General features: G+C 35.0%; 3 protein-coding genes across 3 annotated transcripts; 2 read left to right on the top strand and 1 right to left on the bottom strand.

Moving 5' to 3' along the window:
• The first annotated feature begins 74 nt into the window (after positions 1-74).
• On the top strand, positions 75-1,941 carry LOC137807300 (CBL-interacting serine/threonine-protein kinase 4). The gene has a single exon (XM_068607888.1). It carries the CDS (start codon positions 232-234, stop codon positions 1,549-1,551), a length of 1,320 nt encoding a protein of 439 aa, XP_068463989.1. The 5' UTR covers positions 75-231; the 3' UTR covers positions 1,552-1,941.
• Positions 1,942-55,859: 53,918 nt separating this feature from the next.
• Positions 55,860-56,792, bottom strand: LOC150025799 (uncharacterized). The gene is made up of 5 exons (XM_090304742.1): positions 56,549-56,792; positions 56,345-56,481; positions 56,162-56,263; positions 56,021-56,086; positions 55,860-55,907 (listed from the first exon to the last, which is right to left on the bottom strand). Exons 1-5 carry the CDS (start codon positions 56,790-56,792, stop codon positions 55,860-55,862), a joined length of 597 nt encoding a protein of 198 aa, XP_090160868.1.
• Positions 56,793-57,775: 983 nt separating this feature from the next.
• LOC150025798 (protein FAR-RED IMPAIRED RESPONSE 1-like) lies at positions 57,776-58,534 on the top strand. The gene has a single exon (XM_090304741.1). The coding sequence runs from the start codon at positions 57,776-57,778 to the stop codon at positions 58,532-58,534; it is 759 nt and encodes a 252-aa protein (XP_090160867.1).
• The last annotated feature ends 13,555 nt before the right edge of the window (positions 58,535-72,089 follow it).

The following is a 72,089-nucleotide window of genomic DNA, read 5'->3' as shown; positions in this document are numbered from 1 at the left end:
TCCTCTCTATTTCCCAAATTTCTATTTTTACAAAACTATATTATTGTTTTTCAACAAAAGAGCAATTTTAATTTAGAGTGGAAGCCAACCGACGATGCATTCTCTTTCTCTAGCGGTGAAAGCGAAATATCCCAACCCACACCAAAACTTCTATATAAACCCAAAACTCAATTTCGCGCACTCACTCTGTCCGTGGGATTACAACACTCTTCTGTTGTTTCACGTACAACCATGGAACCGCCATTGCAACAGCAACCGCCGCCGCCGCCACCACCGCGCTCACTCATCATCCTCGGAAAATACCAGCTGACGCGCCTCCTCGGCCGTGGCAGCTTCGCCAAGGTCTACCAGGCACGATCCCTAATCGACGGCGCCACCTTCGCCGTCAAAATCATCGACAAGGCCAAAACCGTCGACGCCCGCATGGAGCCCCGCATAATCCGCGAGATCGACGCGATGCGCCGCCTCCACCACCACCCTAACATCCTTAAAATCCACGAAGTCATGGCCACGAAGACCAAAATCCACCTCATCGTGGAGCTCGCCACCGGTGGAGAGCTCTTCGCCAGAATCTCCCGTCGAGGCCGTTTGCCGGAGTCCACGGCTCGCCGGTACTTCCAGCAGCTGGTCTCCGCGCTCCGGTTCTGCCACCGCAACGGTGTGGCGCACCGCGACCTCAAGCCTCAGAACCTCCTCCTCGACGGCGAAGGCAACCTCAAGGTCTCCGACTTCGGCCTCTCCGCTCTGCCGGAGCATCTCAAGAACGGCCTTCTCCACACCGCATGTGGCACGCCAGCGTATACAGCGCCGGAGATCCTCCGCCAGAACGGCGGCTACGACGGGTCGAAGGCCGACGCCTGGTCCTGCGGCCTCATTCTCTACGTCTTCCTCGCCGGCTACCTTCCGTTCGACGACACAAACATTCCGGCGATGTGCAAGAGGATTTACCGGCGAGATTACCAGTTCCCTGACTGGATAACAAAACCGGCACGATATGTTATATATAAATTACTGGACCCGAACCCGGAAAGCAGAATGGGGTTGGAGGCTCTGTTTGGGAACTCGTGGTTCAAGAAATCATTAAGACCCGAAACGGCAGAGGAAAGCGCGTTTGGGTGGGATAACGTTTATGTGAAGGGTTGTTACTACGAAGGGGCTAAGTGTTCGGGCGTGAACGCGTTTGACATAATATCAATGTCTTCGGGTTTGAATTTAACAAGGTTGTTTGAAACGACGTCAGATGGGGGTAGTAGGAGGGAAAAGAGATTCACTTCGAGTGCGCGCGTGGAGGTGGTGGAGGAGAAGGTTAAGGAAGTGGGTGGGGTTTTGGGGTTTAAGCTTGAGGCTGGGAAAACCATTAACGGTGCAATTGCCTTGTTAAAAGGAAAGGTCGCTTTGGTGTTTGAGGTGCTTCAGATTGTGCCCGATCAGCTTCTTTTGGTGGCTGTGAAGGTCGTGGAGGGTGGCTTAGAGTTCGAGGAGCATCACTGGGGCCATTGGAAAAATGCCTTGCAAGATCTCGTCCTTTCTTGGCACAACGATGAATCCTGAACTTATCCTCCATCAATCAAACATACATACATATGTACATCTCGTCTTCTCTTTTTTACTTCTTCTCAGTTCAACACTGCTGAGAAGAAACAACTTTGATGTTTGCCTTGTCAGAAACACCTTTTTCATTTTATTTTTATTATGTTTTCTAGTTTAGTTGTTATCGGTGTGTTAATTTATGATCCTTCAAATAAAAGAAAAAAAAAACACCCCTAGTTGTTAATGGTCAAGAAGCTAATATATCTCGTCTTCATTTTTGGATTATAGCAAAAGATATTGTTCTCCATTTTTGGATTATAGCAAAAGATACTGTTCTCCATTCTTGGGTTATAGCAAAAGATATTGTTTTTCTGGTTATTAATCAATTGATGATCATTTTATTTCATTCAAGTAGTCCTGTCTACTCTTACTCTACAGACTTTCCTAATAGTACTTCTTAACCATGAAAACTACCTATCACCTTTATTCTCAGAGTATCCCGTATGCTCAATGCTTATCCATGCAAATCATTTCACCAATAAATATCTAATAAATATCTATTGGCTGATCAAATTTACATCTTTATTACAACTTAAAACTATGAAAATAACATTAAACAATTTACTAAAGGACAATAATAATTCCGACAAATGAAATTGTTTCAATGAATAAGTTCCCTAGAAATAAAACCTTAAAACTTTAGAAAACTTAAGTTTTACTTTCTCTGTATACATACATACATAAAGGAGTTATTTATATAAATATATTATTTTTCTTGATGTAGGGGCAGCTATATAAATATTATATATATCTATATATATATATATACTTACTGAAAATCTTGTAGTCGGTTATATAGCTATATTGAAAAGCTTGTAGTCGGTTGAATCTAAGAGAATTATAGGGGGGCAAGTTGAGCAACTTTCAACGGTTCCAAGGAATGGATGTATAAAATATTTGTTAATCAAGTAGTGTTCATAGTCTACAATATTTGAAAGGAAATGTAAACATGATAGCAATAGTCTCAAACTCTGTGAGGTGGAGAATGGTTGAGAAAGAGATGCATGTACCCTACTTAATCAAATATAGCAACTCATGATAGCCTAAACGAATGGTCTTCTAAGTACACTTCTATAGCAAACATAAATGATGTCAAAATTTAAAAATTTAAGATCTTAACATAAAAAAAAATCAATATAAAAATTTATGGTAAAAAAAAAATTAGTGACTTAATTTTTGAAAAACATAACACTAAAAGTTAGATTAGCAAAATCATGTGATATAAGGGACAGAAAAAATAAAAATGCAAGAGCAAAATTTATAATTTCATAATATATAAATAAGTTGATAAAAAAAAAACTATACAATCATAGACTTGTAAGCGCCTCAAACATTTAAAACAAAATATGTGCAAAGATGGTTAAGTTTATAAAAATGTAGAAAATGAGATATCTATATAATGATGTAGGATTTTGTTGGTGTAGTTTCTGAAAGCTTGGAACCAAACCTATGTTCACCGAATGACAAATTTGAATTACTTGGGTGCTGACATTGAACGGAGAAGAAATAATGTTAATGGTTGGCTGAAAACAACCAATTGAGGATAGAACTCTTGAAGATAGGCACAAGAAGATTGAATATTAAGAGATGAATAGAAGAATGTGTCGGTTTGTGCAGTGGTTTCAAGAACACCATTAAAATATTTACAACTAGCCTTTCTTGAAGATTCTGTATGAAGTAATTAATTTACCTTTTTTTTAATCCCTGTATTGCTTTTCTTAAACCACAATTATGGCTTTAATTCAAAAGGGGCCATTGATCTTCACACTCCTTAATTAATTTCCTATTATTATAAAGAACGTTGCTGGAAATATACCATATACTAAAATGCCACGGAATCAGCCAAATTGACACAAATGGTGATTAATAGAAAAATGTATAAAAAATTATAAAAATGAGCATTTCTCAATTACAGTTGTTAATAATGTATACAATATTAATTAAATCTATTAATTTATCATTTATTTTATTTTTTAATTAAATTAAAAAATTTAATTTAAATAAAATATAAAAAAAATTGTACATTGGATTGACAATTTAAATATATTTTATATAAATTAAAATTTTCAATTCTTTTCCAAAAAAAATTGTACATTCGTCAGTAATTTTAAGTATTTTATTCAAACTGAAATTGTTAACTCAATCAATAACTTCAATTAAATTTTTTTCTTTCACAAAAAATAATTAATATTTTTTAAAATAAAAATATCTATATAATAATAATTTAAAAATTATTTAAAATTACATGAACGGAATAATAATGTTTTGAAATTTTTTATTTTATAAATAATATCAAAATTTTAATTTTTTTTATTTAAGAAATTCATGTATAAAGTTGAAGAATAATTTTTTTTCACCATAATTTTAAATAAATTAGGTTAAAAATAAGTTGTATGATAAATTAAAAATATTGACTATTTTTTATATATTATTAAAGTTAAAAATATTTTTGATGTTTTTAAAAAATTTAAATTATGTTTGTGAATTAGATTTTAGGATTGATACAATTATAAATAAATGAGATATGATTTATGTATAAATTTTTAGATTATATAATATGAATGTTAATGAAAAAATATATTATATAAATTATATAATATATAAAAAGTAATAATATATGTTGAAAAAAATATATTAAAAATTAAATATGAATATTTCTTTAAATTTTATGGATATTTTTATATTATATTGTATATGAATATTTTTTTTAAAATCTTAAGAATATTTTTATAATATATTATATGAATATTTTTTGAGGTGTTATGAATATCATTAACAAAGTTCTTCACGGAAGAGAAGTTTTTTTTTATATGATATTAATAAATATTGTTGCATAAACATAGTTAATATTTTGAATATAATTTTTAGGATTTATCTTATTAGAAGTTCATGGCATTTCATCGTCTTCCTGTGAATATGTTCCTATTGTGACTATGACAACTCTTTTAGAACAAGTGTACTGAGTCAAAAATAATAATTTGTCCTAAATATGGATATCGAAGCTACAAGGAACAATTGAATAATCAAGTAAAAGATTCACTACATAGAAAACAAAATAATAAAGTTTTTTGGAAGTTTGTTATGATTGCAATGATTAAAAAGAAAACAAGTCAAAAAGTTTGTTGGTTCAATTTGAAAAATTGGGATTGAGGTTCATCCTTCTTATTCTTTTGTATTTTGATTAGCATGGAAATATTCTATCCTTTGATTAATGTTGATGGCAGTATAAAATTCATTTATATCAATTCCTCGTATACAAAATTATTAAGAAAGTCTCCTAAATATTGATTTCTCATATATTTATAAAAACTTCTTATAGACGTTGATAGAAATTAACATTTCAAATCTATTCCTACCATTCAGATATGTTAAACATTATCATTTGGGTCAGAAACTTAGAAGTACTTTCCAGTCAAATCTAAGGATCTAGATCATAAAAACAAGCATTACAAATAAAATGACAATACCAATCATCAATCAAGAACATAATATTATATTGAAATATCACCTCAATACATAAGAGTTTGAACAAATTACTCCAAATCCTAAAGGGTAGAATTAGCCACTCATGTTGGCTATTACAAGCAGGGAGAGCAAGAAAAGAAGATCCGAGATGTTTCTTCTTAACGACTGTCTCCTTTAGAGTTTCTAACACCTTTATTCTCCCAATTGGATTTCAATCCACTCAAAGATGTCTAGGGTTGTGCTTCAAGTCTCATATTTAACCTAGTTGGACTTGGGCTAAGTGACTCCTCGCTTGGGTGTTATTGGGCTCGCCTGGGCAAGTTGCACAAAAGAAGGCCCAACATCATTGGAGTGATCTCGCCTGGGCGAGATTGGGCTCGCTTGGGCGAGATTGGGCTCGCTTGGGCGAGATCCTTGCTTGGGTGAGTTTAGACGAGCTTGAGTAAGTACTGGTGCGTTCCAACTTTCCCTTTTTAGCTTTGTATATTCTCCTTTTTCCTCTTCATTCTTCCTTAGAATCCTGAAATTATCACAAATTTGGGAATAAATTGTTTTTATTCAAATTAAAATCACAAAATATGTACACAGGTTTAAATTCATAAATTATGGGTTATATTATGTTTATTTTATTAATTAATATCCATAAGTGTCTATATTACTGAAATATTTCACTTATTAAGCTCTAAGAAAAACATGTTACTAAAGATCTATGGGAAGGTAATGAAAGACTATTGAGACCCAGAAAACATGCAATTTGGATACTAAAGCATGAGGACATACTTGACCAGCAAGTCAAACACTTAATTGATGATTATGGTTTTAGACATCTGTTAAAATTTAAGAACATCGACTTCAACCACCTACTACTTATAACATTAGTGGGATTGTGGAGAACAAAGACTCATCATACCTTTCACTTTTAACTCAATGAAACAACTGTTACATTGGAAAATGTGGAATTGGTCTTGGGTCTACCTGTTGATGGAGAGGTTATTGTTAAATTTATGGGAGTCTAGGTTCAAGAGGGAGGTGAATTGTACTTAGGATAATTTTCGCAAATGAACTTTTCAAATAATTCTAACAGTAAAATAATAGACTGTTATAGAAACAACATATTCAAATTTCTCAATTAGAAGGTAACTTCAAAGAAAACTACTGATTAGTATCAGAAACAATTGATTATACTTTTGACTTGGATTTTCTATTCTAAACTACTCATTCACTTACACAATACAAGTACTGAAATTAGTTTTCAAATATAAGATTTTTGATATGTTCTAAATATAATGACTTATTAAAAGGCTTGGTTTTAATTTGAAAAACAAGATTCAAAACACTTTGCAATTATTTGGTATAAAAAACTGAAAAAACTGATGTTGTAGCGAAAACAACTGATTAAACATTGAAGCAACAAATTTATTTTTATATCAGTTATACATTTTTTCCAGAATATCAAGGCAATGAGTATGAAAGCAGTAAAGTGTTGAAGATGGTTGCTGCCCCTTCAAGGCATGTGTTTGATGAAGCCATTTATGTAAATTTCATTTGTATTTACATTTGCTTTAAGAATGTCTTAGGTATAGTTTAGAGGTTGTTTAAATTAGGCTTTTTGCTAGGTAACTCACCTCTTAACCCCTGACCATGTGATAAGAGCAAGCACAAGGTTTATGAAACTGTTTTTCACATGTTTTTGCTAAAATATCTCTTACTGCATAGAAAATGAATCTGTTCTTTTCTAAATGAATAGATTCTTTTCTTAAGCTAATGCCTTGATTAAGTGTTTTTAAAAATAATGTTTTGTGCATCAAGTATTTAACTAAATCTTCATTCCATCAAAACGACTGTGTTTCACTTGTTAAGAAGTTTCTGCTATCGTTTTGAAAATGAATTTGTTCATCTATAAATGAATAGATTCTTTTTAATCTGGTGCCATGTTTACCTTAAAAGGCCTTTTACGTTTTATCCTTGCACCAGGGTGTCTGACTAAGTCTCTTTTCCATAACAGATTCTCTAACTGTCTTTGAAAATAAATCTGTTCATTTTATTTTCAATCTGTTCTTTTTATAACAACTTTAACTGTTTTTTTAAAATCTATTATAAGATGTTTTTTCTATAAAAGGAGAGGTTGTTCCTGCGTTTAAAAGTTGATCATACAAGTGAGAAAACAAGTTTACAATAGAGAAATAATGATTTTCAGAGGATTAGCATGTGTTCTTGAAAGATTTTCCAAATCACAAAGTGTGCTTGTTCTTGGTTGGTTCTAAGGCTTGGTTAAAGGTGCTGTCACTGTGTGAGCAATCTGTTCTACTGGTCTAAGGCAGATTTCTGCATTCTCTATCAGGTGTATTCGTTTCATACTTCAATTTCTTGTAAAGTGTGGTTGTGAACTCTTCTTGATAGTGTTTCTTGAAGAGTGTGTGTGCTGGAATAGTGTTTTTCAGCTAGTGTGCCAAGTTTCTTGTAGGGTTCAAGAACAGTGGCTGTGTAAGTGTGTTTGATACGTTTGTTTAGTGGATTTCACCTTGGATTAGGTGAGACTGGATGTAGCTCATTTGAGTGAACCAGTATAATCGTTGTGTGTTCAATCTCTCTTTATCCTTGCACTCTTTTATTGCTTTATCTGTTAATCTGTCAGAAATTGAATCTGTTCAATTAAAAATAAATTTGTTCTTTCTGGGCTTGTTCGTTCTGTTCTTGATTTATGGAAAACCTATTTGGTTCTTTTAAAAAGGTATATGAATTGTTGAATACAACTGGAATCGTTTGATTGTGGAAGGTTACCCAATTAATTGTCAAGCTAGTAATTGAACATTTATCACTTGCTTTAGAAGTTGAAGTTTACTAATTTTGCTTTTCATAGTTTCATCCCTAAAATCAATGTGTGTGTAGCTTGAGAATTAATCTGCTTAACATCAAGAATTACTTAACTGATATAAATGATTTTAATACATAAACAGTGTAAAAATAAATCTGTTCATTGCTAAATAAATCGATTTATTTTCTGTGTACTGTGATAAAATCTGAATCTGCGTAAAAGTTTTAAAAGCTCAATTCACCCCCCCCCCCCCCCCCCCCCCCTCCTCTTGAACTTTGACACTATTGAACCCAACAATTGGTATCAAGAGCTAGGACTTGTATTTTAATCAAGTTTGTTTGCAATAATGTCTGAGTTTAAAGTGTTTTTTGGTGAGGGTCCGTCTATCAATAGACCCCCTATGTTCAATGGGATGAATTATGCGTTTTGGAAAATTAGAATGAAAATTTTTATGGAATCTATTGACTCGTTTATTTGGGAGGCTGTGGTCCATGGACCCTATGTGCCAATGCAGGTTGTCAAGGATGAAGAAGTGGCAAAGCTAAGATCTGAATGGAATGAGAGTGAAAAGAAGAAGGCTCAATATGATCTTGTAGCTAAAAACAGAAAAGAAGGTATCCTAAACCTAATGAATCAAATTCCTCTAACTACACTTGCTTTGGCTGTGGTAAAACAGGGCACATCAAAATGGATTGTCCAAACAATCAATCAAAGGACAAATCTGCCAGCAAGAAAGTTTAGAGGAGCAAGGGGAGAAGAGCTTACATTTCTTGGGAAGAGAATGAAGTATCTTCAACCAGTAGCTCTTCAACCGAGAGTGAGGAAACCAATCTGTGCTTCATGGTGAAAGATGAAGGATCATTATCTGATTCAATAAGTGATTTCTCTATGGAATCTGATAACTATGATCAATTGCTTGCTGCTTTCAAAGAAACACATGATTAGGCAAATAGATTGACTGTAATATGCAGCAAGTTGCAAAAGGTAAATAATGTGCTTGCACCTAAAGTAAAAACACTTGAGGAAGAACTGCATAAGACCAAAACAGATCTTGTAAGTCTTGAACTAACATGCTTGTATGCCTTTATTAAAACCCGTGAAAACTGTAAAAAATTGGAAAAACAAGTGGAGTATTTGCTAAAAACCCTTTCCAATTTTACTAAGGGAAGAGAGAATCTTGAGTCTCTCCTTGGTTCACAGAATGTTGTTTTCAACAAGAATGGTATTGGTTATAACCCTGGAAATGTAACCAATGTTAAAAAGCTTTCAAGTTTTTTTGTTCCAGCAAAATCAGGTTTCTCAGCTTTTAACAGTGGCAAAAAGGCATCTCATGTTACCTGTTTTTACTGCATGTAATCTGGTCATACCTCTAGGTCATGCATTGCTAGAAAACATCTTGTTCCTAAGAACTTAGCAAAATGGCTACCAAAGGAAAGGTTTTAATCTTTGCTGGACCCTATACTGAAAAGGGTACCATTTGTATTATTTTTCCTTTGTTTTGCAGAAAGACAACAAGAGAAATCAATGGTATTTGGACAGTGGATGTTCAAAACATATGACTGGTGATCTGACAAAATTTACCAGCTTGAAGCTCAAGGCAGAGGGACATGTGTATGGGGATAATAATCGTGGAAGAATTATGGGCAGGGGAACTGTTGGAACTGGAAATTCAACCACTATTGAGAATGTGCTTTATGTGGAAAGACTCAAGCATATCCTTCTAAGTATCAGCCAACTATGTGACAAAGGATACAAGGTGAACTTCAAGTCAAATGGCTGCACAATCTCAAGTGACCCCTCTGGTAAGGTGTTGTTTACTGGTAAGAGAGTGAATAACATATATCTCTTGGATATTATGGAAACTGATTCTTCAAATGAGTGTTTACTGTCTAGAAGTGACGAGTCTTGGTTGTGGCGTAGGAGGTTAGCTCACATACACACTAATCACTTAAATAAATTGAAATCTAAAGATCTTGTTTCTGGTTTACCTAACATTAAATTTCAGGATAACAGGCTCTGTGATGCTTGTGTGAAAGGTAAACAAATCAGATCCTCTTTCAATTCAAAGGACATTGTTTCTACAAAAAATCCATTGGATGTATTGCATATGGACTTATTTGGACCCTATAGAGTTGCGAGCTTGGTTGGAAATTTATATGCTTTGGTTGTTGTGGATGACTACTCTAGATTTACATGGACTCTTTTTCTTGCACATAAAAATGATACTTACAATGCTTTTTAAGAAATTAGCAAAGGTTTTACAGAATGAAAATGGTTGTTGTATAAAATCCATTCGAAGTGATCATGGGGGTGAGTTTCATAATGCTATATTTGAAAGGTTTTGTTAAAATCATGGGATATCACATAGCTTTTCAGCCCCTAGGACTCCCCAACAAAACGGTGTAGCTGAAAGGAAAAACAGATCATTAGAGGAACTAGCTAGAACTATGTTAAATGAATCTAAAGCTTCCTAAGTATTTTTGGGCAGATGCAGTCTATACTGCAACTTATGTGTTAAACAAAACCTTAATTAGATCCATTCTTAAGAAAACACCATATGAATTGTATAAGGGCAGGAAACCTAGTGTGAGTCACCTTAGAGTGTTTGGGTGTAAATGCTTTGTATTGAATAATGGCAAAGAAAATTTGGGTAAGTTTGATGCTAAATCTGATGAAGGTATTCACATTGGTTATGCTTTGAATGATCATGCATATAGAGTCTTCAATAAAAGATTGCTCATAGTAGAAGAATCAATGCATGTTGTATTTGATGAAGCTGATCATAGCATATCTAAAACTGCTGCAAATGAACTTGAATGTGATGAATTTAAATCTGTTTTAAATAAAAATGAATTGATTCATATTGATACTGCTGACTCACATGCTGTCCAAGAACCTACTGTTTCTGCAGGTTTGCCAAAAGAATGGAAAACCCCAAGAGATCTAACCCTTGATAATGTCATTGGGAACATTGAGAAAGGAGTATCAACTAGGAAATCCCTGAATAACTTCTATGAGACAATGGCCTTTGTATCTCAAATGGAGACCAAAAATCTGAATGAAGCCCTCAAGGACAGTAACTGGATTCTGGCCATGCAAGAGGAACTGAATCAATTTGCTCTGAATGAGGCATGGACTCTTGTTCCTAGAATACCTGAAATGAGTATCATTGGAACAAAATGGGTATTCAGAAACAAGATGGATGAGCATGGGGTGATTACTAGAAATAAGGCTAGACTAGTGGCTAAAGGGTATTATTAAGAAGAGGGAATAGACTATGATGAAACATATGCACCAGTGGCTCGGCTAGAAGCTGTTAGATTGCTAGTTGCCTTCTCCTGCATAAAAGGATTCAAGCTATTCCAAATGGATGTGAAGAGTGCCTTCTTGAATGGTTATATAAATGAAGAGGTATTTGTTTCATAGCCATCAGGTTTTGAAGACCATCAGCATCCAGGACATGTGTTCAAACTCAAGAAAGCTCTCTATGGGCTTAAGCAAGCTCCTAGGAAATGGTACGAGAGACTAAGTGATTTCCTTACCTTACAAGGCTATGACAGAGGCACATCAGATAAGACCCTGTTCATTAAGAAGAAAAGAGATGACACAATTCTAGTACAAGTCTTTGTGGATGATATCATATTTGGATCAAACAATGGAGAATTGTGTGAAACTTTTGTGGAAATCATGAAGAGTGAGTTTGAAATGTCAATGATGGGTGAGTTGAATTATTTTCTAGGCTTGTAGGTCAAACAACTCAAGGAAGGCATATTCTTGAATCAAGCCAAGTATTGCAAGGATCTGCTGAGAAAATTTGAAATGGACAAGTGCAAACCAATCAGCACACCCTTCTGAACTAGCTGTCACTTGGATCATGATGAAGTTGGAATTCCTGTTGATGAAACTAAGTACAGAGGACTCATAGGATCCCTACTGTATCTCACTGCCAGCAGACCTGACATAATGTTTGCAGTGTGCATGTGTGCTCGGTTCCAATCTGCTCCTAAAGAATCACACTTCAATGCAGCCAAAAGGATTCTGAAATATTTGCAAGGAACTAAAGAAGTTGGCTTGTGGTATCCAGGTAACATTTCATTAAGTTTGACTGGCTATTCTGATTCAGACTTTGCAGGTTGCAAAATTGATAGGAAGAGCACTAGTGGTACTTGTCACTTGCTTGGATCAAGCTTGATCTCATGGCAATGCAAAAAACAGGCATGTGTTGCCCTCTCCACTGCTGAAGCAAAGTACATTGCAGCAGGGAGTTGCTGTGCTCAAACCATATGGCTAAGACAACAATTGAATGACTTTGGTATCTTACTTAACCATATACCTTTGTTGTGTGATAACACAAGTGCCATCAACTTAACCAAAAATCCTGTCATGCATTCAAGAACGAAACACATTGAAATTAGGCATCACTTTCTAAGGGAACACATATCAAATGGAAAATGTGAGATTAAGTTCATTGGTACAGATTTACAGCTTGCAGATTTGTTTACAAAACCATTGGCTAAAGATAGGTTTAATTTTCTGCTTAATGAATTGGGAATTATAAATGTTAATTGTGCCTTGCAGTGAAAAATGAAATTTGTTTATTTGTAATTGAATGTGTTTATTTTTGGTACTAATATGCTTTGATGACTAGGAAAGAGAAAGTTTAATCTTTGACTGATTGACTGACTTAGTGGGTATTAACCACTGTACCTTTGACAGTTTTGGTCATGGTTATATAACTGATTTGATGCATTGGCTGCTCAATTAAGGTGTGATATGTATGCATCGTGACCCCAAATATTTGTTGCACCTTTTCAAAGATTCTCTGCACATTTTCAGAGAATAAAATCCTCGTGCATATTTGTTCTTAACTGCTCCATCAACCCCTTCAATTTTCAATATAAATTTGTGTAAAATTGCTACCCACATTGGCTGCCCATACTCATTGCTCACCATTTAAATCAAAAGAACAATCTGGTTCAACCATGACTTCCTCTTCAAGACAGAAAAAGAAAAACCAGGATAGGTAAAACAACTTTCAAGGAGTTCTAGAAAGCTGGTTTGTAGGAGATGGAGAAGGAATCAATGCCTACATTCACGAGATGAACAAAAAACAGATCAACATACCCAAGGTGCTCGATTTCTCTTGGCTGAAATCTGAAAAATTGGTTGAAACTAGATCTGCACTGAATCATCAGAAACTGAAAAAGCTGCTGGAATTGACTGGTAATGTATATCCTGACTTGGTTAAGGTGTTTTACACAAATTTAACTCTGGATGGAAAGAACATTGTATCCCATGTGAAAAGCATCAAGATGAAGGTCACAAGTGAGGTATGAAGTTCATTGGCTTATATAAAATATTCTAGGTTAAAGGTTGGAAAAGGGAACACAAGTGGAATTCAGGAGTTCAACAAAATCCAATACTACCGAAGCTGTGTAAGAAATCCTACCCAGAGTATAAACAAATTCCATGCAGGTAATCTGAACCTAACTCCACGCCTAGTTGCCTACATCATTGCATGACAGCTCATCCCTAGAGGTACAAATCATGTTGTCCTACATGAAGAGGATTTTATCCTTTTATACTGCATCATGAATCTGATCAAGGTTAACTGGGTGTATATCATCACGGAGCAATGCTGAAATCTAAAAGATTAATTGATTATCGCTTTCCTTATGCTATTATTGTTTCAAAATCAATTGATTATTTTGGCATTGACACTTCTAATGAGCGAAATGAAACCATCAAAGTTGTAAGTGAGATTGATAACTCAACTCTCACAAAGATGGCGTTTCATAAAGTGGAGGACTGTTGGGTGTTTCTCAAAGGCAAAACTCCTCAAGAAGAACATGGAGCCTTAAATCTCAACAATGAAGATGGAGATGAGGTTGTTCCCATGGAAGATGACACTGTTCAAGCTGCAGAACATTCATGCTATGTTATCCATCACTCCTATAGGCAAGAGCCATCTGCTGATCATGCTGGAAGTCATAGGATGAGTTCTCCATCTGTCGAAATCAGAGGAGATTCACCAGCTCCACAATCAATGCATGAAGAGGCTGCTGCAACTCATCAAAATGCTATTGTTGCCTATCAAACTCCAGAATATAGAGGTGAACCCTTATCCATGTTTGAGAGGCAGGTCCTGTATCGCCTTGATGCCATGATAGCAGAACAAAGGGCCTACTTTGATACAACTCAAGCAAGGTTTCAGCATGTTGATGATCAAATTGAAGGAGTTCAGTTGCAGCTTGCAGAATTATACTACAAAGATTAGGAGCATCTCGCTTTCCATGCTTTCCTTTCATCAATTTATATTTCTGTAATGTTGAACAATTTGTATTTGTTTCTAGATTGTTATGGTTGTGTTATCTTTCTGTTTTTATCTTTCTCCATGCTTAAATCCTGTTTGATGAATCCAAAGGGGGAGAAAAATAGCTCACCATGCTAGGTGAAGCTAGGGGATACAGGAAGTTACATTTTGCACCTTAAAACTGATTCAAATGTTATGCATTATTTCAACTTTTTAGTTTGGTATTTGGTGCAGTACAGGTTCTTAAAGTAACAAAGCTATGGGGTTTTGTCTCCATCAAACAGAGGGAGATTGTTGAAGATGGTTGTTGCCCCTTCAAGACATGTGTTTGATGAAGCCATTTGTGTAAATTTCATTTGTATTTAAATTTGCTTTAAGAATGTCTTAGGTATAGTTTAGAGGTTGTTTAGAGTAGGTTTTTTGCTAGGTAATTCACCTCTTAACCCCTGACCATGTGATAAGAGCAAGCACAAGTTTTTTGAAACTGTTTTTCACATGTTTTTGCTAAAATATCTCTTACTGCATAGAAAATGAATTTGTTCTTTTCTAAATGAATAGATTCTTTTCTTAAGCTGATGCCTTGATTAAGTGTTTTTAAAACCATGTTTTGTTCATCAAGTATTTTAACTAAATCTTCATTCCATCAAAACGACTGTGTTTCACTTGTTAAGAAGTTTCTGTTATCGTTTTGAAAATGAATCTGTTCATCTGTAAATGAATATATTCTTTTTAGTCTGGTGCCATGTTTACCTTAAAAGGCTTTTTACGTTTTATCCTTGCACCAGGGTGTTTGACTAAGTCTCTTTCCCATAACAGATTCTCTAACTGCCTTTGAAAATAAATCTGTTCATTTTATTTTCAATCTGTTCTTTTTATAACAGCTTTAACTATTTTTTTTAAATCTGTTATAAGATGTTTTTTCTATAAAAGGAGAGGTTGTTCCTGCGTTTAAAAGTTGATCATACAATTGAGAAAACAAGTTTACAACAGAGAAATAAGGATTTTCAGAAGATTAGCATGTGTTCTTGAAAGATTTTCCAAATCACAAAGTGTGCTTGTTCTTGGTTGGTTCTAAGGCTTGGTTAGAGGTGTTGTCACTGTGTGAGCAATCTGCTCTATTGGTCTAAGGCAGATTTCTGCATTCTCTATCAGGTGTATTTGTTTCCTACTTCAATTTCTTGTAAAGTGTGGTTGTGAACTCTTCTTGATAGTGTTTCTTGAAGAGTGTGTGTGCTGGAATAGTGTTTTTCAGCTAGTGTGCCAAGTTTCTTGTAGGGTTCAAGAACAGTGGCTGTGTAAGTGTGTTTGATACGTTTGTTTAGTGGATTTCACCTTGGATTAGGTGAGACTGCATGTAGCTCATTTGAGTGAACCAGTATAATCGTTGTGTGTTCAATCTCTCTTCATCCTCGCACTCTTTTATTGCTTTATCTTTTAATCTGTCAGAAATTGAATCTGTTCAATTAAAAATAAATATGTTCTTTATGGGCTTGTTCGTTCTATTCTTGATTTCTGGAAAACCTATTTGGTTTTTTTAAAAAGGTATATGAACTGTTGAATACAACTGGAATCGTTTGATTGTGGAAGGTTACCCAATTAATTGTCAAACTAGTAATTGAACATTTATCACTTGCTTTAGAAGTTGAAGTTTAGTAATTTTGCTTTTCATAGTTTCATCTCTAAAATCAATGTGTGTGTAGCTTGAGAATTAATCTGCTTAACATCAAGAATTACTTAATTGATATAAATGATTTTAATACATAAACAGTGTAAAAATAAATCTATTCATTGCTAAATAAATCGATTTATTTTCTGTGTACTGTGATAAAATCTGAATCTGCGTGAAAGTTTTAAAAGCTCAACTCACCCACCTCTTGAACTCTGACACTATTGAACCCAACATAAAGCACACAAGATTTTTCAAACTGAGCTACATCCAGTCCCATCTCACATTAAGATGGATTTCACTATATCATAAGAATCTTTTACACAATATTACTCAAGAACAACTCTTGAACCCTACAAGAACTTACAAACATACATTGAAAAACATTAGTTTAGCCAAGCTTATGCTTCAAGGAATCCTATCTTAGAACCACACTATCACAATTTTACATCAAAGAAAGAGTATGAAACAAATACACTTTTTTGCAGACTTAGGAGTGATACAACCCACATCGAGGAGGCACAACCTGGACCTCCAAACTGCAACACCTTGATGAAGCTCTTAATCACAAGCCAATGGTGAAAGTGACAACACAAGAACTTCACAAAGATTTTCAAATAACCTTAAAAAAAATAAATTCTCTCAAAGAACCTCTAAAAAGCTTTTTGAAAACAATAAGCAAATGTGTATTCAAGTGATGTTTAACTCTGAAAACCGGCCATCCTTTTATAGAATTCAAAATAGAACTGTTTTGATAAAACAATTTAAAATCTGTTAAGAAAACAATTAGTTAAAAGTTAAAATAACAAATTGAATTTTTGAAATACACTGAGTGGAAACAAAACAAATTTTTGAGAAGTTGAAAATTGATTGTGGAAACAAAACTAACTTTGCAAACATAACAAAATTTTGGAAACAAAACAACTTTATATCAAAAAAAATTTAAATCAATTGTTTCACCAAAAAAACCAATTGAAAAGTCTGTGGAGTGTGTAAACCAGAAATTTTAACTTGTTCATTTTTTTAAACAGATTAAAAAATAGTTTGAATTCTTTCAAAAAGCTGTGTGCTTTGGCTTACCATTATAGGTTTGAGATATAGAGATGGATCAAGATACCAAAACACTTAATCTAATATACCTTAGCTACTAAGACAACATTATTAGGCTCCAAAGCTTCACTTTATTACTTTATGACAACATGCACTTCCCATGAACATTCACTTCGGTTCAAGGTTTATTTCTTCATCAAACACTATAAATACATAGTCTTTAAGATCTCCAACAATCTCCTCCTCTTTGATGGAGACAAATAACCCTGCCTTGAAGAAGAAACAGATCTGTCTTGATCAAACCTGCAACACACAATGCTTCAAGGACAATACCAACATACTTTTCTCCCCCTTTGTGTTCATCACACAAAATCAGTGAACACATGTTATTTGAATGGATATACCAGTTCCATCAAACAATTTGTAAGCAATGAAAACAAATTGTAACACTTATCAAACATGCTTTAAAGGGTAGAGAGTGTTTAAAGTGCAAACCTAGCACTTAGTACAGTCCAGAAAGATAAAAACAATTAAAAAAATAGTGCAGGGTAAAATAGTTAAAAAACAAGGAGAAATATTGCATATCACTTCTCCCTGTAGTATAGCTTAGCAAGTTACTCTTGGACTCCTTCAATTTGGTGATCAAGGTGTTGAAATCTAGATTCAGTCATCTCATGATAAGCCCTTTGATAAGTAGAGAATGTGTTCATCCTATTAAGCATTAGTCTTTCAAAGTTGAACAAAGGTTCATCTCAGTTCAATGGTGCTTCATATGCGATGAGAGCATTCGTTTTGTATTAATTTTCGAGACAAGAAAACAAAGTTCAACTCAAGTTATCTTAGTTGTAAATTTCTTTATATTTCTTTGTTTTCGTTAGGTGGACTCAGAGGATGCACAAGACACACACAGGAGGAACCACTGTTCCCCAAATACGAGCAATGTTCGATGACATTTAAGCTAGAGAGGTTGTAAACAATCAACTTACATACCATTTTAACTGAAAATTTCATATTACTGATGTTTCAAACATTTATTTACTGTTTCTTTAGACTCCATACTGAGTGGATTATGTTAGGGGTTTGATCACTATTGAGGTTTCCCAATTACACGGGCGGTAGTTCCTCTCATATGTTTCACAACGATTGAATTTCATCAAGTTGATAGGATTATGCGTTAGTTTGAATTTTGACAAAGTATTCCAAGTGACCCATTGAACCTTGATCAACTTCACAAAGAGTATATGAGAGGACAAACTGATCGATACTGGCCACAATATCATGTTGCATGGATAGTTATGTGGAATGATTGTCATAATCGTCTAATTCAAGGAAATCAGTTTAACAAAAAATGGCCATTTGCATGACAAGTAAACATACATGCAATGGTACGTACTATCCGCTACATCTCGCCTATACAGTCACCGTTTGATGACGATGTAAGTTAAGTTACAAAATCATTTATTATTCTTCATTGGCTCATCCAAAATTAACACATATTTTCAAAACAATATGATATGCCACATGAGACTACTCAACCTCACTATCAATATCATGTTGGGTCTTCTTTTTAGGTTGAATTGTTTCAACAACAATCTTTTCGTGTGCCAGTTGTTCATGTCATTCCAATTGTCATTTCATCATCCACTTTTCAAATACTCAAGATTTTCATCTCGAAAACAATTTCTTGTTGGTTCATCATCAACTTTTATTCAGTTCAACAGAAAATCAGTTGGTTGATTTTTTAGAGTTTTTCACTCTACCTTCAAACTTAGCGAAAATCTTTCAAAAACAATTCACCTCCCTCTTGTTTAGGCCTCTAATTCTAACATGTAGGTCATCCATATGGTGGTAGGTTAGCAAAAAATGAGAAGTTTATACTTATAGACATGACAAAGACTTCAGTTAATGCTAGAAATATTTTACTAATAATTAAATATCATAATGAGAAAAATGTGATCGACCGTGTTTATAGTGCCATGTAGGTGTATTAAAAATTAAAATGAGGTCACAAAACCGAAATACAACAATTGATGATGTTACTTGAGCGAGACATGTATGTTCATTGGTGTAGGTTTGATGAGGGGTTGAATGTCGTGTAATATATATTTTGAACACAACCTGGTTAAGTGAAACTAGTAAATTCCTTTAACATTGTATTGATAATGGATAATACCTACAAAAATAACAGGTACATGAGGTTGTTGGTGTTGCCTCAATGAGGTTGACATTTTCTACTACATTTATGTTATTCACATCTGAACATGAAAATAACTTTGCATGGACCCTTGAGAAACTTAAAAGGTTGTTTCTGAGAGTTGATGCATACCCAGGGTCATGGTTAGTGATAAATATATTGCTCTCATGAATGCAATAAATTTTGTAATTCCCAAATCCTATAATCTTCTATGTTGCTTTGATATTGATAAAAATGTGAAAACAAGTTGTAAAATGTTATTGCATCCAAGAGAGGCATGAAATCAAGTGATGGAAGTTTGAGGATTTGTTATTGATTTTAATCATGTAGAAGCATATGAACGTCGTGTGTAGACATTGAAGTTTTTTGTTCACCATGACCTATATTTATTAAACATGTGATTGGTACTTGGTCAAATCCACACAAAGAAAAATTTGTTAAAGCATGGACAAATATGGTGATGCACTTAGGCAACACAAAAAATAACATGAAAAAAGTGTCTTATCTTTCAAACATTATCTTTGTCGTTTAAGAAATATGGTTTTCACTCAAGTAACTTAGTTGTAGTTCAAGTGAGGATAAGGTCAGAGCAATTATCTCTTTTCCACATGTATATTGCTCGATTGATAGTTCATAGGTTATATGAGATGAGATTTGTTACATTTCCTCTCCTTTAACAGGGAATGTCACTCAAATGGCATAAAAGTATTTTTTTAGTACATTAAAATGTTCAAATAGTATATGTGATATGCGTATGAATGTTTGTTTAATAATGTAATATTTATGATTTTAGCGCTTGAATTTAGATATTCATATGTGAATGGAGTGGACTGCAAATGTCATGTTTGGTTGAATGAGGTAACTCAAATACTTTAGATGGTATGCTAAATAAGTTTGTGGCTTGTAGTATAAACTACAAGAAACCATAATAAAAGGAAATACTTTTGTTTTAATGATGATCTAAATCACATATATTAAAATATTTGCTGGTAAGAAGTTGTGAGAGTTTTTATATAACTTTTATAGTTACTATGCAATGAAATTATTTCAAGTTATGAAGTCGAAGTTCATATATTGAAAAAAAAAGTGTTTAGAATGAGTGATGTGATAATCTTTTATATGTCTTTTAGAAAGCATCTGTTTTACTATTATGTATTAATTGGAATTGAGGTTTTTTTAGACCAATAAAGCTTTAAAATGGATTAGAAAATTTGATTTTTACATGGATTGATTGTTTAAGGTTATTGGTTGCATATTATATATTAACTATACAATCTGGATAGTCAACCTTTCTTATATGTTTCTATGTTTCTATGTGCTTTTTTATCGTGATCATACCTAACAAGTGATTAGAGAATATTACATGTCTAGGTGCCAACTTTATACGTGTAGGACGTTTTTTTTTATTATGTGTATATATGTATGCATATTTATTATATATATTTTAATAAATTAATTTATAGTATGTAAAATGTGCTATAATGACGACATTCATTTTTAATATATGATATAATAATCACATTCAATTAAATTAATTAATTAATTATTGTACTAAAATGAGAAACTAATCTCATATATTTAATACAAATTTTTAAACTAATTAATTTGTGTACGCAATTAAAAGATCACAAATATTATAAAAATGTATTACATTATTCTGACCCTTCCACTTAAAATATCGAGGACTAGTAGTAACTTTAATTAAATGGAATACATATGTAAACCAACAACATAGTTTAAAATTAAATGTGGTTGAAAAAAATAATTGAAAATCACTTTTGTAAAAACTTTTCATTTCACTGGTGGGTTTCTAGTTTCACAAACAAAAGAAGACAACAATTCATGAAATGTGAAAATATATAAGTATGATTATTCAAAATAACATATGTATTGAACCAAATTTTATCAAATAGTTACACTTAATCTAAGTATTAACTTCTAATAAAGAATCATTCTTGCAAATTGTCTAAACATTAAAAAGTTAGTACAAATTTAATCATTTGTCCTATAACGATGAAAACTTATAAATTATTAATATTTAATTATTTATATTAAATCTTAAAAGGAATGTGCTTTTTTTATGTACTACCAATCCATTATCCATTATGCATTTGAAAGAATTTATCCTTCAACTTATTTTTAGGGAAATAGAAGGGCACAAAATGGGTATCTTTGGTGAGAAAAAGGTTTTGTCTTAATTTATAGTTTGATATTTTGTTTTGTACAAGATAATGGTATAGGAAATTTGTTTCCTTTATCATGATCACTTTTATGATAAATCCTTTTTTCATCATTTTGTTTTTGTGAAAGATATTTTTAATGAAAGATTTACTATTCTTTTACTCAATGCTTATGATTAGTCATGACGTGAACGAGATTCAAAGTCTAAAAAGGAAATGTAGAATTCTTTCGCAATGAAGAATTTAGGATCTACAAAATAAATCATTGGCATGAAAATTGTTCATGTAAGAAAAATAGAAAATTGTGATTGTTACAAGAAAAATATATTAAAAAGGTATTATGGAGATTTAGTACGAACAATTCTATTATCACTACACTTGCCGATTACATTGTTGAGCTCAAAACAACGTCTTACAAATGAGAAAGAGAAAGAAGCAAGGTAGAACATTGCATATTTATTTGTAAGTGGTAGTTTATATATGATATGATGTGTAAAAGGTTGGATATTACCATTACCGTTGGTGTTGTTAGTCATTTTCTTGCTAATTGTAGTTCTAGTGGTAGGTAGGATTTCGTTCTAACTTAAGCAAGTGTTATTGCTTGAGACTCGAGGAGTGGTAGGTAAAATTTTGACCTATCTCGCTCAAGACTAATTAGAAAAATTAAGATATGATTACTAACAAGTAACTTCAGAATATTTATCTCACATAATTATAGAGAAATTTTATCACAATTAAGCTAGAATAAATACATAATTTGGAACATATTTGTTGGATACTAGGCTCAAATAATAATTAATTAAGGAAATAAACGATAATATGAGGGTAAAGAACTAGGAACGTGGACCTCATATTTTAGTAAAAGAATTATAAGTCCAAGAGGGTATTTGACTATAAATAGAACTCGTAAGATCTAGGAAAAGACAACAAATTTCAGTGTTCTAGCTAGGGATGACAATGTGGGTTGGCCCGCCCCGCCCCGCGTTTGGTCCGCAAAATGCGGGACGGGTTGGTTCGCCCCACACTAGGAGTGCTGACTCATTTCACTGGCCCACCCTGCATAAGAGGTAACCCACGAGCCAACCCGCATAAATGTTTTTCTTCTTTCAAAAATTAAAATTTCATTAATTATAAAAAATCTTATTCCTACTATTGAAAAAATAAAATTTTATCCGTGTTTCAATTCATTCAATTAAAATAAAAATATAAATTCAAGTATGAGGGTTATTAGAAGGCTTGATTAAAAATAATTAAAGTTTTTCTTTGCATCTATTTTTTCCTATATATGTATGTAAATGTATAAAAGTATGACTAATTTTTTAACTATCCTATTGAAATATCTTCTTTATATTATTTTTTTATTAACAAATTTTAAATATAAGACTTTACTTGAAACTAAATCCACTATTACTCTTAATACTAACTCCTTTAGATGATTAAAATAAAACATTCCTTTTTTTAGTACATTAAATTCAATTTTTTAAAAATAAAATAAAATAAAGGTCATACTACAATAATGGGTGAATGGGGTATGATTTTTTTTTTTACAAAAAAATAAAATATATATTTTTTTATTTATGCGAGCAAGCAGGCCAACCACTACAAGAAAATCATGAAATAGAAACCAATTTGTAGAAACCAAAATAATTAGTTGCAATAGTAACTAAATTAGAGACCATTTTAGAAACTAAAAAGAAATTTGGTTTCTAAATTAGTTTATATTATTTTCTATTATTGTTAAACAGTTTCTAAATTGGTATCTAATTAGCAACTAAGGTTTTTGCTACCAAATTTAGAAACTAAATAATTGGTAGTTAAAACCTTAGTTGCTAATTAGATACCAATTTAGAAACTATTTAACAATAATAGAAAATAATAGAAACTAATTTAGAAACCAATTTTTTTTTAGTTTCTAAAATGGTCTCTATTTTAGTTCCTATTGTAACTTATTCTTTTGGTCTCTAAAATTTGGTTTTTATTTCATGATTTTCTTGTAGTGAACCCGCCCCACCCCATTGTTGGTCCGCATGGACTGCGGGTTATGCGGGATGGATCAAAGCGGGTAAGTGAGCTAGATTAGTGAGCTCATCCCACACTTTTTGGTAACGAGTTGTGGACTATCTCGCATGGTCCACCCGCATTACGACCCTAACTCTAGCAAAGATGATGTGAATGTAACTACAAGAACACATGATTCTTGACATTCTTAGGATCAACTTGAGCTGGATTTGAAAGGCACTTTACTTTAGAATTGGATCAATGTTCTAATTCAAGAACTCACCAAAACTTAGCACCAACCAAGACTCATATGGAAGTCCATGTTTTGTCAAATTGAATCAAAACACAAGGAATGAAGAACAAGAATTAAACTGGACAGAAATTAAAAAACTAGCTACTGAACCGAAAAGAAACAAAAGAACAAAGCTGGAAAACAGAATGTAAACGGTAGAAAATGAAGGAAACACATTAGGAAATAAAACTACCGAATGGAAAATTGAAGAAAGGAAAGAAGAACATTTATAGGAAGATGCTTGCTGGATTTTGAGGATTGGAAGAAGCCATTCACGCCACTTGGAACCTTGAACCAAGATAAGTGATGGAGTGCCACCACTTGAAGCTCACCATAGCTCACAAGATAAGGCAAAGAAGAGGAAGACTCAAAACTCACAATTTCTCTCCAAATTTGAGTATAGTCTCTCTACTATAAAATTCCAATCTGAATTGTACAAGCTAAGCACCTTTATTTATAGCCTAGAGGTGCTGAAAAATAGATGGGAAATTTCAAATAAAACTCATTTGAAATTCCCACCAAAAACAAGTCACATGGGAGGTGTGACCTTTTTCTACTATGACACCTCCTAAAAACTACACCTACACCCCCTACTAAGTCACATAGACAAAGTGACTCTCTCTAATACATTCACACCTATTTATTTAATATCCACACCTCCTACAAGAGTCATTCAAATGATGCTCTTTTATTTAATGCTTGGCATTGCCCCTCAGGGTTTGGACTTGGGCTTCTTGGGCTTGGGCCTTCTTGGGCTTGGGCTTGGGCTTTGGGCTTGGGCCTCATCTTTTGCAAAGACTAATAAGAAGAACTTTAAATGCTTTGGCCCTTGTCCATTTCTTCTATTGATAACATCTTTTTGATTCTCATCAAAAGAGGTCAACTTGTCCCTTGGTTAGAACAATTAACATATACCATGGAGAACAGTGAAACATTTCTTGGCACCCTACAATTTCTCTTTGTTACTACTAAATAGGTATTTATATCTCATATTTCAATTAAAATTTATTATAGTAAAAATATTACTAAATCATTATTCTTTTAAAAGCTAGATAATACCCCTACTATTTTTTTTATATATTTATTTTACATATTTTATATTTATATAAAGTATAGTACACATAAGATTGATTTCTCTCTTAAAGTATAACTAAATAAATTTCACATTTGGTTTAACCTAAATATGTCAACATATTTATTTTTAATAACTTTATATCTCCATCATGATTGTCTTTTATTTCTTTAATAAGTAGAGTCTTAGTCTTAATTGTTAAATAGAATTATAGAAGTTTAAACGATATTAATTGGGGCTCATCTCATTCAATGTATTTATATTATAATGCAAATAATTAACATTCTAATAAAAAAAGAGTTTTTATTTTGGGAAGAGTTTTGTTCTCAAATTTTAAGATAAATATTTTTTCCTCTTAATTATTTATGTTTGTTTTCTTTACCCAATATTTAATTTGTTTAAGGCATTTATTATAAAATACAATTAAAAGTTCATAAAACAAAAATATTTAATTATTTTATTATGGTCAAGAAAAGTTGTAAACTTTATTTCTTTATTATATATATATTTATATATATTATTGTATCAATAAAATTATAAATAGCCAATAAAAGTATAAAAATAAATTTGTATAAGTTGTATGCATACATTTTTTACTCTGCCTAAATTTTCCTTAGCAACAATAGATAAGTGTTATCATTTTTGGTTAGGTTCAATAAACAAGATTCAAATAAAGTTGTTGTGAGTATATTCATTGCAAACACTAGATGGAGAGATTATTTGAGGATGTGAAACGCAATAAACTTATATTTTTACTACATATAAATTTTAATTATGGCTTTGTTTTCTAGAACATTTTTTCTGTTTATGACACTACATTTTTGTATGTATGAAGCAATGAATTTTGTTAGCTCACATACTGCCACAAAAATTCAAAATGAGATTAACACTACAAGAAAATCATGAAATAGAAACTAATTTTAGAAACAAAAAATAATTAGTTGCTGATCCTGCCGGCAACTCGAACGTGGAGGAATCGCTCTGTAGCACGCTCTGTACCGTCTACGCAACTGCTTTTTCTACAGAATCACCCTCAGAACCTTCTCTTGGATCTCCAAACGTGACCTGCAAAACACACAGACGGCGCCTCTAGCGGCCGTTTGCACTCCGACGATCAAGTTAGTCCACAGAACCACCAAATGAGAAAACTAGTAGTGTGTGTGAAAAACTCTTGCTCTCTGTTTTTCGTCTCCCCCTTCTCTCCCTGATTCCTTCTCTTTTATCTCTCTCTCCCTGTTTCCTGGGCATAACAGAATTCTGTTATGCTTTTCTGGCATGTGTCAGAACCCTGTTATGCTTTTCAGAGACAGTGTACCTGCAGAATCAGAGAGTGTGGGTGTCTGTGCGTGTCCGCGCGTCTCTGCGCTGGGCTGCGCCTGTCTGTACCCTTAATGGTACAGAGTGCACTTTTGTCTGGACCGCACCCCTCTCAGATGGTGACACGTGGAGGCCTGCAACTCACATCTAACCACACACATGTCACTTACTGGAAGGGCTCTAGCGCTTCTCTTTGTGTGCCTAAGTTACGCCCTTGCAGAGTAACTTAGGATATTTCTCTCATCTGGGTAAGTCGCATACTCTTAGGAGAACGTCGGGTGTGGCTGGTCTAGGCACACTCACCAGACGTTGCTCTCTGCGTATGCAGCTTACCCTTCACGATGTCACGCACGTAATGGGTTGAGGGAATCACCAATCACTGACTGGTTTACTAGTTCCCTCAGGCCACTCTCGTGCATGATTCCCTGAGGTGTGCTCATGCGAGATCCATGCGTAACGCTCTCGCTGGGAACCTCAGTCCCAGTTTAACTGCGTGTAACACGAGACCCCGATGACAATACACCCGATGACTGATCAGTGTTTATTTGCTTCTCGCGTTCTGCCTTCAGGCGTTAGTTTGAGAACTGGTCTGTTGGTGGCCACTTGGCTACTGACCACCGATCACCATTCTGGATGATCTGTCCCCCGACCTCTCTGCCGCCTGATCTGTCGGTGGTCACTTGGTTACTGACCACCGATCACCGCTCTTGGTGATCGTCTCCCTGACCTCTCTGCCACCTGGTCCACGTGTCACCCTGCAAGTGGTCCACGTGGTTCTCTACTGCTGACGTCATCGACTACCGATGACCGATCGGATCAGTTGCTATAATGACTAAATTAGAGACCATTTTAGAAATTAAAAAAAATTGGTTTCTAAATTAGTTTCTATTATGGTTAAATAGTTTCTAAATTGGTATCTAATTAGCAACTAATGTTTTAACTACCAATTATTTAGATTCTAAATTTGGTAGCAAAAATCTTTGTTGCTAATTAGATACCAATTTAGAAATCATTTAACAATAATAGAAACTAATTTAGAAAGCAAAAAAACTTTTAATCTCTAAAATGGTTTCTAATTTAGTCACTATAGCAACTAATTATTTTTTGTTTCTAAAATTGGTTTCTATTTCATGATTTTCTTGTATTGTAACAAGTTCCTTACATACAAGGAGGGATTTTTATCTCGGAAACGATAAATCCCTTACATATAAGGAAGGATTTTCATCCCATGAACTACAAGTCCCCTACATACATGCTCGATTGCTTTAGGGATTTCAATCTTAGGGACTAACAAGTCCCTTACATACAGAAATAAGTAATAAATCTTGAGATTTGTTGTTTTTTTATAAATATATCATAACTTATTTGTTGAATCAAGAGTGATTAAAGGCTTTGAAGAATCCAAATCCAAGTGTTTGATCGACTAAAGTTGTTGTTGTGTTTAGGATAGGATCTGATGGAGATCAAGCTCAAGTGGACATGGAGGCCAATCAACAAGATCAAGAAGAGGTAGAGGCGCAAATGGAGGACGCCCATGGAGGTCAAAGCCCACCTCAAAGGCTTACAAGAAGCATGTTCAAAGCTTTAGGAGCTAGGGGACAATTATTTTCTCTTTTTGTAATTTCTTTGGTTGAAGGTGCTTAAAGGGAAACATTAGAAACCTCTATTGTTATAGCATCTTTTAGGCTTTAGTTAGGAGCTTTAGGAGGGGGGGTGCGGTAGTAGATAGGTGTAGGAGTAGAATAGGAGGTGCCAAAGTGAAGGAAGAGGTCACACCTTCCTCATGCTTTGTCTTTGGCGCCGGTTCTAGAAGCTTTTTAGGAGGGAGTTTTTGAATTTGTGTAGCTTGCATTTCAGCACCTTAGGCTATAAATAGAGGTGCTCCCTTTGTAAAATTCAGATTGGAATTTAGAGTAAAGAAACTATACTCAAATTTTGAGTGAGCATTGGAGAGCTTTTGAGCCTTCTTCTCTAGTCTTATCTTGATGGATCCATGGTGTCCTCAAGTGGCGGCAGCACACTAATCTTGGAGCAGCCATACTCCAAGTGGCGTGATCAATCACCTTCTCTTCCATCTCCATAAGTGTTCTTTTTCTCTAGCTTTGTTTCTTCTTCATTTTTATGTCTAGCGTTTTTGTTCTTGCCTATTTTGGTTCGGCTATTTCCATTTTCCAGCAAGTTATTCTTCCTTTTGTTTGATTTGGTTCGGTGTGTTTAATTTCCAGCACTTCTAATTCAGTTTGCTTATCTTTTGTTCCATTCTTTTTGGTTCAATTTGATCAAATTGGAACTTCCATATGAGTTTTGGATTTGGTGCTAGTTTTGGTGAGTTCTTGACTTAGAACATTGATCCAATTCTAAGAAAAGTGCCTAACTATTGTCCAACTCAAGTTGATTCCTAAGAAGATAAAAAATCTTTCTCTTCTATGCTATTGGAATCACATCATGTGGTATCAAGAGTTTAGGTGTGTTCTTGTTTAATTGTTGAGTTGTGTAGCACTTTATTTCAAGAGCTCTTTAATTTCTTGCAATTTAAGGTTCTGTTTTAGGCTTTATTTTGAGTTTCCTTGCTGTTTTTCTTTGTTACACCAAGTGTTTGTGAAAAGGTTTATGGCACTCATTCTTCATATGAGTTTGGCTGCTTTTTGGAACGACATTCTCCTTCCATAAGCTGACCTTAAGCTTCCTTTCACTTCTTGTTATATCTTGTGATATGTCTTTTAATTTTGTAATCATGTCAAGTTTTGTCTTAGTCATGTTATTCCATAATTGTCATTACTTCTAGTAGTACTTTTATTGCTTTTGATTGTTTCTTGCTTTAGTGTCATATAATTTTCTGAGTTTGATATTGATCCTTTGTGCATTTTATGTTTTTAGTTTGAGTTCATGCTTGTATTCTAGACCTATACAAGTTCCTATACATCATTTTCCATTATGTCTTTGCTAGTTCATCATTCTGTCTTTCATTCCTATTAGGATTCCTCTGTTTCTGAAAAAAGTGCTTACTATTTTTCCTTATTGCAATTGATTTACTCACTGGAAAATTCTGATATTCTGGATTTGTGATATTCAAAGTGTTAGAAAAGAGTAGAAAAAAGAATTATTCAAAAATTCAAAGTACACAAAAAATGATAAATAAAATACAAAAAGTGTACATTACTGCCAAAAAAAATACGGTAATCCGGCAGCGATTTTGAAAAATTTATCTCAATTAATTGGCTTACTGTTTTTATTTGATTCCAGTGCCATTATTGAGTTAACATCTTGAAGTTTCTGTGGTTTAAATTTCATAATCCAGTTCGCTCTATATCATTCCAGTTAAATCAGTGAATATCAAGCACAATTTGCATAAAAAATCCTTGGTGAATTACATGAAGCACAAAGAACCATTAGACGCTTGGAAGAGAAATTGCAAAAGATGGAGGTGCAACAAGCTAGACCATCTCCTTCAATCCATGATGAGCATCATAGACCTTCAACAAGAGCCTCTTCCAATGATTTTGGCCGTGAAGATGAACATAGGAGAAGGAGAACTCCACCCCAATTCCATGGACAAAGACATCATCATCAAGGGGAAAGACATCACTACGGCAATGGCTTCTATCATGATGCAAAGTCTAGGCTTCCTTCGGTCAAGCTTCCTTGTTTTAATGGCTCTAGTGATCCTAATGTATATTTAGATTGGGAGGCTAAGTGTGAACAAATATTTGAGATCCATGAGATCCAAGATGATCATAAGCTTAAGCTAGCCACCCTAGAGTTTAGTGATTATGCCATGAAATGGTGGCATGGAATTGTAAAGGACATTATCTATCACAAGGGTCCTCCCGTGGACTCTTGGAACTCTTTAAAGGATCATATGCGCGCTAGGTTTGTGCCCCCACATTTTAGGAAAGACCTCATGTTGAGACTCCAACGGTTTCAACAAGGCACGCTAAATGTGGATGAATATTATAAGGAGCTAGAGACGCTTGTGCTTAAAATTGAATTAGAAGAAAGTGAGGAAGCTATGATTGCTAGGTTTGTGAGTGGTCTTAGGAAGGATATTCAAGACATTGTTGAGTTACAAGAGTATTCATCATTGGGCTCTTTAGTTCATCTTGCAATGAAGGTGGAAGCACAACTTGCTAAGAAAAACTCTTTCAAAAATGCTTCCAATGATGGATACTACTCCAAGTCTTGGAGAAACAAAAATTCTTTTTCTAAACATCCTTCCAAAGATTCTTCTTTCAAACCCAAGGAAACTAAGCCATCTACTTCTAGGCCTAAATCTCCCACAAGAACGTCTAATACTAAATGCTTTAAATGTATGGGTTATGGTCATATAGCTGCAAATTGTCCTTCTAAACGAAGTATGTACATGCATGAGGGCATTGTAGTTAGTGAGCATGATTCGGATTCTCCTAAGCATTCATTGCATTCTCATGCATCTAGTGAGGAAGAGAGCGAATGTCCACTTGAAGGGGATTTGTTAGTTGTGAGAAGACTTCTTGGACAAGTTTTACAACCTTTTGATGAAAGTCAAAGGGAAAATATTTTCCATACAAGATGTCTTATTCAAAACAACATTTGCTCTTTGATAGTGGATGGGGGTAGTTGTGCAAATGTGGCTAGTACAAGAGTAGTAGATAAGCTTGGATTGCCTACTATCTCTCATACAAAGCCCTACAAATTACAATGGCTTAGTGAGGTAGGAGAAATAGTTGTCAATAAACAAGTCCTCATCCATTTCTCCATTGGAAAATACAAAGATGAGGTATTATGTGATGTTGTGCCCATGGAAGCCACTCATGTTCTTTTGGGAAGGCCTTGGCAATTTGATAGAAAAGTTTTACATGATGGCTTTACCAACGAACTATCTTTTGAATTCCATGGTCACAAGGTTACTTTAAAATCTCTCTCTCCAAGAGAAGTCCATGAGGACCAAGTTATCATGAAGAAAAAGAGGGAGAGTGAAAAAGATAAAAAAGACAAAAAGGATAAGAGTTCTAAGCCTACACTCCTTGTGTCTAGGCGTGACATTGAAAGGGAAATAGTGGCTCATCATCCTCTTTTCTTAGCCATCCCTAGAACTCTTAGAGTAGAATCACTTGTTGATAGTCCTCATTGCTTGGAAAATTTGGTAGAAGAGTTCCAAGATGTGTTTCAAGATCCTCCAAATGGACTTCCACCTTTGAGAGGGATTGAGCACCAAATTGATTTGATACCGGGCTCTTCTTTACCAAATCGTCCAGCATATAGGACCAATCCAAGTGAAACCAAGGAAATTCGCCAACAAGTTGAGGCTTTGATTGAGAAAGGGTGGGTGCAAGATAGCATGAGCCCTTGTGCTATGCCTATCATCTTAGTGCCAAAAAAGGATGGCACATGGCGAATGTGTTCGGATTGTAGGGCCATCAATAACATAACAATTAAGTATAGGCATCCCATACCTAGACTAGATGATTTGTTGGATGAATTACATGGTTCAAAAATCTTTTCAAAGATTGATCTTAAAAGCGGATACAATCAAATCCGTATCAAACCGGGTGATGAATGGAAGACGGCTTTTAAGACCAACTTTGGTTTATATGAGTGGTTAGTTATGCCTTTTGGTCTAACTAATGCACCAAGTACCTTCATGCGCCTCATGCATCATGTTCTTAGACCATTCATTGGTAAGTTTGTTGTTGTTTACTTTGATGACATTCTCATTTATAGCTTATCTTTGAATGACCATAGGTTGCATGTTAGGCAAGTTTTAGAAACCTTAGGAAGGAACATTTGTATGCTAATCTTGCTAAATGTATGTTTGCTCTTGATCATATAGAATTCCTAGGGTTTGTTGTATGTTGCAAAGGGGTCCATGTGGACAAAACAAAGGTGATGGCCATTCAAAATTGGCCTACACCGAAATCTTTGAATGAGGTCCGAAGTTTTCATGGATTTGCTTCTTTTTATAGAAGATTTGTCCCAAACTTTGGTACCATTGCCGCACCACTCAATGACATAGTGAAAAAGGATGTGGTCTTTCAATGGGGAGAAGCACAACAAAATGCTTTTGACACTTTGAAAGAAAAATTGACTAATGCTCCCATCTTGGCCCTTCCTAATTTCACTAAGACATTTGAGATTGAGTGTAATGCTTCAAGCATAGGTATTGGGGCTGTTCTCCTTCAAGAGGGCCACCCCATAGCCTATTTTAGTGAGAAATTGAAGGGAAGTCATCTCAATTATTCCACTTATGATAAAGAATTATATGCACTTGTTAGGGCTTTGTTCACTTGGCAACACTATCTTTTTCCCAAAGAGTTTGTGATACATAGTGATCATGAATCTCTTAAATATTTGAAAAGCCAAAACAAACTTAACAAGAGGCATGCCAAGTGGGTGGAATTCATTGAGCAATTTCCTTATGTGATCAAACACAAGTAAGGCAAAGTAAATATTGTGGCGGATGCTCTTTCTAGAAGATACACTTTGCTAAATCTTTTAAGCTCTCAATATCTTGGTTTTGATCACATTAAGGAACTTTATCATGATGACCTTGATTTTTCTCTCATCTATCAAGAGTGTCTTAAGGGAGGACACAAAGATTTTTTTATACAAGATGGCTTTCTTTTTAAAGGAAAACGTCTTTGTGTTCCTCAATGCTCTATTAGATTATCTCTTGTTAGAGAAGCTCATGAGAGGGGTTTAATGGGACATTTTGGGGTTGCTAAAACTTTGGATGTGTTGCATGAACATTTCTTTTGGCCTCATATGCATAAACATGTTCATAGTTTGTGTGATAAATGCATAGCTTGCCGCAAAGCTAAGTCTAAGATGCATCCCCATGGTCTATATACTCCTCTTCCTATCCCTTCAATGCCTTGGGTAGATATATCTATGGATTTCATCTTAGGCTTACCCAAGACATCAAAGGGAAAGGACTCCATTTTTGTGGTAGTGGATCGTTTTTCAAAGATGGCTCACTTTATTCCTTGCCACAAAGTGGATGATGGATGCCACATTGCAAACCTCTTCTTCCAAGAAGTGGTTCGCTTGCATGGGATTCCTAGATCTATAGTGTCCGATAGAGATCCCAAGTTCTTGAGTCACTTTTGGAAGACCTTGTGGGGCAAGCTTGGGACTAAGCTTTTATTTTCTACCACTTGCCACCCACAAACTGATGGTCAAACCGAGGTGGTGAATAGAACTTTGGGACAAATATTAAGATGTTTTATTTCGAGGAATCCTAGAGTGTAGGAGAATTTACTACCCCATGTTGAGTTTGCATATAATCGTGTAGTAAATTCTACCACCTCACATTCTCCTTTTGAGGTTGTCTATGGGTTTAACCCCCTAACACCTCTTGGTCTTCTTCCTATTCCCCTTCTTGGAGATGTCTTGTGCAAAGATGGGGATGAAAAGGCTTCTTTTGTGAAAACTTTGCATAAAGACATCAAGAAGAGAATTGAGAAGAAGGTTGGCAAGTATGCTGAACTTGCCAATAAAAGGAGAAAAGCATTGTTGTTTGATGAGGGCGATTGGGTTTGGCTTCACTTGAGGAAGGATCGCATTCCTACTCAAAGGAAGTCCAAACTAATGCCTCGAGGGGATGGACCTTTCCAAATCCTCAAGAGGATTAATGACAATGCTTATGAGTTAGATATGCCTGATACATTCTTAGGTAGTCATACTTTTAATGTCAGCGATCTAACTCCTTTTTCTGTAGGTCTCTAGAATTCGTGGTCGAATTCTCTCCAACTCGGGGAGTATGATGGAGATCAAACTCAAGTGGACATGGAGGCCAATCAACAAGATCAAGAAGAGGTAGAGGCGCAAATGGAGGACGCCCATGGAGGTCAAAGCCCACCTCAAAGGCTTACAAGAAGCATGTTCAAAGCTTTAGGAGCTAGGGGACAATTATTTTCTCTTTTTGTAATTTCTTTGGTTGAAGGTGCTTAAAGGGAAACATTAGAAACCTCTATTGTTATAGCATCTTTTAGGCTTTAGTTAGGAGCTTTAGGAGGGGGGGTGCGGTAGTAGATAGGTGTAGGAGTAGAATAGGAGGTGCCAAAGTGAAGGAAGAGGTCACACCTTCCTCATGCTTTGTCTTTGGCGCCGGTTCTAGAAGCTTTTTAGGAGGGAGTTTTTGAATTTGTGTAGCTTGCATTTCAGTACCTTAGGCTATAAATAGAGGTGCTCCCTTTGTAAAATTCAGATTGGAATTTAGAGTAAAGAAACTATACTCAAATTTTGAGTGAGCATTGGAGAGCTTTTGAGCCTTCTTCTCTAGTCTTATCTTGATGGATCCATGGTGTCCTCAAGTGGCGGCAGCACACTAATCTTGGAGCAGCCATACTCCAAGTGGCGTGATCAATCACCTTCTCTTCCATCTCCATAAGTGTTCTTTTTCTCTAGCTTTGTTTCTTCTTCATTTTTATGTCTAGCGTTTTTGTTCTTGCCTATTTTGGTTCGGCTATTTCCATTTTCCAGCAAGTTATTCTTCCTTTTGTTTGATTTGGTTCGGTGTGTTTAATTTCCAGCACTTCTAATTCAGTTTGCTTATCTTTTGTTCCATTCTTTTTGGTTCAATTTGATCAAATTGGAACTTCCATATGAGTTTTGGATTTGGTGCTAGTTTTGGTGAGTTCTTGACTTAGAACATTGATCCAATTCTAAGAAAAGTGCCTAACTATTGTCCAACTCAAGTTGATTCCTAAGAAGATCAAGAATCTTTCTCTTCTATGCTATTGGAATCACATCAGGATCTGGTTAGTTTATCAGTGTAATCTACTCTTTGTTGAATCTAAAGCTAAAGTGTTTTTAAACCTTTTAAGATTAAAGTGTTTTTCAAATTAAGTGAAAAACAACATGTTGTTTTGTCGAAACAATCGATTGTTTTACTCTTAGGTGTTTTTGAAAATGTTGAAAACTATTTTGGTTGGTTGACTTGCTATTAAACCAAAACAATCGATTGTTTCGTGCTTTCAATCGATTGTTTGTTTGAAAATCCTAACAGAATCTGTTTTGTTAGTTGAGTGTGCTTTAAATGATTTTGAACTGAATACTCTCATGTATTAAATGCTTTGACCAATCTTTGAAAGCTTTAAATAGTTTGTTTATGTTTTATAACAAACAAGAAAAACAGATTTGAGTTTTTCAGTTGTGCGAAATTGCTTTCAAGTTTTGAACATTCTCTTTTCAGCTTTGGTTTTCTCAAGAGAGAGTGAAATAGGATTACATTTGTCTTGATTTCAGTTCATTCTGTAAACAAGTGTAATTCGTTCTGAATACTTTGTTTTTTCTAGTGTTGTAAGCCAAGGAGTGTTGTGTGCTCTTGAGGTTGTCAAGATCAACATTCTTGGTGTGTGTTGTGCCAAAGGAAGTGTGTTTCTTGAGGGGTTCAAGGTCACTTCTTTGGTGGTTTTGTGCGTAATTTGTATTTGATTGCTTAGTGGATTGCCCAGTGGATTCAGGGACTGGATGTAGCTCTTGGTTTAAGAGTGAACCAGTATAAACTATTTGTGTATCTCTTTCTTCCCTTAAACTCATTTAAATTCAGTTGTTATTGATTTGCTGGTATAAACAACCGATTGTTTCAAAGAAACAACTGATTGTTTTTCTGGTGCTTTGCTATTTTGTGCTTTATATCTTGGCTAACTGAATTTCATTCAAAGGATTTTGTTCTAGCTTAAAAAGTTTTCGAAAACCTCCTTTAAACAATTCACCCTCCCTCTCATTTAAGGCCATATATTCTAACAATTGGCATCAAGATCTTGGTACTTGAAAAATACTCAAGTTTGATCCTAAAATCTTTTTTCAATGGTTGAAAAACTACCTTTTGGAGAGGGTGCTTCAATTAACAAACCACCTATGTTCTGTGGTTTGAATTATCAATTCTGGAAAGTTAGAATGAAAATCTTTGTTGAATCTCTTGATAAAGGAATTTGGGATGCAATTGAAAATGACCCTTTTATTGCTAAATTGGAAAAAGATGGATCTTCTATTGAAAAACCTTGGTCCTAATGGATTGATGCTAAAAATAAAAAGGCCAAGTTTGATTGTATTGCCAAGAATATCATAACATCTGCTTTGAATTCAGATGAATTTTTCAGGATATCACAATGTTCATTGGCCAAGGAGATGTGAGACACTTTGGAAGTCACCCATGAAGGAACAAATGATGTGAAGAGAGCAAGGAAACATACTCTAATACAAGAGTATGAGATGTTCAAAATACTTAAGGGAGAATCTATTGATGAAGTGAAAAAGAGGTTCACTCACATCATCAACCATCTAATGAGCCTTGGGAAAACCTTTGATAAAGAAGAACTAAACATCAAGATTCTCAAGTGCCTTGATAGATCTTGGCAACCTAAGGTGACAACAATTTCTGAATCAAAAGATTTGACATCCTTGACAACGGCTTCATTGTTTAGTAAGCTTAGAGAACATGAGTTAGAAATGAATAGGCTCAATGTTCAAGAAAGTGAAGACAAGCATGTGAGAAGCATTGCCTTGAAAGCTGCCAAACACAAAAGCAAACAAGATTCAAGTGATGAAAGTGAAGAAGAAAACCTTAGCTTGCTGTCCAAAAATTTTATTAGATTCTTGAAGAGAAATCGCAACAAAGAAGCCAACAAAGAAAGGTATGGCAACAAGAAAACTAGTGATTTCAATTGTAACAATTATACTTGCTTTGGATGTGGTGAACAAGGGCATATAAAAGGTGATTGCCCAAATAAAGAAAGCAATGAAAAGAAATCAAGCTACAAGGAGAAGAAGGGAAAATCAAGAAGAGCATATATTGCTTGGGATGAAAATGAAGTTTCCTCATCAAGCTCTTCATCAAGTGAAGATGAAAAAGCAAACATATGCTTAATTGCAGAAGGAGATGATGAGTCAAGCATCAAGCAATGTAAGTTCATGTGCTTCCCTAAGTGCTGAAAATTATAGTAAATTGCTTCAAGTTTTTCAAGAAACTCATGAAGAAGCTAACCGATTGGTTCTCTCAAACAACCGATTGAAAGGGCTAAACAACTGGCTTGAAAAGAGGGTTAAGACACTTGAAGAAGAGTTGGAAAAATCAAAAATTGATTTTGAAAAGCTTGAAAAGCATTGCAAAAACTCTTCTCATGCGTGTGACTCTCTTGTTTGTGAAAATTGTGAAAATCTTGAAAAGAAAGTTCATTATCTTATTAGAACTGTGGATAAGCTTTTAAAGGGAAAATCCAACTTTGAGAATGTATTGGCATCTCAAAATTGTTGTTTTTGGAAGAGCTGAATTAGGTTTTAATCCACAGAATAAGCAAGATAAATTTTCAAAGAATTTTTCAAAACTATCAGTAAAACAACCGATTGTTAAGTCGAAACAACCGGTTGTTACATGCTTTTATTGGATGAAAAGAAGCCATTCAGTCAGATTCTGTAAAATAAGGAAATATTATGTTCCCAGAGGTTTTATGAAATGGATTCCCAAAGGTTGTGAGGTTTCAAATGATAAAAAAAAAATCAAATGGACCCACATTTGTAAGGGGACCAAATCTTGTTGCTTGAATTTATTTTAATGCAGGGATACTAGAAGAAACATGAGGCTTTGAGTCATCTGACCAGGTCTTTTGGAAGAAAAGGATTAAGACTGGAACTGAATTAAGGGAGTGTACCAGTCCAAGCTTTTTCAACAGACAAAATAAGCTTCTTGATCACAAACAATGACTCATTGAAGGGACTTCATAAAAGGATAACACCTTCCTTATCTTTTCCTTTGTTTTTAATTACTGATTCATGCTTAATTTTCTTTTTCAAATGAGAAATTACATCTGTTTTGAACCTTTCTCAGTCTATGCTTGAAAATCACAATTTGTCAACATGTTGAAGAAAAATAACTGATTGTTTCTTCTTTGACAGCACTGTGAAGAATTGATATAATTTCTCTATACATTCTTTCTGTTGCAGATCTCAATAATGAAAGGATCTTGAGTCAATAAAGCAGTCTTGAAAGCCTGATTTGGTTCTAGAGGAAGTTACAAGATGTAATAAAGGAATATATTCCATATATTGGAAATTCAAGAGCCTTTATGTCTAGTCAAAGATCACATGTGCTGACCATGTGTTTTTCTGCTCTTTTCTGACGTTCTCTGTGTAGTGCTTGGACCAGTCTCTTGTCTTGAAGACTGAAACCCACAATCACCAAAGGATCAAAGAAGGTCTTTGATTTGCTATAAAATCTGTTGCAGCTGTTTTCTTTCACAAAAACAAGCCATCTCTTGCAACATCTCTTTCTCTCCTTGTGTGTGTGCCTTTGTCTCTTTCTGCTGTCAGGGATTCCACTCCACCTACATCCAAGAGGATCAAAACAAGGGTTGTAAGGTCAGGAGGAAGACTTGAGGGCTGGTTTTCAGGAGATAATGAATTTATTGAGAGGTATCGCTTTGAGACAAGTACAAAAGTGATCAACAATCCAACAGTTGTCTCCTTTGATTGGTTGAAAAGCCAAAAGCTGGACAATGTGAGAAGGCTTCTCAAGGATCAGTTGCTGAAAAGATTCTTGGAGATGAAGGGAAACATTTATCCAGATTTAATTCGGGTATTCTACACAAACTTAAAGTTTGAAGGAAACAATCTTGTTTCACATGTTAAAGGTGTAGACATGGAAATTACCCATGATGTATGGGTTGCTGTAACTGGGTTGAAGTATGCTGGTCTTAGAATCAATAAAGGAAATATTGGTGTTGTGGAAGATTTCAACAAGATTCAATACTACAAAAGCTGTTTGAAGAATCCACAAGCTCAAGTAAGAACTTGTTCTGTTGGAGGATTGAAGTTAGATGAAAGGGTGTTGGCTCTCATTGTCACTTGGATTCTAACTCCAAGGGGGAGCAACCATTCTTTTTTAACAGAAGAAGATCTTGTCTATATCTACTGCATCATGAAGAAAATCAAGATCAATTGGATTCATATCATCAAAGAACATATGCAAAAGTCCATGAGGTTAAGTGACTACCATTATCCCTATACTGTTTTAATCTCTAAATTTCTGCTCTATTTTGAAGTGAATCTTGAAGATGAAACCTCTAAGTTGGTAAAATCATTACAAGATGTGAACAATGGTTCACTAAGCAAAATGGGTTTCACCAAGATAAATGGAAGATGGGTAAGCAAAGATGGTGATCATGGTGGTTCCTTAAGTGCTGCAGCTGCTGATTTTGATGAAGAAGATCAAGCTGCTGATATGGATATCCACAATGAAGAACAACCTGCAACTAACTTTGATGCTAGAACAAGTGTTGAACATCAAGGGGATGGGATTCCCTCAATGTCTTCTTTTGAAAGATACATGGTCGATAGACTTGATGGTTTTGCTGAAAATCAAAGAATTCTCAATGATCTTTGTGTGTCAAATTTCCAGAACATTGACAACAGATTCTAGAACATGGATACTCGCTTTCAGACCCTGGATGAACAGATTGAAGTTGTTCAGAACCAGATCTTTGAGCTGCAATATGGCAAGGATGACTGAAGAAAAACAATCGGTTGAATGCTCGAAACAACCGATTGTTTTTGCTCTGTAACAGTTTTATTGCTATTCCTTTTATATTCTGTTTTATCTGGAACAATTTCTATTTTATCTCTTCCTATAGTCTATTTGTGAAGACAAATAGTGGGAGAATTTTATGTTGTGTTGTCTTAAACTCTGCAAACTCTATCTGTTTAAGTGATTGTTATTTCTGTTGTTGCTGCTAACGCTTTATGGTTTGCCTTTTTGGCTGGTTTTCTCTGTTGTATTGGTTAAGCAGAACACAAGCTATATGTGCTATTCTAACCTGCTGCCATAGATGTTTTATATTGCTTAAACTTTGTTTTGTAGGAACTGCTTCAGATTCAAACAAGTCCAACACAATGATGGATATCCACTAGGAGAGGATTTTATTAATGAAGGAAGAGGATTTTCACCTACACATTTGAAGTTCTTCCTTCTAGTCTTCTCACAAATTAAAAGAAGTCAAAGAGAAGATCAAGCCTAAAGATAAAGAAGTCTACAAACTCTCAAATAATAGGCTTCATATTAAATATCTCTCTTTATAGTTTCTTTTAAATTGTAAATAATATAGAATAATGTTTAGAAAGGTGCTTAGAGGGAAACATGAGACACCTCTTTTGTAAAAGCATCTTTAGGCTTTAGTTTAGCAAATTCTAGAAGCTTGGGGAGTGAGCTTAGTAAGGGGGGTGTGATCTTAGGAGTTTTTTGGGTAGCTTAGGGAATAAGCTATGTAAATGACCAGCCCTTACTCCTATAAAAGGAGGGCTTAGGTCCTTCACAATTCAGATTGGAATTTTATAGTAGAGAGACTATACTCAAATTTGGAGAGAAATTGTGAGTCTTGAGTCTTCTTCTTCTTTGCCTTATCTTGTGAGCAATGGTGAGCTTCAAGTGGCAGCATTCCATCACTTATCTTGGGTCAAGGAACCAAGTGGCGTGAAGTGTTCTTCCAATTCTCAAAATCCAGCAAGCTTATCCTATAAGTGTTCTTCTTCTTTCATGTTCTATCAATTTCATTCGGTAGTTTTTAATTGCCTAGTCTTCCCTTTCATTTGCACCGTTTAAATTTGCATTTCCAGCTTTGTTCTTTGTTTCTATTCGGTTCAGTAGCTAGCTTTTCAATTCTGTCCAGTTTTTAATTCTTGTTCTTCATTCCTTGTGTTTTGATTCCATTTGACAATATATGGACTTCCATATGAGTCTTGGTTGGTGCTAAGTCTTGGTGAGTTCTTGAATTAGAACATTGATCCAATTCTAAAGTAAGGTGCCATTTATGACCAACTCAAGTTGCTCCTAAGAATGTCAAAGAATCATGTATTCTTGTAGTTACATTCACATCATGTGGTATCTAGAGTCTAGGCTTGTTTTTGCTTAAATTTTGAGTTGTATTGCACTTTACTTTCAAGAGCTCTTAAATTCTAGTTGTTTACCATTCTGTTTTAGGATTTATTTTGAGTTTCCTTGCAGTTTTTTCTTTTGTTACACCAAGTGTTTGTGAAAAGGATTATGGCACTCATTGTTTGTATGAGTATGGCTGCTCTTGTGGAATGGCATTCTCCTTCCTAGAGTTGACCTTAAGCTTCCTTTCACTTGTTGTTTTATCTTGTTATATGTCTTTAAATTTTGTAATCATGTCAAGTTTTGTCTTAGTCATGTTATTCCATAATTGTCATTACTTCTAGTAGTACTTTTATTTCTTTACTTGTTTCTTGCTTTGGTTTACTTTCTGTTTTTGAGTTTATTGTTTGATCCTTTGTGCATTTTCATTTTTAGATTTGAGTTCATGCTTGTATTCTCATTCTATACAAGTTCCTTTACATAATTTCCATTATGTCTTTGCTAGTTCATCATACTGTTTTTCATTCCTAAATAGGCTCATCTGTTTTCTTACAAATGTGCTACTGTTTTCAATTTACTGCAATTAATTGGCTCATAGGAAATTTGTGAAAATTTGGATTTACATACTTCAAAGTGTTACAAAAGCATAGAAAAAAGAATTACTCAAAAATTCCAAGTACACAAAAAATGATAAATAAAATACGGAAAGTGTACAATACTGCCGAAAAGAATACGGTAATTGGGCAGCAAATTTGAAAAATTATTTCTCTCAATTGGCTTAATGTTTTTACCTCATTCCAGTTCCATTATTGAGTTAAGACATTTAAGTTTCTGTGGTTAAATTTTCACTTTCCAATTCGCTTTCAATCACTACAGTTAAATCTGTAAACATAGCATAGTTTGCTTTAAAAAAAATAAAAATAAAATTCCAGTAGCTGTTTTTCTGTTTTCTTCAATCTACTCTAGCACTTTTCTTTAGGACTCTTTTTGTGTGCCTTCTTTCTTCATTGAGTTCCTTATTTTTTTTTATTGTCTTTCATTCATATTCTTTCTATTTGTCAAACATTACTCTCTGTTTTTGGTTTAGCTTTTATTGTTTACACCTTTTTCTTGCTTGTCTTTTTGTTCTTCTTAAAGTTGTGTGGAGACTTGTTCTTAAGTAAGTTGGTTTGCTGTGACATATTTCACTTGAAGCTACTCCATTCCACAAGCAAGGCTTGGTTGAGGACAGAATATTTTCTTGGAGTGGTTTGAGTGCTTTCTTGGGCATTTTCCAGCAACCTATATCTCACTGTTTTTAATTGTCTAACAAGTTTCTTTCACTGTTTTGTTTTCTGTTTTTGTGTATTTTCTGCTCATGGCTCATTTCTTTAGTGGAGAGTCCTCCAAACCGTGCTCCCCACAAAAGGCAGCCCTTTATGAAGACTTAAAGAATGCCAAGCAATCCAATGCTCACTATCTTGAGGTGATACGGAAAATGGAAGCACGGCTCCAAAGTTTGGAGTTAAACCGAGAAGAAATGCATCAAAACCGTGAGAGAAGAACTCCTCCTCCAATTCGGCATTCTTCAAGGCACTCCCATTCTTCTCATGGTTATTATGAAGACAATCCAAGGCCAAGACATCATCACCATGAAGAGAGGCGCCAACATGTGACTGGCCCTTGTTCTCCTAATGTAAAACTTCCTAGTTTTAGTGGTGAAAGTGATCCCAATGTATACTTAGGATGGGAGGCTAAGGTGGACCAAATTTTTGATGTAAATGGGGTTAGGGATGAGCATAGGGTTAAGTTAGCTTCTTTAGAATTTTTGGACTATGCCATGCAATGGTGGCATCAATACCTCATGGACATTGACCTACACAAGAGGCCACCCGTGGTCTCTTGGAACGATTTGAAAGCATGTTTACGCGCTAGATTCGTACCCCCACACTTTAGGAAAGACCTTATGTTGAAACTCCAACGGTTTCATCAAGGCGCGCTAAGTGTGGATGATTACTTTAAACAACTAGACACGCTTTTAATTCGAGTTAATATGGATGAGAGTGAGGAAGCTAAGATAGCTAGGTTTGTGAGTGGCCTTCGAAGGGACATTCAAGACGTGGTAGAGTTACAAGAATATTCTTCTTTGGAAAATGTGGTGCACCTTGCTAGCAAAATTGAAAATCAACTTGCAAGGAAAAATGCTTTCAAAAATTCTTCTAAGGATAACTACTACCACTCTTCTTGGAAAAATAAAAATAACTCTTTTTCAAATATTCCTTCTAAGGACTCTACATTCAAACCTAGAGAGTCTAAGCCTTCCACTTCCAATTCTAGGCCTAAATCACCACCTAAATCGTCTAGTAAGAAGTGTTTTAAATGCTTAAGCTATGGACATATTGCTTCTAATTGCCCTACTAAACGAACTATGTATATGCATGATGGGGTAGGTGGTAGTGAGCATGAGTCCGAATCTTCTAGACATTCCTCACCTTCTAGATCCCTAAGTGAGAGTGAGAGTGAAAGCCCACATGAGGGTGACCTATTAGTAATAAGACGCATGCTTGGCCAAGTTTTAAAACCTTTTGATGAAACTCAAAGAGAAAATATTTTTCATTCAAGGTGTCTTATTAATGATAGGGTATGCTCTTTAATTGTGGATGGGGGGAGTTGTGCTAATGTGGCAAGCACAAGAGTGGTAGACAAACTTGGATTACCTACCATCTCTCATGCCAAGCCCTACAAGTTACAATGGTTGAGTGAGGTGCGTGAGTTAGTGGTGAACAAGCAAGTCCTCATTACATTTTCCATTGGCAAATATAAAGATGAGGTCTTGTGTGATGTTGTTCCTATGGAAGCCACACATATTCTTTTAGGTAGGCCATGGCAATTTGATAGAAAAGTTTTTCATGATGGCTTTACCAACAAAATGTCTTTTAACTTCCATGGGCACAAAGTCACTCTTAAGTCTCTCTCTCCAAAGGAAGTACATGAGGACCAAGTTAAAATGAGAGAAAAAAGAGAGAAAGAAAATGATATAAAAAGTTCCAAGAGAAGCCTTCTCATGTCCACACAACAAGTTAAAAGGGTAATAGTTACTCAAAAGCCTATTTTTTTAGCTATTCCTAGGACTATTGACTGTGAGTCGGCTAAGGATAGTCCCACATGTTTGGACAATTTGGTAAAGGACTATGAAGATGTGATTCAAGATCCTCCTAAAGGCTTACCACCTCTAAAAGGGATTGAACACCAAATAGACTTAATGCCCAGGGTTTCTTTACCACATCGTCTAGCATATAGGACCAATCCCAAAGAAACTCAAAAAGAAAATGAAAAGGAAATTGAAGTACATGATAAACCGAGTCTTAATACCTTCTCAACTAAATCACTTTTGTTGACTCGTGCTACGCCTACAAGGTCTTCTTCTTTGTCATTTTCATTACCTAAGGTTCCTACTTCCACACCATATTGGATAAAGAATGTTAAGGATGATTTTCTCATATCTCCTATTTTACCAAATAATATCATTCCTAAACAATCTTTTCCAACATGGTCTGTGTATAGACCATCTTTTTTTGAACTCCCACCATTTCAAAGTGATAAGTCATGTTTGCCCATTTCTTCTTGTCTTCTCTTATATAATAGCAAACTGACTTTGTTTTATGCAGGAGTACTGAATTCGTGGACGAATTCTCTCCAACTCGGGGAGTATGATGGATATCCACTAGGAGAGGATTTTATTAATGAAGGAAGAGGATTTTCACCTACACATTTGAAGTTCTTCCTTCTAGTCTTCTCACAAATTAAAAGAAGTCAAAGAGAAGATCAAGCCTAAAGATAAAGAAGTCTACAAACTCTCAAATAATAGGCTTCATATTAAATATCTCTCTTTATAGTTTCTTTTAAATTGTAAATAATATAGAATAATGTTTAGAAAGGTGCTTAGAGGGAAACATGAGACACCTCTTTTGTAAAAGCATCTTTAGGCTTTAGTTTAGCAAATTCTAGAAGCTTGGGGAGTGAGCTTAGTAAGGGGGGTGTGATCTTAGGAGTTTTTTGGGTAGCTTAGGGAATAAGCTATGTAAATGACCAGCCCTTACTCCTATAAAAGGAGGGCTTAGGTCCTTCACAATTCAGATTGGAATTTTATAGTAGAGAGACTATACTCAAATTTGGAGAGAAATTGTGAGTCTTGAGTCTTCTTCTTCTTTGCCTTATCTTGTGAGCAATGGTGAGCTTCAAGTGGCAGCATTCCATCACTTATCTTGGGTCAAGGAACCAAGTGGCGTGAAGTGTTCTTCTAATTCTCAAAATCCAGCAAGCTTATCCTATAAGTGTTCTTCTTCTTTCATGTTCTATCAATTTCATTCGGTAGTTTTTAATTGCCTAGTCTTCCCTTTCATTTGCACCGTTTAAATTTGCATTTCCAGCTTTGTTCTTTGTTTCTATTCGGTTCAGTAGCTAGCTTTTCAATTCTGTCCAGTTTTTAATTCTTGTTCTTCATTCCTTGTGTTTTGATTCCATTTGACAATATATGGACTTCCATATGAGTCTTGGTTGGTGCTAAGTCTTGGTGAGTTCTTGAATTAGAACATTGATCCAATTCTAAAGTAAGGTGCCATTTATGACCAGCTCAAGTTGCTCCTAAGAATGTCAAAGAATCATGTATTCTTGTAGTTACATTCACATCATGTGGTATCTAGAGTCTAGGCTTGTTTTTGCTTAAATTTTGAGTTTCCTCTTTTCATCTTTGGTTTCCTCATGAGAGAGTGGAATAGGATTACATCTGTATTATTTTCAGTTCATTCTATAAACAAGTGTAATTCGTTCTTAATACTTTGTTTTTTCTGGTGTTGTAAGACAAGGAGTGTTGTGTGCTCTTGAGGTTGTCAAGATCAACATTTTTGGTGTGTGTTGTGCCAAAGGAAGTGTGTTTCTTGAGGGGTTCAAGGTCACTTCTTTGGTGGTTTTGTGTGTAATTTGTATTTGATTGCTTAGTGGATTGCCTAGTGGAGTCTGGGGTCTGGATGTAGCTCTTGGTTTAAGAGTGAATCAGTATAAACTGTTTGTGTATCTTTTTTTTTTCCTTAAACTCATTTAAATTCCGCTATTATTGATTTGCTGGTATAAACAATCGGTTGTTTCTACAACCGATTGTTTTTCTGGTGCTTTGTTGTTTTGTGCTTTATATCTTGGGTAACTGAATTTCTGATTGAGTTTCATTCAAAGGATTTTGTTCTAGCTTAAAAAGTTTTCGAAAACCCCTTTAAACAATTCACCCCCCCCTCTCTCTCTCGTTTAAGGCCATATATTCTAACATTATTAACTGAAAGTGAGAGTTATATGTATAATTTTTTCTATCACAAGTTAAAGATGGTACATGGGGCCAATTTTTCATTTGAAAGGGATAGTACTCCGATGATAGGTAAAATTTAAAATAATCCGCGAAAGAAATTGAGAGACTTACACAAATCCAACTAAAGCATTTTGTAAAAGAAATAAAAGATGTGCCCACATGATATATGAACAAAATCGAGAACACTATTCAAGTCAAGTAAAAAAAAATCATAAATGTTTTGAGTTGTTTATCAATAATTTTTCGTATACAACAATCATTGTATAGTGATGGACATTATTTCAACCCTTCTTTAAACAAGTCTCATTGCTCAAGACTTGAGGGACTGTGTAGTCGTGGACAGGATTCCAACCTATTTTAAGTAAGTCTCATCGTTTAAGACTTAAGTGGTTTGTAGTAGTAAGTGGAATTTTGACTCATCTATCACTCAAGACTAACTAGAAAAATTAAGATATGATTATTAGAAAATAAATTGGGAAATATTTGTCTTGCATCATTATAGAGGAATTTTTATCACAATCAAGCCTGAATAAATACACAATTTGGAACAAATCTTTTGGATAATATAATAAATTCTAATACGAGTAACTATGATCAAATAATAATTAATTAAAAAAAAATGATAATGAGGCAAAAAAACACTAAGGATGTAGACATTAATTTTAGCAAAAGAATTATAAGTCTAAGAGAGTAGTTAACTATAAATAGGATCAATAAGGCCTAGAAAAAGACAACACATTTCAATGTCTAGCAAAGAGGTTAACTTATCTCTTGGTTAGAACAATTATGAAGAACATTGACAAGTTGGAAAATGAATACTTAGGTATCTCATTGGTACTTTGAAGAGTTTATTTATGTCTTGAGAGTGACAATTCGTGTTGAATGGTTACACATTAGCTAAGGAGTTCTTTTGAATGTAGAAATTCTTACAAGAGTTTGGTATTATCAAAAGAAAAATATATTTTGTGTTGTAATAGTGAAAGTGTGAAACATCTCAGTAAAAAATGGGCTTTTCAATCAAGTTCAAATGATATTGAGGTTTCTTCTATTGGGAGTGACACTGCAAGGTCTACAATCACACACACTCAACAAAATATTTTAATTTACGCAATTTTTACAAAAGAAAAAATTGCAAACTCTTTCAAAAGACACAACTATACAAGTTCTCAATAAACCCAAGAAACTATTGAATTGTGGTGAGAATTTGAAAAATACTCTTCATTTTTATAGTAGCTTCTTACCTTTCACTTCTTCATATTACTCAATATGAAATTTTTGTGAATACCTAATCGTCACCACTTTATTCAGCCCATTAAAAAAAAGAAAAAATGTGTTTTTTATAGGCTACCAACTTCTTATCCATTCTAAAAAATGCATCATTCTGCATGTTTTTTTTCGGGAAATAAAAAGAAACAAATCGGTTGTAGGTGGCTAGAGTTTTATTCTCCTAAAGTGGTGCTCCTCTTTTAAGCGATTAGGGTTGTTTTTCTACCTAGTGTTCTGAGATGGGGATGAATTCTTTCGGTTTTCATATTCCTTAGGGGTGTCTCAAGGATCAAGTTTGCTCTTCACAAGCCAAATGATCTTATGCGACTCAAGAACAAAAGAAGACTATTGCACAATCCTTGTGTGATATCCCTCTTTCATAGTTTCCTTTTCCTTGCATAAAGTGAGATTTGATATATGTTCAAATTTAGGAATGTTAATGTAGGTCGGCCTGCAACTCACTAGCAAAAATTGTGGGCAGACTCATTAATCCAACTGTTGACCCGCTTAAGCCTGTCTCGCATAACCCGTGACCCGCGTAAAAAGAAATATTTTTGAATTTTAAGTTAAGGCTCCCCAGCCCCAAGCTACATCACACATCTCATATTCTCCAGTTCCTTCATTCAATTGAATCCCTAAAACCTAATTAGGTATGCCTTCGCGTTTGCATCCGCTCTGTTGCGCACACACTTCGACTCCACCTCCGAGTTTGCTCCTCCTTCGCGTTCACACGTCCTCTACTCCATCCAGCTTCCCTGCAACTCCGACAACGCCCTCCACCATCGTCCTCCATCGTCATCTTTCTTCAAGTTTGTTCTACCTCTTATGAGATTGTATTATATGTATGTTTTTTCTTTGATTTACTATCTAAATCCATGGAGAACATTCGCTACAAGAAATTATTTATTTACATACCAACTATTACATATGAATACGAATCCATATGTAAAGTGAGTGTTACATACAAATATTTACATACGATTTTTTTCCTATTTAAACCAAAAGTGATTACATACAGATATAATTAATATGTAATTTTGATGCCATGAAGCGGGAATAATTACATATAGATTATATCAGTATTTACAACATTACATATTTAATTAAAAAAAATGGAAATAATTACATATGGATTATATTTCTATATAACGTAATATTTAATTAAATATGGAAATAGTTACATACGAATTATATCTGTATATAACGTATTTTATATTTAATTAAAAACTTGATATATTTGCATATTGGTTATATCTGTATGCAATATTTAAAAAAGCGGAAATAGTTACATATGGATATAATTTGATTGTACAGTATTACATACAGAATTAAAAAATAAAATGTTTTCTGAAAGTGTGCCATGTTTTTTTAAACACGAACCCATGAACTCATGAACCTTACTCTCTAAATTTCACCAAATCCACTGTGAAATCGAAACACATAAATCAAAAGTGAAAAATCGAAAGTCCTCAAAGCCAATCGAAATCCATTTCCTAAATTTCTCCTATCTTTCAGAAATCGAAAGCAATTACCAAACCCTGCAAGGAACTCTCATTCCCAAATCACACATTTCTTCCAGTTCCATTTGCAACGTTAGTTTTTGCAACCACCGTCTCAAATTTGGAAGGTGAAAGATTTGGCAATTGAGAGAGAGAGAAAGAGAGAGAGAGAGAGAGAGAGAGAGAGAGAGAGAGAGAGTAGGCAAACAGAAAGAGAAAAAGAAAGATTGGGGTAAATTTGTTGGCAAAGTGTTTTAGTGGGTTTGTAAAGTTTAGCACTTTGGTATGATGAATTGGTCTGATTATTTGTGATAGTGTAGTGAGTTGAGGCAGGCTTAGGATAGGAAAAAAGTGGTTGTTAATTTTGTGAACCCAAGAAAAGAAAAGGTGTTTGCATAGTAGAATCCCGTTTTTACTTATCCTAGATATACGATGAAAGGTCCCGATTTTTGGACAACTCTAAATGAGTAGATCTACCATACAACTGTCAACGTGGCACAAAAAATATTATTTTATTTGGATTGTGGGGCCCAGGAAAAATCTAAACATTTAGTGTTTAGGGTGCGGTAGAATGTGAAATTAGGTTTTAAGAAAGGGGCTGAGTTTAGGTTTCTTCTTCTCCACCACATCATCTTCCAGTTCTCCGCAAGCTATTTGTTCGAAGTTCTCCGCAACCTTTATGTGCAGCGGCGTTCGTCGTTGTCCTATGTGCATGTGTTTTCAGGGTGGTTTGGCAGTGGTGTCGTCTTCGACATCCTCCTTTCACGGTGGTTGGGGGGCGGTGTCGTCTTCAACATCCTGTTTTCACGGTGGTTGGGTGGCGTTCTCCTCTTGGACATCCTCTTTTCAAAGTTAATACATTTATTTTTTTCATTTGTTTATTAAGCGAAACCTTGATGTTGTGTAATTTTTGTTGTTGGGTCATTCCTATTATTTGTCCTGTGGTGACCCTTGTATGAGCCAAACCTGATTTTTTCCACAGACTATTAGGATAAATGTATATTCGTATTTCATGTTGGGTTTACTTTGTGGGTTTGTATTTCACTATTATTGTAGTATTTTATTTTATAGTAGCATGTTAGGATACACAAAGAAAAGGGATTGGTGGAGCAACTCAGTTAGAGTTGTCAAAAAATCGGGACCCATTTTTCTGGAGTATGACTTGATTTTTTGTGGAAAATATTGTTGTTGGAAATATGTGTCTTGGTGTATAAATAATACAGAGTGATTGTTTGGAATGTTAGGTTGATGAGGTACCAAAATTTTTAAGGAAATTCTGTAATGTTGACATGGATAAGAAAGGTAAAAAGAGAGTGTTGGTGTTAGTGTAGATGTTGGTTGGGGAAGGGCACGAGGTGGGGAGAAAGTGGGTTAAATCAGTTTTTTATAGGCCATCAAAGTAGGATAGTGTGAAGTAACCACAATGTTCACTAAATTTAAAGGGTTGCAGTATCTGGTGACCCTAGTAGGAGTATGTGGTGACCCACATTACAATTCCTGCACAGACCTAACAGGTGAACTTTTTCTTGAATTGTCAATTGTGTCCATGTTGGTTAGGGAGGGACACGAGGTGGGGAGAAAATGGGTTAAATGAGTTATTTAGAGGCTGTGAGAGTAGGACCGTGTGAATTAACCACAAAATTTAGTCTAGTTAGAGAGTGACAGTATGTGGTGACCCTTCAGGGAATATGTGGTGACCCACTTTACACTTCCTGTACAAACCTAGTGAAACTTGTTATGGAAATATGGAGTGAGTGTTCATGTTTGTTGGGATGGGCATGATGTGGGGAGAAAGTATGTTAGATCAGAACTTTAGAGGACATGAGTGTAAGGCAATGTCAAGTGAGCAGAAATCCAGTAAACTTAGAGCGTTGTAGTATGTGGTGACCCTAGTAGGAGTATGTGGTGACCCACATTACACTTCCTGCAAAGACCTAACAGAGAAACTTTTTCTTGAAATGTCAATTGTGTTCGTGTTGGTTAGGGAGGGACACGAGGTAGGGAGAAAGTGGGTTAAATGAGTTACTTAGAGGTTGTGAGAGTAGGATTGTATGAATTAACCACAAAATTCAGTCAAGTTAGAGAGTGACAATATGTAGTGACCCTTCAGGGAATATGTGGTGACCCACTTTACACTTCCTGTACAAACCCAGTGAAACTTGTTATGGAAATATGAAATGAGTGTTCATGTTTGTTCGGATGGGCATGATGTGGGGAAACTTTTTCTGAAAATGGGAAGTGAGTGTTCGTGTTGGTTGTAGTGGGGCATGAGGTGAGGACAAAGTAGTTTAATTAAAGTGTTTAGAGACCATGAGTGTAGAGCAGTGTGAACTGGGCACAAAATTCATTCAACTATGTGAATATAATCAAATGGTGACTAGGGATGGCAAAGCGGGGCGGACTGACCTTTTCAACCCGCTAACCCGCATTAGCCCGCCCTGCATTAACCCGCGGCCTGCGCGGGCCAGCAGCGGGGCGGGGCGGGCTGGCCCGCTAACCCGCAAGAAAAAAAAATGGATGAAAATTTTTCTAAGGCGGCATCCAATGTTATTGAAATGGAAGAATGTCAATAATGTTTATGTTTAATGTTTTTGAATTTATGTTTATGTTTATGTTTAATGTTTTGGAATTAGGTATTTTTAATGTTTTGGAAGTAGAAGAATAGTGATATTTGATATTTATCTTAATGTTTAATGTTTTGATGTTTGACTATGTTTGAAAAGGAAGAAAAAAAAATTTAGGTTTGATAGTAACAATTATATAGATTTAATTTGACAATTTTTTAAGAAAAAAATGTAAAAAAAAAAAAGAACGCGGGCTGGCCCGCAAACCCGCAGGCCAGCTCTTATGCGGGGCGGGTCGGGAATTCTAGCCCGCAATAACTTTGCGGGGTGGGCCAAACGCGGGGTGAACCAATGCGGGGCGGGCTAGCCCGCTTTGCCACCTCTAATGGTGACCCTATAGGGAATATGTGGTGACCCACACTTTACTTCCTGCACATACCCAAGGAAACTTTTTCTTGGAATGGGAATTGAGTGTTCGTCTTGGTTGTAGTGGGGCATGAGCTGGGGACAAAGTGGTTTAATATGTGATGACCCACATTACACTTCGTGCACAGACCCAATGAAACTTTTTCCTGAATATGGGAATTGAGTGTTCATGTTGGTGAAGGGTGGGCCATGAGTTGGGGAGAAAGTGGGTTAAATGGGTTCTTTATAACCCAGAAGAGTAGGAAAGTGTGAATTAACCACAAAATTCACTCAACTTAGACAGTTACAGAATGTGGTGACCCTAGAGGGAATATCTAGTGACCCACATTATAGTTCTATAACAGAGGTAGGGTAACTTTTTCTTAAAATGTTAGGTTTGTTCTGTTATTAGTTAGGGTGGGGTGGGGAATAATGTAAGGTTTTTGTCCTTCTTATGTTCCTTGTGTTGAGCCAAAGTCAATTTATTGCATAAGCACATTTACATAATACATTAACTGTGAATTGTTTGATTTTTTAAAGATTGATGTTCTTTCATTGTTGTTTGGTTTTGAATAACGTATTCATTGTTGTTTTTTTATGTTTTCTAGGATATAATGACAACTCAAGAAAGTAGTCATGCAAAATCTTTTGTGGATGATAAGGCTTGATTTCCAATATGATTAATTTTCTTAGGCATACGATGACATCACATTCTTAGTAAAGTGTACATTTTTTTATAAATGCAAGTTTTTAGGCATTATTGCAGGCCTAAATTTTTGGGAAGTTTGCACAAAACCTTAAGTGCTGAAGAAAAGTGTATTATTCAGTCAACCCCCTTTGGTTGGCTAATTGTGTTGGATGGGAACCTGAAATTGAGTCGTTGCCTTTTAAGGGAGTTATCTACTAGGTGGGTGGAGAGAAGTCATGGTTTTCTAGTTAGTTCTAGAGTTGTCCCATTTAGTTTGTTAGATGTTTGTTTAGGTATAGGTCTTAGAGTTGTGGGAGACAAATTTGACTTAGAAAAATCAGAAAACAATTGTAAGAGTAGGAGTTTTTTTAAAAGTAGTCATGTATCTGTGAAAATGATTTATGATGAAATTGTTAAACATCGTAATGAATGTTCCATAGATGACTTTTGCAGGCTGGACATCTTGATAGGAATGTTAGAGTTTTTATTTCCAAGTAGAATGGGTTTTGTTCCTGGTGGGTTGTTTAGGGTTGTGGATGATCTGCGCGAATTGGGTAGGTTTAATTGGGGAGGTTTAGTTTATGACTTTTTGGTTGAGAGTTTGTGTTCAGCTTCAATGTGTATGAGGAGGAAAACTAATGCTACATATATCCATGTTCGTGGTTGTGTGTACTTGATGCAGGTAATTTAAAATGTTTACTTCGTATGTGTAATGATTCCCATACATTTTCTGGTTACTGGCATTAATTTGACATGAATTGTTTCGATATGGGCTCTTGAACATTTGTTCTCTTACAAGCGACAAATGCCGAGAATTGGAAATAGATATCCTCGTATCACACATTGGATGGATGTTAGGCTGGGTGACATTGAAATTGCATTTGGACTGCAACAAAATGTGGTGTGTAGAATACATTGAAATTTTTTATTTAATGTACAATACTTAGTTTTTTTTTTCATTTATGTTGGTATTTGTTGTTTGCGTGAACAGGTTATTGTGGACTTATCTGTTAGAATGTATGGCTTTAAACGAGAGGGGGTGGATTGTTTAAGAGGGGTTTTTGAAAACTTTTCAGCTAGAACAAAATCTTTTGTATGAAACTAAATCAGAAATTCAGTTAGCAAAGAAATTAAGCACAAAACAGCAAAGCACCAGAAAAACAATCGATTGTTTCTGCGAAACAATCGATTGGTTATACCAGTAAAACAATAACAGTTGAATTTAAATGAGTTTAAGGGAAGAAAGAGATACACAAACAGTTTATATTGGTATACTCTTAAACCAAGAGCTACATCCAGTCCCTAGAAGCCACTGGGCAATCCACTAAACAATCAAAACAGATTACACACAAACCACCAAAGAAGTGACTTGAACCCTTCAAGAAACACACTCTCTTTGGCAGAACACACACCAAGAATGTTGATCTTGACCACCTCAAGAGCACACAACACTCCTTGGCAACAACACCAGAATTTACAGAAAATTCAGAACAAATTACACTTGTTTACAGAACAATCTGAAATCAATACATATATTCCACTCTTTCTTGAGAAAACCCAAAACTTGATGTGAATGTTCAAAACTTGAAAGCAATCTTTCACAACCGAAAAACTCAAATCTATTTTTCTTCTTTGTTATAAAACATAAACAAACTATTTATATCTTTCAAAGATTGGTCAAAGCATTTAATAGAGGAGCGTATTCAGTTGGAAATCATTTAAAGCACACTCAACTAAAAAAACATAATTTTGTTAGGATTTTCAAAGAAACAATCGATTGAAACCACGAAACAATCGATAGTTTTGGTTTGACAGCAAGTCAACCAACCGAAACAGTTTTCAACCTTTTCAAAAACACCTAAGAGTAAAACAACCAGTTGTTTCGACAAAACAACCGGTTGTTTCGACAAAACAACAGGTTGTTTTTCACTTACTTTGGAAAACACTTTAAACTCAAAAAGGTTTTTAAACACATTAGCTTTAGATTCAACAAAGAGTGGATTACACATTTAAACTACCCAGATCCTATCCTAAACACAGCAGCAACTTCAGTCTTGCATCAAACACTTGGATTTGGATTCTTCAAAGCCTTTGATCACTCTTGATCAACATTATCTGCGTCCAATGAAGAGTTGCAAAAAGAATTCGTTGTACAAGCATTTGAGGTAGTTCGACGTGGATTTACAACTGACATGTAAAAAAAGGACTATGGTAAAATGAAGGTGAAAGTAGTTGATATGCTTCGCCAAGCAAAGGAACAACAGGTTGTCATCAGCAATTTGGATAAGGAGTTGAAAGAGTTACAAGAATTTTTAAGTGCACGTGCAAAATCTTATGTGCGTGATAGTCCTTCTGTAGATGATGACGAACATATGTAGACGTCTTACGTTGATGATAAAGACGAACCCGATGAGCAAGGCATACCTGAAAAACAAGGCGTACCTGAAGAGCAAGGCCTACCCGATGAACAAGGCTTACCCGAAGAGCAACATGTACCCGAACAACAAGACGTAGTCAAAGAGCAAGATGTACCCCAAGAGCAAGACGTACCCAAAGACCAAGATGGGGGAGAAGAAAAAAGTAACATATTCACCCGAGTGAAGCATAGAGCAAGGAAACGTGCAAAGTCGGCTGTGATGAAATCACCATGGACTAGGTATGGAAAGGGAAAAAAATGATTTTGTTAGTCATAATTTAAAGGGATCATACATGACATGTTTAGTACTTAGGTATGTTTCTTACGAAGTAGTTGTTAGGAATGATACATGTTTATTTCATTGGGTGTAATGTGGTTAGAGAATTTAAGACATGTATTTAGCAACTGCGTTGTAATTTTAGTAACTGTAATTTGGTTGGACTTTTTGAAGTGTTTTTTAATTTTAATTGTCTTCCATTTATGTGGTTGAAGTGAACATATTTTTTATATTTGAATGTATGGCAGTGTCAACACACATAAACTAAGTTCATACAAGCTAAGAAGGACAAGTAACCAAAAAATTCACTTAACACATGTAATAAGCATTGTTCAAACATGTGCTTATAAATTATAAATACAATTTTGTATCCTCAATTATATAATAATAGTCTTCATTGTGCATATAGGCATGTTTGTAAGATGTGGAAGTTTAAACCATCCTTGAATGTCGGATTCTGTCTTCCTCCATCTTATTCAATATTTTCAATTTCTTTGCATCTGAATATATTTTGGATATTGAAATGTGAATTACAATATTGGATATAGGACATTGTTTTTAAGTATATAATTTTTTTGAAACTGTACCTAAAAATTGGTGGATCGCGTATTACTAGATGACAACAATGAACTTCCTCTTCAGATGGTCAAATTTGAAAACCTATAGGCATGAATGAGATGGTGTACATATGTCAAATTTTAAAACCTATAGGCATGAATATTGTAACAAAAGGCACACTTGTTTGTGCTATAGTTATAATGAAAGTCACATACCTTAACAATGTTGTTTACGATTATATTAAGGTAGAATACTCTTTGATTTGGACTAAATATGGCTACCTATAACAACATTAATGCTTTCATGAAATCTGGTATGGACTTATTTGAAAAAAGAGTTTTATGGAAGATAAATACATTCTTTAGCACTAAGACTGATCCTACTGCAATTTGTGATCCAAATTCCGGATCTTTTAACACCTTTGCGTGTACACTTGCTCTAACTGTTCCAGTTGGATCCTATAATAAAGATGTGTATAATAGTGATTTTTGTGTTGCATAAAGTGAAAGGATCGAAAGAGTACATAAGCCATATAATACCTTAATAGTTATTAACATGTCTCCTAAACCATTTGGTTGACATTCTTTCACAACACAAGTAAGCAAGGGAAAAACAGAATGTTGCTTAATGTTAGCCAAAGAAGATATCTTCTCACAATTATGTCCATCAATTTGTCCTTAAAAAAAAATACTTTTTTTGCACACCAATAACTGTTAAACTGTAAATGATTGTCATAACATTACCATGAAAGTTGAGAAAATGATGTGCCCAATTCCATGGGTTGGAATCAAAATCACGCCTATGATTTTCGTTAGCTATATTGTTTATAAATTCTTGAGTGTTGACTGCTTCTTTGGAGTTGCGATTAAGGATAACTGCTTGCACATTACCGGCTTGACCTGAAATGAGACTTGTGTTGGTGTTACAACGGTGCATGAAGCTTGTAAGGTCACTGATGTCAATGTCAAGGTTTTCCCATTGCTCCATTGAAAGTGATAGTGAACACAACAAAGCTAAAGTATGATTGAATACTATTTTGATGTTTCAAAACATGCAGTATAGTGGTTTAGCAATGGTTTCTTCTTTGTCTAAGAAAGAACCATCCAAACGACGGTGGTGCACTCTTGAATTTGACATATCTATAGCATTTATTTGAAGCACTTTTTATGACAACATTTATTTGAAGCATTTTTTATGACAGCATTCATTTCAACCATTTTAGATTAATTATGACAGCACAGTGGTATTTATTATTCTGGCACAATTGTCACTTCAGCACAGTGGTGGTTGAGTTGCATTATTACAACTCCTTTCCCACAAGTAGCACCATTTTCGTGGCTTTATTGCATACAACACCCACCACCTTCCATTCTCATCTTCCACCACCAGCATTTGGCCTTTTGCAGCGTCAAACATTTATTTTTTTGCAGTGTTGTTTAAGGTGGCACCCACATGTATTAATATATTGAGTCTTCATCCACCTCCTTCATTCCATGTACTCCAATGAGTGCATGACCCACAAGTTTTGCACATATTTAATACACATGTATTTATTAGAGTTATACACAATGTTAGGGCATTTTAATTAAAGTTTTCATTGTTTGGTTGGAGTTCATGCATGAAACTTCATTTTTTATGCCAAACCATGCAATATTTGGACATTTCACTTTAATAGGAAAAAAAACCCTACTTGTCATTCTATTTCCAAAAACTATAATTCTGAACAATGTGTTTGTTTACAAATAATCTGTAAAATGTGATGACAATAACAAGTATGGTTGCATATGAGCTGTGTTAAACCTCTTAATTGTGTAATTTTTCGCACCAAATATTGTGGGACCTTATTACATATTTTAGTTCCAAAGTCACAAAAAACCCTAGTTTTGATAAAAATTTGGACATATTTGTTAACAAATAACATGTGTTAATTTGCGATATGAAATTTGTATATAATGCAGCTTTGGATAGATATGGATAATATTTCTCTTGATGACATTTCCTTGTTTGATGACGGTCAACCTTCGCAAGAAATTGATAACATAGGTCCTAATGTTAAAGATGTTAGTGAAATAGTTCCTATCGTTGGCATGTCATTTGACAACGCATATGCTGTTAAAATTTTTTACAGAGAATATGCCATCAGAAAAGGTTTTAGAATTAGAACAAGAAGTTCGAAGAGAGGAAAAGACAAAAAATTAAGATACTTCTTGTTGGTTTGTGCAAGAGCGGGAAAATATATGTCATACATTCTCACTGAAGTTAACACCCTTCCAACTCATAAACATGAATATCCAGCTCGTATTACTATTGACATCAAAGACAATAAGTGGTATATCATGATAGTGCACGAAGAACATTCACATGACATGAGCCCAACCAAGTCTAGGTTATTTAGAGGAAATAGAACAATAAGTTTACACGCAAAAATAGTGGTTGATATAAATAATGACGCTAGAGTTCGGATAAATAAGACTTTTCAATCTTTTGTTTCTGCAGAGAGTGGGTATGACAATATGGAATTTGTTGAACGAGATGTCCGTAATTATGTTGCCAAAAGTAGAAGAGCGTTGGGGAAGGAAGGAGATGGCAAAGCACTCTTAAATCATTTTTATCATATGAGGGAACTTAACCCCCAATTTTACTTTGACATTGATTTAGGTGATGATAATCGCATAAGTCATGTATTTTGCGCAGATTCAAGAAGTCGTGCAACATGTGATAGTTTTTGAAATTTTTTGTGCTTTGATACGACATATTTGACGAATAAGTATGATATGTCATTTGCACCATTTATCAGTGTTAATCCTCACAGGCAGTGCATTTTGTTAGGATGTGGACTCCTTTCTTCGGAAGACACTGATGCATTCGTGTGGTTATTTGAAAGTTGGTTTCGCTGTATGTCACACAAACCATCCCAAGTCATTGTCACAGATCAATGTAGGGCAATGAAAAATGTTGTTGAAGTTGTCTTTCCCAAAGCGTGACACAAGTGGTGCTTATGGCACATAATGAAGAAAATACCAGAAAAGCTTCAAGGATATACGCAATATAAAGGTATGAAACGTTATTTAAAAAATGTAGTGTATGAGTCGACAAATGTTGATGTTTCTATATCCTCGTGGGGTAATTTCATAAGTGAATATGAGTTATGCAACAATGATTGGTTGAACACATTATTTGAAGAACGGACACGGTTGGTTCCTTGTTACCTTAAAGGGTTTTTTTGGGCAGACATGTCCACAACACAATGAAGTGAGACCATGAATGCATTTTTCGATGGGTATATTAATTCCATGACATGTCTCCAACAATTTGTGCACCAATATGATAATGCACTGCAGCATAAGGCAGAATTTGAGTGTGAAACACACTTTGCTTGCACGAAAATATGTGGATTGATCGAACACGGGTCAGTGCTGAAGGGGTCCATTTTAGGTGGCACGAAAATATTTGAATTGACCGAAAACGGGGCAATGCTGAAGGGGTCCATTTTTCTTTGCACGAAAATATTTGGATTGACCGAAAATGGGGCAGTGCTGAAGGGGTCTGTGTTAACTTCCACGAAAATATTTGGATTGACCAAAAATGTGTCAGTGGTCAATGAGTCCAGTTTAGCTTAAACCAAAAAATTTGGATTACGCCAAAAAGGTCCAGTGCTGGAACAGGTCCACTTAATATTTCATTGATCCAAAATATGCAGTGGTGAACAGGGTGCTTTTTAGGTTACAAAAAAAATATTGGACTGAGGCAATATTTTCTGACTAAGGTAATGTTTCATTCTCTCTCTCAATCGATATTTTTCGTTTTAGACTCAACAATTAGTTTCCATCTCCACCAGATTCTCCCACATGCATAGAGTGGAAAGGTAAAATTAGGTGATGATAAACGCATACGTCATGCATTTTGGGAGGATGCAAGAAGTCATCCAAAATGGGATAGTTTTGGAGAATTTTTGTGCTTTGATACGACGTATTTGAAGAATAAATATGATATGCCATTAGAACCATTTATCGGTGTTAATCATCGCGGGTAATCCTTTTTGTTAGAATGTAGACTCCTTTCTTCGGAAAACACTAATGCATTCGTGTGGTTATTTGAAAGTTGGCTTCGTTGTATGTCACACAGACCACCCCAAGGCATTGTCACAGATCAATGTAGGGCAATGAAAAATGTTGTTGAAGTTATTTTTCCTAAAGCGCGACACAGGTGGTGCTTATGGCACATAATGAAGAAAATACCAGAAAAGCTTCAAGGATATACGCAATATAAAGGTATGAAATGTTATTTAAAAAGTGTAGTGTATGAGTCGGAAAATGTTGATGTTTTTATGTCCTCGTGGGGTAATTTCATAAGTGAATATGACTTATGCAACAATGATTAGTTGAACACGTTATTTGAAGAACAGGCACGGTGGGTTCCTTGTTACCTTAAAGGGTTTTTTCAGGCAGGCATGTCCACAACACAACGAAGTGAGAGCATGAATGCATTTTTCGATGGGTATATTAATTCCATGACATGTCTCCAACAATTTGTGCACCAATATGATAATGCACTGCAACATAAGGCAGAATTGGAGTGTGAAGCACACTTTGCTTGCACGAAAATATTTGGATTGAGCGAAAACGGACCAGTGTTGAAGGGGTACATTTTAGGTTGCACGAAAATAATTTGGATTGAGCAAAAATAGGGCAGTGTTGAAGGGGTCCATTTTTTCTTGCACAAAAATATTTTGGATTGACCGAAAACGAGGCAGTGCTGAAGGGGTCCATTTTAACTTCCACGAAAATATTTGGATTAACCAAAAATGGGTCAGTGGTTTATGGGTCCAGTTTAGCTTAAACCAAAAAATTTGGATTACGCCAAAAAGGTTCAGTGCTGGAACAGGTGCACTTAATATTTCATTGATCCAAAATATGCAGTGGTGAACAGGGTGCTTTTTAGGTTACAAAAAAAATATTGGACTGAGGCAATATTTTCTGACTAAGGTAATGTTTCATTCTCTCTCTCAATCGATATTTTTCGTTTTAGACTCAACAATTAGTTTCCATCTCCACCAGATTCTCCCACATGCATAGAGTGGAAAGGTAAAATTAGGTGATGATAAACGCATACGTCATGCATTTTGGGAGGATGCAAGAAGTCATCCAAAATGGGATAGTTTTGTAGATTTTTTGTGCTTTTATACGACATATTTGATGAATAAGTATGATATGCCATTTGCACCATTTATCGGTGTTAATCATCACGGGCAGTCCATTTTGTTAGGATGTGAACTCTTTTCTTCAGAAGACACTGATGCATTTGTGTGGTTATTTGAAAGTTGGCTTCATTGTATGTCACACAGACCACCCCAAGGCATTGTCACAGATCAATGTCCGCAATGAAAAATGTTGTTGAAGTTATCTTTCCCAAAGCGTGACACAGGTGGTGTTATGGCACATAATGAAGAAAATACCAGAAAAGCTTCAAGGTTATACGGAATATAAAGGTATGAAACGTTATTTAAAAAGTGTAGTGTATGAATCGGCAAATGTTGATGATTTTATGTCCTCGTGGGGTAATTTCATAAGTGCATATGAGTTATGCAACAATAATTGGTTGAACACGTTATTTGAAGAACGGGCACGGTGGGTTCCTTGTTACCTTAAAGGGTTTTTTTGGGCAGGCATGTGCACAACACAACGAAGTGAGAGCATGAATGCATTTTTCGATGGGAATATTAATTCCATGACATGTCCTAGAATTTGTGCACCAATATGATAATGCACTGCAGCATAAGGCGGAATTGGAGTGTGAAGCGCACTTTTCTTGCACAAAAATATTTGGACTAAGCGAAAACGGACCAGTGCTGAAGGGGTCCATTTTAGGTTACACGAAAATAATTTGGATTTAGCGAAAATAGGGCAGTGTTGAAGGGGTCCATTTTTTCTTACACAAAAATATCTGGATTGACAAAAAACGGGGCATTGCTGAAGGGGTCCATTTTAACTTCCACAAAAATAATTGGATTGACCAAAAATGGGTGAGTGGTCAATGGGTCCAGTTTAGCTTAAACCAAAAAATTTGGATTACGCCAAAAAGGTCCAGTGCTGGAATGAGTCCACTTAATATTTCATTGATTCAAAATATGCAGTGGTGAAGCGGGTGCTTTTTAGGTTACAAAAAAGATATTGGACTGAGGCAATATTTTCTAAATAAGGTAATGTTTCATTCTCTCTCTCAATCGATAGTTTTCGTTTTAGACTCAACAATTAATTTCCTTCTCCACCAGATTCTCCCACATGCATAGAGTGGAAAGGTAAAATTAGGGTTCACCAAAGAATTTGGAGACATTCTCTGTGCCGAAACCTTAAATCCTAAACCCAAGGACATTCTTCCACAAGGATTGTTCCCCCTCAACCACATTCTACCCTCTTCCAGACTATTATCCCTACACAAGGACGAGGTAATTTATACATCCATTTGTGCATGACCATAACTATGTTGTTGTCCCTCAATTCTACACTAAATTATGGATAGGTTTTATATGTGTCAAAATTAAATGCACATTAGGTGTTTGTTATATTGCTTCTGTGTTTAAAAAGTTGTTTATTTAGGAAAATATGCACTCATTGTTATTGATGGCTTTTATACGTGACATACATATGAATGCCTTTTATATGTGCCAAATTTAAATGCACATTAACTGTTTGATATATTGCTTATGGCTTTTTAATGTTTTCTATTTCGGAAAATATGCACTATTTGACGAAGGAACTTGTCACAAATGGCTCCAAAAATAGTAAAGCGCACACAGAAGGGGTCCACAACACACGCTGAAGGAAAGCAACCAATGGTCGAACCCTCCAGACATAAATTGTTTAGGGATGAGTTCCGCAAGGAGCGATATGAAGCCATAAAGCATTGGACGATTATTCCAGAAAGACAAGTTAAATTAGAGGAAGGAGAATACTCTGATTTTGCTGAAGAACTAACACGGAGGAAATGGAGACAATTAGCTATGTCGGTTGACAAATACGATCCAAGTGTTGTTCTTGAATTTTATTCCAATGCGTGGCCTGTGAAAAAGGGTGAGACTGACCTCAAATCCAAAGTAAGAGGCAAGTGGATTCCATACGATAGGAATACCATCAATGAGTGTTATTAACATAAACTATACATATCAAAACAAAAACATAAATTCCACTATCCACTCACAGCAAAAAAAGGATTAAAGGAAAAACGTTGGACCCTTCCATTCTTTTGAAGTTGATCAACCATGAACAACCCCGTTGCAATGAACATCACCTAAAAACAAATTCCAACGAATTAAGTTTTCAAACAATTACATAATACAACACACAACTATCACTTCTAATTATACCATGTTGTCAACTCTGGCTTTCAGAGATAAGGACTGCAGGTTCGAACCGGTCAATATTTTGCCTTCAATGTTAACAACAACACTAAAACAAGAACATAAATTCGTCAGCATACAAAAAATAAAATTAATGGTTATTCAGTATTTTAACTTAGTGGTTTCTAGGAATTTCGACCAACAAACACAACGTTCTATACATCTTCAACATGTCAATAGGATGTGGGCTTCAACCACCTGAGTCTGAAGGAGGTGACCTTCGAGGACGTGACCTCGTGTTGTCCTTAGGTACAGGTGTGGAACATGACGAATGGTTTTGTTTGTGCAGTGGTTCTTTTACCACTCGTAATTGGTCCTCAACATCACATATCCTCTTGTTGTTCTGAAGAAGTACAAATTCGCACATATTATGCTCGTTACAAACTATCTCCCACTCACTTGGAGAATAGGCAGTATATTCATGATGTTCCTCTCCAATTTTGAGGGCTTCTTTAACAATGTTCAGTCCTTCCTCGACTTCAGTCACTGCCCAATCCCATACAATCTACAATAACAACTTCTTTGTTATGATCAACATATAAAAATACACGAATGTCAGTGAAGGTCTTAAACACACAATTAAATACCTCAGCAACAGAGAACGCTTCATTTAAACTGCTTGATCGAATCTTTACACACGGCCACTGCAAAAACCTCCGAAAAGATATTGTATGGGTTTCTACAGGGGTGCCAAGGCCAACATGTTGAACAACCCAAAGCTGCCTCAAAAAATTAATGTTAGTAATTTAAAACTAAATAAATGTAATAAAGTTAAAGTACATAATTATTTCTCATAATTATCACTAACCTGCAAAACAGGAACGTAACCAGCCAAATAAATTTCACGACCATTCGTTTGATTGTTATATACCTCGGATGACCGTGTTAAACTATAAACTATTAAGTCATACACTGCATCGCCCCAATTGTATTCATCTAATGCATCTAAATTATCTAAAACCTTAAAAGGAAATGAAGAAAAAGTTCTAGAAGTCCTAGGCAAAAAGACAACATATAATAAAAGAAGTATGTACAATGGGCAGAATTCATCAACTTTTTTTTTCCTATAAACTTTCTTCCCCAATTTTTTCCAAAAGAATATCTATCTTTATGTCCTCTCCTCCAAAGACCTTATTCACCAACCCACCACCATCATCCTGCAAATATAATTCTTCACCCACCACTCACAACCCCAATGTGAAACACACATCAACAACCTTAAAAGGTACTAAATGTTGTCTGATCCTAAAACAATTATCATCAACACTCCACCTACTAATCAATTCGCGAAGAAGGGGACTTGATATGTCCAATTCTTCTTCTAAGTGGAGCATCCACTTAAAGGGGGTTGCCTCTAATCTTTGTCGCTGCAATGAAGTTAAATTTCTATTGATGTTGACAATATGTTCAGGTTGCACTATGTGTCTTACTCGAATCTACAAAATAAACGTGCAAGGGAAATGTTTAAATTGAATATAATTACATAATTTCATAATTAACTATCAACTATCAACCTAGTAATATATTAAATCAAACCTTCAGTTTGCTTCCTTCATGATCAAACTTTTCACCGTCATACTTCCCCATCCAACCAGGATAACCCTTTTCAAAACTGTTCAAAAGAAAATATATCAACCAATTCATCCAAAAGAAAATAAACAAATTAAGAGAAAATGTATTCTGAAAATGTGTGTGTGCAAGAACACCTAATTTAATTCAGTTTGTCCCCACCTCATGCCCCTCCCCAACCAAGACGAACATTCACTTGACATTTCCAAGAAAAGTTTCCCTGGGTCTGTGCAAGAAGTGTAATGTGGGTCACCAGATGTTCCTACTTGGGTCACCACATACTGCAATCCTCTAAGTTGACTGAATTATTGCTCACTTGACACTGCCTTGCACTCATGCCCTCTAAAGACTTGATCTAACTCACTTTCTGCCCACATCGTGCCCACCCCAACCAACACGCACTTCACAATTCCAGAGTAAGTGTGCATTGGGTCTGTACAAGAAGTCTAATGTGGGTCACCACATGTTACTACTTGGGTCACCACATATTGCAATCCTCTAAGTTGAGTGAATTTGTCATCACTAGACATTGCCTTACACTCATGGACTCTCAAAACCTAATCTAACTCACTTTCTGCCTGCATCATGCCCACCCCAACCAACATGCACTTCACATTTCCAGAATAAGTTTGCACTGGGTCTGTACATGAAGTCTAATGTGGGTCCCCAGATGTTCCTACTTGGGTCACCACATACTGCAATCCTCTAAGTTGAGTGAATAATTGCTCACTTGACACTGCCTTGCACTTATGCCCTCTAAAGACCTGATCTAACACACTTTCTTCCCACATCATGCCCACCCCAACCAACACGCACTTCACATTTCTAGAAGAAGTTTGCACTGGTGTGTACATGAAGTCTAATGTGGGTCACCAGATGTTCCTACTTGGGTCACCATATACTGCAATCCTCTAAGTTGAGTGAATTTGTGATCACTGGACACTTCCCTACACTCATGGACTCTCAAAACCTGATATAACACACTTTCTACCCACATCATGCCCAACCCAACCAACACCAACACCCTCTTCACATTTACATAATAAGTTTGCACAGGGACTGTGCAGGAAGTATAATGTGGTCACCACATATTCCTACTATGGTCACCACATACAACAATGCCCTAAGTTGAGTGAATTTGTGATCACTGGACACTTCCCTACACTCATGGACTCTAAAATCTTATCTAACGCATTTTCTGCCGACATCATGCCCACCTAAGCTAACACCAACACGCACTTCACATTTCGAGAATAAGTTTGCAAAGGGATTGTGCAGGAAGTCTAATGTGGTCACCACATATTTCTACTAGGCTCACCACATACAACAATCCTCTAAGTTGAGTGAATTTGTGATCACTGGACACTGCCCTACACTCATGTTGCATATTGTGATTTCGGTATATAGATGGATAAAAACAACTCTACATAGATGGATAAAAACAACTCAACAAAAAGGATATGGTGCAAACTATGTTTCTTCATATTTATTGGGTTTATTGAACGACTATCCAACTGTATATAACTAGGGGAAAAAATCAGAGGAAAAAAAGTATTGTTGGAAATCATTAACCATAAAATTGGAAACAAAAAGATCTTATTGTAGTATGACATTTTACCTCATGGGCATGTTTGGTTGCATTCTGGTGCCCTGCTTCACATAAATAACATTTTTTATACATAAAGAGATGCAAAGTCACACATATTTTTACAATGATGCTATACAAAATTAAGAGCATCTCATGATAATTTCTTATATATAGATTACAAATTCAGATTCTCATTCCCTTTTGTCAACCACACTCTCTTTTTGAGCATTTTATAACAATGATTGGTTAAAAAGTATTTGTTGCTTAGAACAATCTATGTCACATCTAGGTAACAGACAATTACAATGACACTAGACTCAAGCTTCAAAGCTTAATGTAATGTTTATTTTGCATCAGGGTATTGACAGCATGGCGCTAGCTTCTACAGATTTTGGAGTTGCAATCGCTTAATGACTTGGGTTTTTCTAAAAGATATGTGAGATGTTTGCAGGTATGGTAATAAATTCTAACTAAAAGTGTATGTACAGTGTTGAGTACTATAGAGAAAACCTCTTATTTGTTATGCTATGTATTTTCTCAACCAATATATTACTTGCTACAATGCTTGACAGATTTCGGAGGTTGTCAACAGCATGAAAGACCTAATACATATCTGTGCACAACACAAAGTTGGGGTAATAAGTAATTTGCATGTAGTTTTTATGATGAGGTTACCCTATCGTGTTCTATTTTCAATTAATCTACTTGTACAAAGCTGTTTAAATTTGGACTTTAGGAATTATATTCTTACATTGGCCATTGGCCTTGCCTGCAAAGTGTTTCAAACAATTATCCTCTACTAACAACAACCTCAAAGCTCAAGATGCAATAGATGCAGGAAATGGAGCTCATGGCAAATGTTCATGGTCTCCCAACTTATAAAATCACACTCAATAAGATGATGGACTCTAAAAATCTTATCTAATGCACTTTCTGCCCACATCATGCCCACCCCAACCACATATTCCTACTAAACCCTAAACCAACAATTACCAAACTCGTTTGTTCAACGATTAGAGCATACAATTTATATGCTCTAACTTCATCACTGTGAAAAACATTTATCAATTTTATATCAGTGTGTCTAGTAATAACAACAATACCAATAGTTCAGCATTCAAGGAAGAAAAGCTTCAAACTTCCTTCAATAGGAAACTCAAACTAAAACTGAATCATCAAACCATACTTTAAAGGTCCACAATACATGTTATTGTCACTCTAACAACTGTTGTAACATGACAATCCTAGTCAACGCTCTAGAACAACATCAAAATCACACAATAACAATGTTTCACTTCATAATCCATTGAATAAAAAATATATTACCTTTATCACCTAACCATCGTGAACGACGACGACAACGAAGAACAAGACCACGGAACCACGGGACAGGGAACCAATAGAACAAGAAACTGAAAGAGGGAATAGTGCACTGGAGAACCATGAGACCATTGCGAAGAAGAAATTCAAAGAGGGAACGGTGCACTGGTGAACCACGGGACCAAAAGAAGAAGAAATTGAAAGAGGGAGGGTTCAGCTAAATGTAAATCCTAACCCTAATGGAAATTTGAACCAAAGATTAAACCTTTTCAAAAAAAATCATGGGCCCCGCAACAACAATTTAATATTAGTTTTTTTGCCACCTGGGCAATTGTACACTGGAGCAGTTAGATAAGCGGTTGTTCAACCAACATTTTCCTATGATGAATTGGTCTCCATAAAGGGATAATAATGCAGTGCACATAGAAGAGGTTGGTTTGGTTTGGAATTTTTGGCAAGAGGGGTGAAACGGTGGCAAGATGAGGACAGTTTCTTCCTGCACCTCCATGACTTCTTCGGGCACCTCCATAAACTTTTAAAATATCAAAATTGTCCCTCATTAAAAAGATAAAAATTAAAGTTGTTTCACATTTTGTCCGCGAGTGAAAAAGAAGGTGCATGGTGTGGTGGTGGTGCAGAGTGAAAGAGAAGGTGCTTGGTGTGGTGGTGGTGCATGCTCCTTGAGGTGCTGTTTGAGCTGGTGGTTGGCGGTGGTAACGTGCTGGTGCGGGCGACAATGTTTCTCATTCTACTAAGTCACTAGATCACCGCATTACACAATCCGATTCTTTATGCATAAAACAAGAGTGTTCTGGATTAGATAATTCGTAAGTATACCAGATTTAGAACGTAGCAAAATCACACTTCCAGATTGTGTAATCCGGTACTAAATGAACTATGGATTACACAATCCAAAAGTCAATTTTGAACTTGATATATGCCTTACGGATTATAGAATCCGGAACTCATGTTGAAATTCGGCTTACAGATTACGCAATCTGAAAGTTATTTTGAAACTTCAAATATGACTTACGGAGTACAATCCGGAAGTCAATTTAGAACTTAAAATTTGACTTACGGATTACATAATCTGAAATACATTTTGTTGTTAAAATGTACCAAAATACATAATTCGGTGCCTATTTCTGTGAAGGAGCACAAACGCACAAATGCTTTCTAATATGTACAAAACCAGTAAAATTAAACTTACTAACCTATGAATGAAAAGGACACTGGTGAATATGGAGAAGGAGAAATTTAGAAAGGATGAGAACTTTGAGAGGAGTGGTGAAGAAAAGGAGAAAGCTTGGAAGGAGGTAGGAGGGAGTGGTTGCCATGTGGAGAGTGAAAGAGGCACAGTGAAACCTAGTTAGAATTAGGTTAAAATAACTTTTTTGTTTTTCTATTTTTTTATTGGGTTGGCAGAAAAAGTCATAAAGATGCAGGAAGAAGCTGTCCAAGAGTGAGGTTTGGTTGTGATTAAACTATTCCCCCAAACTAGTATTCGCCCCCAACACCAAATTATCCCGCCAAGGAAGATTAAGCATTTTGAACTCAGACAAAGAAACAGAGTAATGTGCTACCCAGTCCACTCCGACCACCCTAAGGCCTATGGTAGTTGCATTACATGTGTTTTAGTTTTTCAACTTTTCAACTTTAATTAATTCAAATCACTTTTTATTCTTCCTTTTCTACATAAAAATATTCAGTACACTACGTAAACCATTTTTATGTCTAATCAAAATTATCATCCACCTTCTTTTAATAATTATCTTCAAATTTATAAATATTTTTTTACGACAGTTTTATCCTCCCTTTCATATTCTTTTGGCAATTCCTTATTTGTTACTTTAATATTCTTATTTTAATAGAATTTAAACAAACAAGACAAATGTGAATACACATCTTAAAATTAATACACACTTATAATCTTAATCGTTATTTTAGTCCATAAATATTTATAATTAGATGAGGTTGTGAGGTAAAAAAATTATATAGATTCTTTTCTTCTCATTTCGTATCTCAGAAATCTCTAAAGTGTTTGACTCAACATGTTCTAGTTATGAAATGAATAAAGTCCCAAATTAATGAAAATTATTTTTTATTAATTTAGTCTTACATAAGGTGATTTGTTTCTCTCTTATTTAGGTTATATTCTTCTTAATTTTAAGATATTTATAACTTGATTATCTTTTTTTATGGTATTTGCTAACGTTTTGTTATATATTTAATATTTTGTTATATGTTTAACATCTTCTTAATATTTTGTTTTCTGTTTAAATTTTTTTTAGCATTTTTAATATGAAAATATGCTTTACATATTTTTTTTAATATGTTTTTATTTTGGGTAAAGTAGATGATTGTTAATTTGTAACTTATTTTATGTTTGAAGATAAATTACATAAAACTTAATAACATTTTTGAGATTCATGCTTCTAGACTGTAGCGAGATCCCTATGTTTGTTCAATGTGCACAATTGGTTTTTAAAGCTTTGAATCAAGCATAACTTTTTCTCCACGTGCACAACTCAATTTTTATTTCTCAATAAATTGACGTGAGAATTGATGCTCTCGCTAAATTTCACATTCTTTAAACTCAAAGTCATGATTCCTAAAATATCCAACTAAACCTTAATCTCTCCAATATTAAAATAATATATTGTTTACCCTGTGAATGGCTGTTGTTTCTTGCAGGAAGTAGCTGCAGAGGTATTTTAGAAGTGGAACCATGTGAAGCATCAACTATATTCATTTGAGGTATGATTTCCTAACCTTGCGAAACATTTTAGTTTTAATTTTATTTCGAGTAATCTCCGATTAGTCTTGATCGAGAAGTTTGACTTACCATCCTTAATCATCTTTTTTTGTAATAAATATTTTTTTTACTCGGATTCAAATTTGAAATCTCAATAAAAAACAAATTTGAAACTTTTTGTTTAGGTTGAGCAGTTTCAGAGATCTGAGGTTGTAGGAGGATTGTTACATGAAACTCAAAGCCTCTTTTTATACTGATTTAAGAGTTGATAATACAGTAATAATTTGAAGAAATTGCATAAAATGTCCAACTTAAAAAAAATTGCATGATCTGAATAAGTTTGAGATAAATCTGATCCATTCATTTGAGTTTAATCTAAAAATTTTGTTGGCATGAACTTTTTTAGGTTCACATCAGTTCTTACACTCAAACTAGTTTTTCACATCAGTTCTTACCCAATTTGGGTTGGTTCTTATGGATTTTTTGTTCCACCAATTTTCTGGAAGTTGAACCAGTGATCTGACAAATTCTAGTCCAATGTTTGATTTTTTTTAATAGTTATGCTTCATCTGAATTATTGAGATAGATCATGTTTCAATTTAGATTAAGGTTATGATTCAATTTCATTATTGTCTATCTCTTCCTTCACCCATATGTTGTGCTTGTAATCATGATATAGTTTTACATGTCTACAAATACAACAAGTCATGAGTGTTCTTTCATTTGGCATTTTGATGGAGGAAAATGGTTGTTAAAAGCTTCATCATTCTTATATCTAAGTTGTATGTTTTGTCCAAATACTTTCCGAGAGAATAGTCCTTTGTTGTCATGAATTGCACGAGCCATTTCATAGTTAGAATTATTGTTACATGAGTTATATAGGGTGGATTTGTCTAAAGTAGGGAAAAATGTTCTATACTTTTGGACAATTTGTTTATTTGCAGTTACTTTATTCCCGTTTTGAAAATGTTAGGTCCAATACAGTGTTATTTTACCAGGAGTAGTTTTACCATTTTACCACCCCATATGGGAGTGGCGAATGCAAGAACCCTCTTTTAAGGTCCATAAAGTGGGCCTTCTATTTCAGCATGGTCTTCTTACCCAAGTGAAGCCCAAATCTTGGAATCGATAAAGGATAAGTAGACCATACATGAGTGAAACTGGGTGCTCCACATACTATGTAAATATGTTATAAAATGTTACATGAGATGTAATAATAATACAATAAATATGAATTAAGAAGTAATCCACATGTCACTTTCTATCATGCTTTTCGAATTATGGGCAGATCTAAATGTTTGATGAATATGTCTCTCAATGTTTTCTGTATATCCAAGTGGGGAAAACTAGTTTTCAATACTTTCAAAGGTAAAAAAAAATACAGTTACATACAGATATATATGTATGTAATTATATACGAATTATGAATCTGTATGTAACAGTTACTTACGACAATTTTACATACATATTTTTTTTCGTATGTAATCCGCATTTAATTATGTTTTACATACGGATTTAGTGTCTTACATGCCGATTGGTGTTGTATGTAATATTAAATTTTCTTATAGTGATTGTGAATTGACAAATGCTAGAGGGCGAGTATTACATAAGACAAAAAAAAATTGTGGCATATTAATTATGGAGAACAGTATGAAT

Source organism: Phaseolus vulgaris, chromosome 7 (genome assembly GCF_051622355.1).
Source record: "Phaseolus vulgaris cultivar YP4 chromosome 7, ASM5162235v1, whole genome shotgun sequence".
Taxonomy (NCBI): Eukaryota; Viridiplantae; Streptophyta; class Magnoliopsida; order Fabales; family Fabaceae; genus Phaseolus; species Phaseolus vulgaris.
The sequence above is the reverse complement of the archived record's forward strand: the minus strand, read 5'-3'. Positions and strand labels throughout refer to the sequence as shown.

Coding starts and splice junctions, on each gene's coding strand:
- LOC137807300 (XM_068607888.1), top strand. CDS start 232: ATGGAACCGCCATTGCAACAGCAACCGCCGCCGCCGCCACCACCGCGC.
- LOC150025799 (XM_090304742.1), bottom strand. CDS start 56,792: ATGGAGCAATGGGAAAACCTTGACATTGACATCAGTGACCTTACAAGC. Junction 56,482..56,548: donor TCATTTTCTCAACTTTCATG/GTAATGTTATGA, acceptor TTTTTTTTTAAG/GACAAATTGATGGACATAAT. Junction 56,087..56,161: donor CAGTCTTAGTGCTAAAGAAT/GTATTTATCTTC, acceptor ATGTTGTTATAG/GTAGCCATATTTAGTCCAAA.
- LOC150025798 (XM_090304741.1), top strand. CDS start 57,776: ATGGATAATATTTCTCTTGATGACATTTCCTTGTTTGATGACGGTCAA.